This window comes from Neopelma chrysocephalum, unplaced genomic scaffold (genome assembly GCF_003984885.1).
Source record: "Neopelma chrysocephalum unplaced genomic scaffold, ASM398488v2 Primary Assembly neopelma1_64, whole genome shotgun sequence".
In the NCBI taxonomy this organism is placed as follows: Eukaryota; Metazoa; Chordata; class Aves; order Passeriformes; family Pipridae; genus Neopelma; species Neopelma chrysocephalum.
In genome coordinates this window covers 2,890,436-2,961,845 of record NW_020897721.1, presented here as the reverse complement: position 1 = coordinate 2,961,845, position 71,410 = coordinate 2,890,436, and the positions used below count along the sequence as shown (strand labels likewise).

General features: G+C 44.6%; 3 protein-coding genes across 7 annotated transcripts in view; all 3 read right to left on the bottom strand.

The window, feature by feature from the left end:
- Nucleotides 1-533: 533 nt before the first annotated feature.
- Nucleotides 534-7,748, bottom strand: TMEM275 (transmembrane protein 275). Its single transcript, XM_027683208.1, has 2 exons — nt 7,731-7,748; nt 534-3,939 (listed from the first exon to the last, which is right to left on the bottom strand). The coding sequence occupies exon 2, from the start codon at nt 3,846-3,848 to the stop codon at nt 3,300-3,302; it is 549 nt and encodes a 182-aa protein (XP_027539009.1). The 5' UTR covers nt 3,849-3,939; nt 7,731-7,748; the 3' UTR covers nt 534-3,299.
- Nucleotides 7,749-38,861: 31,113 nt separating this feature from the next.
- Nucleotides 38,862-61,516, bottom strand: MKNK1 (MAP kinase interacting serine/threonine kinase 1). 4 transcript variants are annotated; one of them, XM_027683119.1, is made up of 15 exons: nt 61,467-61,516; nt 60,572-60,653; nt 57,907-58,011; nt 57,589-57,650; nt 54,561-54,659; nt 53,605-53,702; nt 52,055-52,134; nt 50,548-50,621; nt 47,860-47,964; nt 44,838-44,893; nt 44,192-44,287; nt 43,058-43,252; nt 42,292-42,456; nt 41,626-41,669; nt 38,862-40,715 (listed from the first exon to the last, which is right to left on the bottom strand). In XM_027683119.1, exons 5-15 carry the CDS (start codon nt 54,655-54,657, stop codon nt 40,487-40,489), a joined length of 1,239 nt encoding a protein of 412 aa, XP_027538920.1. In that variant the 5' UTR covers nt 54,658-54,659; nt 57,589-57,650; nt 57,907-58,011; nt 60,572-60,653; nt 61,467-61,516; the 3' UTR covers nt 38,862-40,486. The 4 variants fall into 4 exon arrangements, with proteins under 4 accessions (XP_027538920.1, XP_027538918.1, XP_027538922.1 ...); XM_027683117.1 differs by lacking the exon at nt 57,589-57,650 and having other exon boundaries at nt 54,561-54,807; XM_027683121.1 differs by lacking the exon at nt 57,589-57,650 and having other exon boundaries at nt 41,626-41,666; nt 54,561-54,807.
- A 7,353-nt stretch (nt 61,517-68,869) lies between these two features.
- Nucleotides 68,870-71,410, bottom strand: part of MOB3C (MOB kinase activator 3C) — a 23,344-nt gene continuing 20,803 nt past the window's right edge. For both annotated transcript variants that reach the window (XM_027683263.1, XM_027683264.1), the window contains exon 6: nt 68,870-71,410. This exon is cut by the window's right edge and continues 79 nt beyond it. The gene's annotated coding sequence lies outside the window, so the exon portion shown is untranslated.

Sequence of the window (71,410 nt, the reverse complement as noted above, 5' to 3'; positions counted from 1 at the left end):
ACACAGATACAGCTTCCACCCCTTCCCTGCACCATACATTAAATACCATCTATACCCAGGACTGGGAGGGATCAGCTAAAATAATCCAGTCTTCCATCACCAGAGACTGAATCAGAGCAACCCACAGTCCTCACCCACCCCAGACCAGAAACCTGCTCCTCCCGTGTTCCTGATAAACCAGAGACCCACAATTCACACCTGGCCTGTTCAGGTACCCAGGGGCAGTTAATTACACAAGCAGAAAAAAAAAAGGCTGAATTTGGCTATTCCTGAGTTAGTCAAAGCAAGGGTAGTGGGAGTAGGCAGTGGGACTAGTGTTTAGACAACCAGAACTTCAAGGAAAAGTGGCATTCAAGAGGCAACACGAACTCTTAGGGATGTTTTTTTCCTTGCAGGTACTTGCATTTCTAGGAAATCAAGCAGGAGAGCGAGGAGCACAAGGCAAAATGAATACAGACAGGATTGGGGCACACACAGTGTAGGGAAAAGGGAGAAGGTGGTTGTTAGACTGAAAAAGCAGGCAGGCCAAATGCTTTCTGAGTGCAATTATTTTAATGGGTCTGTCTTTTCCAAATACCACATTGCACACACGGAAATAGCAATTTCAAAAAAAGACTCACACCAGAAACACTGACTTGGAGAACAAGAAACTCTCCCTATCTCCCAGTACACGAGGAGGCACAAGATTCACAACAACATTAGTAACAGCTGGTCAGAGAGTGGAGAGACGGACAGACAGACATGGAAATTCCAAAAGACAGAAAAAGGCAAAAGCAGGAAGGCAGCAGATGTTCTCATGCCCACCTGGCTCTGCAGGCAGGCAGCTGGGGTCACGGCCTGGCAGACAGACCCACTACACCAGGGGATCAGCATCTCACTCGTCCTACACCTCTGCTTGCCCAGGTTCCATCTCTGCTGGTTGTCATCTCTTAGGTCCCAAGGATTTCAGCTCCCAGAGCAACACCGGCTTTGTGGTGACCTGCTTGGGCAGCACAGGATGTGCCAGGTGTCAGGGCTGTGTCAGGACTCCCTACACGGCAGTGGTTGTGATGTGAGTGAACCACACTAAACTCCTAACTGGCTCTCAAAGTTCTGCTTCTGTCCTCTTTCCTGCCCAAGGGGCCTTCGACTTGTGTGGGGTCAGCCATTGTATTATCCAGCACTGGAAGCATTTCACGGTGCAGCTGTGATAAGGAGTGATTCCAGTGTGCACTCCAGACTTGGCTTTCAAGTCTTCAGTGAATAAAAAAAAGGAGCTGTATGGTTACCACTTGATTTTACTAACTTTTTGGCTCCAAGTGCTCAAAGAAACGTGCTGCAGTAACCATATTCACGTGGGAAACGCCTCTAAAGGACTTCCAAACTGTTGTTCGCTATCCCAAAAGGCAAGCTGGGAATCAAACCTACATCAGCAAGCTATTGCTACAGCACTCACGGGCAGACAAAAATCATGGGAGCCTTTTGCTCAGCACAGCAGTTCCTGCATGCTGATGGCAGGCGGTGCTGGAGGCAGAGCACACCCCTGAAATCCAGCTCTAAAGAAAATCATGCAGAGATCAGATCCTACAGGCTCATCCACCTTCAAGCAATCTCCAGACTCAGGTGTGCTAATACCAACCTTGCTGCTCATCTTTAAAGCAGCTTTAAGTGGAGCTGGGAGCAGGAGTTTTCCCTTTTGCACAGGCAGGGAGCTGAGCAGCAGCACAACTAAATGAGTTCCCCAGGACCCGGAGGCTGCACCAAATGCTTGAACCCCCATCTTCCCAGGCCCACACAAACATCCTTCTCCCAAGCCTGCCTCTTCTCCTTCTAGCCAGTATAGACCAACCCTGCTAAAATCACAGATGTAATTCGTTGTTGTAGAAGGAGCTGTTAAAGGCAGCAAATTGTTGCAGCACTCAGGGAGGACCCACATTAAGACTGAGTGTTTAGTCACCTTTCATGAAGGAATTTTTCAATCCAACCTTAATCCAAGTTCATGAAGGGGTCATCAGCTGCACAGTGGCTGCCCAGAGCAGCCAGGACACCACATGCATGGACTGCACAGCACCATGGCTCCCCTATGACCACACGTGCCCTCACTTAACCCAGCACACCAGTCATGCGGCTCTCACAGCCTGGCCACGCAGAGCTCTGCTTGTGGCCCAGGGGGGCCGTGGCCCTGTCACAACACAAATCCTTTGCAGCCCTAATTCATCAGATTAGGGTCTTTCCAAAGCAGAGAGGGTGCCTTTGCTTGGAACAGCTCTTAATAAATTCCCTTCTGCAAGCTCATCCCATTGCTTTGCAAGCCCATGAATGCACTGAGCATCCCGTTTCCTGCAGCAAGGAGATCCACTCCTTGTAATGGATCTCACAGTCACTTCAGGGAAGGAGATACACTCACCATCTTCCAGCACAGCTATACTGAAGCCCATACAGTTATCTACTCCCTGCCCCAAGGTGACATGTGTCCCAGGCCAGCCTTCCACAACAATATGGGAAGGAAGTTGCCCAGCACTCAGTACATAATCATTGCCCAAAAATTTCATTTGCAGGTTCCTGTTAGTCTCTGGTTACTCCAGGATTCAGCCTGCCTGACCTTCCAAGATAAATATTCGTGGAGTAGCACAGCTGCAGCTCAAACTCATTAACTCAAGAGGAAAACACGAGCGCTAATTGTGATCCTTGTGATTCGTTCTCTTAGAATGGGTGGCAAAATCACCCAAACGAAGGCAAGATGTTGCAAGGATTTTCAACAGAGGGGAGATTGTTTCACAATGCTTTTCCAATAGCAAACACATAGCTTTGTCCCTACTGTCAAAAGGTCTGGCACTAAAAATGCTGAAATCTTCTTGTGACTGAGTAGCATCAAGCTGTAATTTACTGCATTCCTGCTTCTTTTATGTCCAAGAATTGCTTCACTTCTGAGAAGAAAGAGCTGTCATTTGTCAGTCCCATGCAGCCTCTCCTTCCAACCATCACATTTCCATGTTACACTAGACAAATTAATTCATTCCCCTCTTCCTATCTGCTCCCCAAAAAAGGCAGTGTGTTTCCAGGAACTGAGAGTCATCTTTTCACAGCAACATCATAATCAATTTTCTTTTAAAAACCATATAATAGGCATGTTTGGGCAAAAATCTGTATTTTTTTTTCAGCTGTTGCATCCTCCTCCCTTAAATTGGTTCAAAGAGAGCTGACTGTCTACTGGCTTTTCACAGGCACCTTTCCCACACCTCTGACTGATGGTACATCAGGGTTTTCCAGCCCAGCCATTGCAGTGTTTGGCTGGCTGCTGACAAAAGCTGTGCCTGGGTTTAGGATGCAGCCAGGTCCCTGGGCAAGTTGAGCTGTATGGCCTCTCCTCCTGTGGTGTATTTGGCCACTGGCCCGTTGCCTTCCATGGTGAAGAGTTTGCAAGTCTTGGCGTTCTCATGAACCGGTGTGGACTTTTTGGAGGAGATGGGGGAATTTGTGGGGCTCAGCTGAACAGCAGTGGTATCCTGCACCGTGTGCTCACTAGTTTCAATTTCAAAGGCTGTGTTGCCAGGTTTGATGAGCCCAATGTTGGAACCTGGTTTGGATTTCCTGGCCCCGTGGGCTGGGGGCCTCCGGCTGCAGATGCAGCAGGCACCAAAGAATGTGAAGGCCACCACCAACAAGATGGGTCCAATGATGATGGGAGGGTTGTTCACGGGGAGGAAGGTCCCAAAGGCAAATGCTCCCACTAAAGTGATGTTGATCCCTGCTAGCATGATGCAAAGTCCACAAGCGCAGCAGAGAGCAGGGGAGGGGAGGCCCTGAGGTCGGGTCTTTTTCTGGATGGGTTTTTGGGACAAAGAGGCGCTGCTCTTTTCGCTGAACATGTTGAGATGGGTCTCAGAGGTCACTTCAGTCCTCACAGGGTGTATGCTGTGTTGAGAAGGCTCTCTCCGGTCTCCTGCTGCCTGTAAATCCCTGGAGAGGAACAAAAAACCATGCAGCTGTCAGAGCAGTGAACCCAAGGCACCTTTCCCTCAGCAACTTCTCCAGGTTTGCTGGTGCCAACAACTAAGCACAAATTCAAGCCTGCTCTCAAGTCTGGGCTCTCCCTGACTATGGTGATCACATGCAATCAGCATCAGGCTGGAGCACTGAGCCCAGTGTGCTCAATGTCCTTTGCTATCCATATGGATGATGCCATCCACAGATACTGTGAATGACACATTGTCAGTCACAGAAGTCTGTAAGAAAAGGATTCAAATGTGTGTGTTTTGTCAGCTGGACCATACTTTCTGCCCTGAATCACACCGTCTTCAGCGTGATCACAGGAGATCCCACAGCAAGGGGCCAGGAGGCCTGTTTGCCTCAGCAACTGTAAAACCACGCTTGTACAATGTTTATGCACAAGCAACAGCAGCTCCTGGATGGAGGCTCATGGAAACCGAGATGATGAAGCTGAAAAAGAGCCTGTGTGTGGGTCGGCCTAGGACCCAAGGCAGGAACACATAGCCCTGACTGACAGTAGCAGCTTCTCCATGGAGAGGGTTATTGGATGTGATAAGAGCTGGCTTTGTGTTTGCTGTACTTCGCTGGAAAGTCAAATTGCCAGAGGCCAAATTGTCAGCAGTTTGCTGGTGATGTCTTTGATTTTACAGGCAGGAGAGCATTTCTCTTCCCAGCCTGATGGCAAACAATAGCAGTCTGCTCTCTCCTACTCCCCTGCCTAGCTCCCTAGCTTCTTCCCCCCTCTGCTGTCAAATCCTTTCAAAAGTGTTGTCAGCAGAAAGCTGATACCACACAGTTTCCACTGCAGGAGCCAAGAATCACTGTTGTGCTATTACCAGTCTACATCCGCTAAATTAAAAAAAACAACCAACATCAAACCAAACAATAAACCATCACCCGTCACCCTGAAACATGCCAGTGGGATCAGCCGGGCATTTTCAACATGTTTCCTAGGTTATAAAATTTTCCAGCACCTCCAGCTGAGGCAAAGCTCTCTGCTGCTTTATTGGGTGTCATGTCTGATTTCCTTGGCTTGGGCTTTTGTTTAGACCTGAATAAGTGCAGCAGTGAACTTCAAGTAAAGTTCATATTCAGTGAGACATCAGCTGGAGCCAATAGGGACAGGTGCATGAAAAGATTAAATCCTTCCTCATCTAAGGATGCCTGACTGTGAAGGGGTCTCTCAGCGGGCAAAGATTTTTCAGGAAACTGAGAGTGTCTGAGGGAGAAGGGGCATTTTCTCCATTAGCCAGGCTAACACACATGCATGTTTCCCTAGCAGTGTCCTTTTGTTCTGCCTGGGAACCCTGGCATGCTGATGTGAGCTGGAACCCTGGTTCTGCCTCCTTCAGCAGCCCTGGACCAGCCGCACGATAGCTTCTGGTTAAAGACACACATACACACACTGCTTGCAGACCAGCTCTTGCAAATACCACTCTGAACCTTTTGCACACAGAGGCTGCACACAGCCCAGTGTGGCCCTTCCTCCTACATTCTCCCACTGCAAAGTGCTCACCAGGGAACTGTGTGGCTTCTTGTGGTTAAATCACATCACAGATTCACTCCACCAGGTTTCTTGACTCCTCAGCCCTCACCCGCTTCCACTCTGAAAGATTTCCCCCTCCTGGCAGAGCCAGGCAGCTATCATGGCTGCTGGGATCCAGTGGGATGCACAAATAAGCTGGCAGCCTCTACTCCTAGGCGAGACATCACCAGAGGTCAAGCTCCCACTGAGATTTTCAAGAGGAGCTTCAATCTGTTGCCCATTGAATCTCTCAGTAGTCACCTGTGGTCAGTCCAAAGAGACCATGCTGGTTTCTGGCTGCTTTCAAGGCTGCAGTGATATCACCCAGCATGGCCCCTTGTAGCTTATTTTCTCTACCTGGTAATTTTTGTTCATCATTACAGAACCCTGAATGTAGGGGGTTGAGCTTGGGCAACATGCTCACTGGACCTTGCCAGGCAGTAACAGGGGAGGAGGAGGACAAGAGGCTCGTTCAAGCACCACTGACAATGATAAATCAGGGTGGTCCATCCAAGGACAGTTCACCCCAGCAGGTAGAAGAGAACTGGAGATCCACTCCAGAAGGATAAATGACATAAGAGGATGATCCAGCTGAGCTCAGGATGGGTTCAGGCACCATTAGCTTCCCAGGCATTCATGGTTGCTTCCTAGAAGGAGAGGGGACCAGATCTACAGTACAGAAACAGGGATGTGTAATGTGAAGGATTGAGACCTCTCACACTGCAGCTTGACTGGAGGAGGCATTGGCTGCTCCTTGGGCCCCCATAAGACAGGCAGACAGCTGACAGGTTGTGCCAAGTGACTGGTCAGGAAACAGCCACTATCTGCCTCCTGGCAAGTGACAAGGGAAGAAAGGAGTCAGGGTTGAGATCTCATTTAAACTGTGTGAGCAATTCTGGGGCTTCTCACACCCTTTCTATGGCTGCATCATAGGTGTTCTGGCCATGCTGTGCCCAAGACAAAACTTCATTCCTATCCTCCTTGCTTGGAGCAGCTACGTGGGGTAACAGACCTTTTCCAGCAGAAAGCAATGGACTCCCTGGAGATTCTAAGGGGAACCTCTTCCATGAGCTTGGGGAGAGAAGATCCTGGAAGACAGGCATTGTCACAGGGTTGGGACATGACCCGCACACACACCACAGGGTAACCAACAGCACATAGAAGACAGTATTTCTGGACTGGGAACATTCAGAAAGTAGATCACTGTTTGCTGTTTTCTTGATCTCCATGGAAAACATCAGGGATTATACACAAGGGATTCCAGTTGGAAAACCAGATGACATGGGGATGAGAAAGCCAGCAGAGCAGTGGAGGATAATGCAAAAAACAAACCAAAGCCACAGAATGCCTTATGCTATTCTCTACCTAATAAATCCCTGCAACAACACAAAGTCCATGTTTATTCTGATTGTCATGTACAGCAAAAACATCTTTGCTCTCCTGTCATTTCCTAAAGCACAGGCTGATGCTGTGGGTAATAGGGTCAGAGTCCTTCTCCATTCCCACCTCAGCCACAAGAATATACTGGTGTGGGTCAGCTGCCACTGCTGACCTACCTGAGGATCTCTGATAGCTTTTACCTTTCACTTCAGCAAAACCAATGGCTTAAAAAATGACCAACTTTCCAGTCAAATTATACTGTCCAAAATGAGCAACTTCTGTTCCATCAGGATTGTAAAAAGTTCTCTTTGGGCTCTTTCTTTGAAACAGGTTCTTTACTTATGGGTTGGAGTGTAGGTTTCTTCTCCAAACAACATTTCAGCTTGAAATGCTCTCCTGCAAGCACTGCTATATAAGAATAAAAGCTGCATGTCCAAGCTAGCATGATGGAAATCCAGAGGCTATCGTGATTCCTTCCAGGGGAATATCCATCCCTCCCTATATTCTCAGGGGGGCAAAGAGAGACTTTCACCCATATCTCTGAGACTTCCTAGAGCTCGAAGGACATGCTGACATATTAATCCAGCATTTTAGGAGCATCTAAAGCCACACGAGCAGCATGTACAGCTAAGCACGTTTCTCTCAGTTGTCATGAGGGGGATCGAGCTGTCATCCTTCCACACCATCTCATTGCAACAGCACAACCAAAATATTTGTCAGACCTCAGATGAGTTTCCTTTCTAGAGGTGTGATGGCACAGCAAAATAATGACAGTGATCAGCAAACAGAAATTGCAGTCAGGCAGCTACAACAACCTCCCGCACACAGGCAGACTCACAAACACACAGGCACGCACCCTGTAGCTATCAGGAGAAGAACAAGACTTTTTTTTCCTGGGCAAAGTGCTAGGAAACTCTCCAGCAGGGCCAGAGAGAGACTCGGTGCCTGGAGGGGAGGACACTCACCTGGGCTGGAACGTGGAGCCAGGAAAGGCGATGGAGAGAAGTGTCACGGGTCTCCCTTTCACCCTTCGGTCCGGGATGACAAAGCCATGGTTAGTCCCGGCAATGCCAGGGGTGGAAGCCCAGCTGTGAGCTGGGAGGAGAAGGATCTTACATCCCTCCTCCCCTCTCGTCGCCGAGGTCCGGAAACTTTGCCGGGGTGTCAGGCGGGCAGTCCTCGAAAGAGCTCAGCAGGCTCTGTGCGAGCTCGGCTGCCTTCTCCCTCACTTTCCTCCTTCCCCTTGGAGGATGATGTTGTTCTCCTTAGGCAGAAGGGGGTTTAGCCGCAGCATCTCTCCCCCGCCGCATCCTCTCTTGCCTCCTCCTCCTCCTTCTCCTCCTCGAACGAACCCACGGTGCCCAGCGAGGCTCAGCCCACCGCTCCCCGCTGTCCGGCACCGCTCACCCTCTCCCCGCTCCTTTTCCTTCTTCCTTTTCTACTTCAAGGCTGCAGCTCCCGCCCCCTTCAGCTCACAGAGGTGCCCGGAGCAGAACAGCCCCCCTTTTTTTTTCCCTAGGGAGAGGAAAAACCCAGGAGCGCGTCTACGCCGAGGGTCAGCCCCAGCCGCCCTGCGGCGGCCCCGGGGCGGAGAACGGAGCGCGGCCGCCGCAGGGGAGAAGGGGAGACACCGCCAAATGCCAAGGAATAGGATGTAGCCTCTCGATGCTGCAGCGAGGCACGGATCTCTCAAACACAAGAGGTCTGAAACGCACGTTACGAATAATTAAAAAAAAAAAAATACAACCGGTGTGCGGTGCCTTTGGATGCTGGAGGGATGCGGGAGGGATGCAGGAGGGAGTCTTTGCTGGGCGGCCGGCAGTCAGAGGTGCTGAGACAGGACCTCCAGAGGTGGAACGTCCAGCGTGTGGGGGGCTGGCAAATTAGAACAAAACCGTCCCCAGATGCAAAACTGATGTTTAAAGTGGCAATCAGATCTCAGGTACACTCAAAGGCACTTACACTAAAAACATGTCTAATGCTAGACCCTGTTGCAAGCACAGCCAAAATCTTAACTCCCATATTAAGAAGCCAGCCTCTGTCTGTTTGCAGAGTTGGTGACCACAGGAAACGTAGCAAACTGCAACTTATGCACTGGATGGTGTGTAGATAATCCACCCACAGCTGAAGAGGTGCTGACACTCACATGTCCTCATCTGCTCTCCATGCCCACACTTGCTGTAACCAGCCTGGATGCTGCCAGCAACAGCTGAGCAGAGGCTCCTCTCCAATTTATTGCAGAAGAATCCTGTACAAACCAGGCTGGAGCTGACTGAACATCAATCATGCTCCCCTCTTTCTTAAATTACTGCTTTCATGACTGAGAGAGAGAGAAGGAGAAAGGTAACAAAGATGGTGAAAAACAAAGGTCAAAGAGAGAAATCACTGAAGAGGAATGAACACTTACTTCTCTCTATTCTCCAGGCACCACTCCAGCCTGAGTATTCTTAATACAGCATCCTCCTCTACTGCACCATATTGCATTTCACCTTTCAAGTCATCCTTGAAATTCAGGCAAAAACAAGTTTTGTAGAAAGGGGTTCAGTCTCTGTCAAGGAAGACAACTCTGTTTTCTCCTTAGCTTGAGTAAAGCCAACAGCACACTGCATTGTTTGAGCGAGAGGGCAGGAGGGTGTTGGAAAAGCAGTGCTGATCAGATGCTTTGACTGCCTGGGCTTATAGAAAGAAATAACTGGGAAATCTCATTTCAGATCTTTCCAGAGATGCAGTGTCTCCTCTAGGGATTCCCTGGACTCGTAACATGAAGTTCAAAATGGCTCAGTACTCAACCCTACCAGAGAAGTGAGGGGAGAGTGCACGATGAAAGATTTTCTAGAGAAATCTCCCTCTGGCACATCTGAGAGAGACAATTCCACATGTGGCAGAACTGGTGTTTAGTGTTTGCTGACTGTTGCTGGGTAGAAACTGGAGAGGCTGAACTCATTCTTGATGTAACTCCACAGAGCTCAACAGAAGCAGTTGAATAAGCCCTGGTTGTGTAGGAACAGTGGATGTCAGAGGGAAAGAGACCGTCAGGGTCTTTAATTCGAGACCACTGCTATCAAGTTGTATAATAGCATTCATAAAGCACTCAAGCTCCAAAGGGGGCCAATTAATACTGAATGACCTGTGAGTTGTTCCCTAATTGCTCAAAGCACTGATGAAGAAGGCTGCTCCTGCTTCTGTTTTGCTGTTGCATGTCTCTCCATCACACTTTCTGCTTAATGGTCCATAAACCCAATAAAAATGCTTTACTGAAACATTGCATATTTCGAGCTCCACTGAAACAATAATTCTGTGTTTCGCACATGTGGCCCTGACAACCTGGCAGACTGAATTCATGTGATTAAAACAACTGCTAATTCAAGAACTAAAATTAAAGGCTAGATTTCCCACCGGTATAAATCAGAGCAGATTCATTTCCTTGCGGAGCTTTGATAGCTCATGAGCATTCATGATTTGCCAAGGGGGTTTTGCCAGACTGATGGCTTCTAGTTTTAAACTTGCCAGGCACTGGGAAGCCCATCCTTCTTCAGAGGAAAGATCCCAACTCTCAGCTGATTAGAAATTATATTCCTCTGGGAGAAGCTGTTTGTTCTCTGCTTCTGCTGAATTCAGAAATTAGCTGAAGTGAGAAATTTTTGAATGTGAGGCAACATTGCCTGCCAGCCTTTTCCCACTGTCAGTTCCTGGCTCTGGTTTCAGTACTAAGAAATCTGTCTCAAGCTCTCTTTCATCCACAAAGGCTGGACTTCAGTGCCACCACTGGAGCAGGTCAGGATGGTGACTACCACATATGAAGCCCTCATATATAACACACCCGGCTACATGAGGTTTCTCTCTGCAAGAATAACTGAAAAAGGTGGGAAGGGTGAGAATGATCCATGGAGGTTTCAAAGGATTTTGTTTGGGACTCATATTCACATGAGCAGCATCCACACTTAGGAGAACAGCAGCATGCCAATGGCCCAATTCCTCAGCATGACAGGACCAAAATGCAGCAGCCCATGCTGCTGCCAGCTGAACCATGCCCATCACACAAGAGTGTGTGGGAGACAGAGAATGCCTGGAAGTTTATGGCCCTTAATAAGATCATTAGACAAAGGTCACTGCAGAAATGTCCCCCTGCAGATTTCCATGAGATCTCCAGAACTGGCACCTCTCTGTGAGTTTACATTTTAATTGCCTCTTTAGGGAAGGAAATGACAGACTGAATCTGTTGTTGCTCCAAACCAGCTCTGAATGCCACCATGTCTGTCTGAAAGTTTGCACTATGGCAGGATCCTCTCTGTCTCATGGTTCTGTGCTGTCTCTGGCACTTCAGAAGGGAAAAAGGTCAATTTCCATAGCAATGTTTACGTGTTTACAACATCAAGTACATAAAGAAGGAGGCAGAAAAGAGATTAGTATTTGTCATTCCTAGAGGCAACTGTGAATTTACAATGCAGGCGATTTAAACCCATGAAGGAGACACTTACTTGTACAGTGTGTAATTAAAATCACAGGACTCTACCGTGGAGAACACCAGTATTAATGTTCTCAGACCCAGAACACAGATAAAACTGGACCTGTCAAACACAACAGAGCAGTTGCAGGTTCTGGCTCACTGTGTTATCATTGGGAATGAACTAAGGAGGAAAGCTTGCTCTAGGTTTGCCACTGTCCTTCTAATTTAAGCCTCTGTTATTCAGAGCTGTTGAGGCAGAATAATATGTAAGGTAGATTATTTTACCTAGTCCCATATGACTGTTCCCACATCGGGGTGAAACTTTTGTTTTTTTCTGAATATAGACCCAAACTGGCTTTCCTTATCAGAGAGACCTGGCAGACACCCTTCATGCCTAGTCTCCCTCAGTACAACTGCAACATCCAATGTACTCAGTGCAATTCAGCAGGGATGATTCCTGCTTTTACTCTTCTCTTCCCAGGAGCTCTCTCACCACGAGCAGCACTGTCTTCATGACCTGAAGCATCAGGGCCAGCTGTCCCCAATTCCACCAGCAGATGTTCCCATGCCCATGGCTTCTCATACTGTCCATCAACCTCCTTAGAGCAGGGCTCAATCAGCTCCCAATTAATCATTTCAGCTGAAGACTGTAGGCAGAATACCTGTATTTGCTCACCAGGTCACATCTCCTCAGGCTGCTGCAGCTCCTCACCATGTGCCTGTAGAGCACTCAGCCCACCTGAACCCACTGAGCCCCTCTGTTCAAAACTCTGTAACCTGGCCTGGACACCTCTCCCACATGATCCACTCGTGCCAAGAATCCCATGCACAGTGTCGAGGAAGCTGAAATCAGAACAGGAGAGACTGGGAGACAGATTGAGAAAGGTATAAAGAGTTGTCTTCGTGCCACATTGTGCGGGATTTGAGCCCTGGACAGGTGGGAATCTCAACTGGACAGTCAGCAGGTACCATCAGCCTGACTTCCAGCATCACTAAAGCTTTGCCTCTACCCTCTGATCTGATGCTCTGCTTCTAGAGCACTTTTGTGGTTTGTTATGCTTTTTAAAATGATCTGGAGATAATTTTTCCCCTTCGCACAAACAAACAAACAAAACAGGCTTCCAGAATTTCAAACAAGTTTCTCCGTCCTGTGACACCTTCTCAAAACACTGGAAAGCCAGCAGACAGGAAACATCTGTGCAAGTGGCTGTCCTATTACACAAAGAGTTCAGTAATTTTTTATGAAGCTTTCTCAAACAGGAGGAAATCAGCGGGTCAGTTATCAGCAAGGGGCAAATATTTTTAATTACCTTGCAGGTAGGATTATGTCTCCTCTGTTTAATTCTCAATGCCTCACTGACAACCTAATTAGCAAGCAGCATCACTGGAAGAGCAGACCTGGAGTTATGTGGCTTTATTCTCCCAGGAGTCAAACACCCAGTTCACTTCCCTCTGTCATATCATGGATCTCTCTGCTGACCAGATCTCGCCAATGTGTAGTTGATCTGGAAGAGACAAAACCACAGAGTGTGTGCATCAGCAGCTCTCCCTCATGATTTCAAATGTGGTCCATCAGAGACTTCAGTGTTACATCTTCTTCTTTAAAAGAAGTGCTGGTAGAGATTAACTGAAATCAGAGTTTGTTTTATGTATTGTAGTTTATATGTAGTATGTTACACATTACACACTATAATAGTTTTATTTGTCTTTCCCTTCTTTTCCAGGGAGAATACACCAATACATGTGATCTGCACTGGAGCTGCCAAGACAATGGAAGCAGCACCACAAGAGCTACTGATATTCATGAGAACAGAGTCAGGTCCCAAACATGAAACATCACAGGAACAAGGAACTGTCCTTCCAAGAGGATTCATGCTCTCCTATTGGGAGTATGCCTTAGGTGAATTTGAGGATGTTCCTGAGGATGGGATTTTGGTGGCATCACAAACCAGCAGCGGTGAACTGGAATTTTGATCATGAAGAAAAACAAAAATGATGAAATCTGAAAGGAAACAATAACCATACACCATGTCCTCTCTGAATCCAATTCTTGTGGCTGAGCCCTATGCATGAGGAAGAGGCCAGCCAGCTGTGCCACCATCTGACACTGGGTGATGTACCACAGGAGTTCAGCCTTGGCAACCAAATCCACCAAAGGATCCATTGGCCTGCCCACTGTGTCTTTCTGTCCATCCAGCCACTCAAGAACTCCCTTAAGCAAGGTGCTGCTGCCCAGTTGAGCCACAGACAACACTGGAGGCTGGCTGCAGGTGTGCTCAGGTGCCTCATGTGCAAATATGTTTATATCCCTCATCCCCACGGGGAAAAGCACCCAAATGGTGATTTAGACCAACAGCATCTATTTCCCAGTGGAAGCAGGCTAAGCTAGTTACTGTGGGTAAAAAGATGAATTATAACTTTCCAAATTCAAGTTGTCCCCCAACATGGAGACCAAACCCCCTTTGGAACAGATGTGACGTTGCTTTGTGAGAAAACAAAAAGAGACTTAATTTATGCCCCTTATATCCACCTGGTGGTCAACCTGCAGCATGCCAGACCACAAGAGATACTAATTACCAGCAGCACAAATCACATCACTCTTGCCAGTTTGGATTCCTGGAAAAACTAGCTTTGAGGGATGTCAGACTCAACATCATGAACAGATGGTGTTTCTGTCTGAAGAGGAGACGTGTCCTTGATCAGTCTGTCACTGCTTGGGGAGCTGATGCTTTTGTTTCACATCCAACAGTCTTCACCCAAGGACTGGGGCTTCACAAGGCGATACGAAGTCTACAAGGATGATTAAGACCTGGAAATACAGGCAGAAAAGCAGTGTCAGGGTGATACAGTTCATGTCCCTTCAAAATATCTAAGAGCTTGGACACGGGTATGATCTCTTGAAAGTTTTTGTGACTTGCAAAAACTTTCAGGCCCCTCATGGCTCATTCTGAAGTACTACAGTAGAACTCTTCACAAAGTGAGTCCTTAACTCTCTAGAGCAGCAAAATAAGCAAGAATTAAGTGAAAATTCAAGGTCAGCACTGGAAGTCCTTCTGTAAAGGTCTGGAAACCTTTTCAATGGGTATCCTATCTCCTCAACTGCAGGTTGCAGGAGAAAAATCAGACTGTTCAGACCTTTCTGTGGCTTAGCCAGATCCCACAGAACTTCATGGAAGTTGTGGCAGTTACTTCAGCAAGCTTTGAACAAGGTCTGTAGGATGCTGCCTTGCAAATATTTACCCTCTGTAACACAGCAGATGTCTGTGGCCTCCATATGGGATATCAAGTTATAACATGGCATAGCACAGATCATTAATCACATCCTTAAATGAAGTGGTTATAAGGTCATCACGTCAAACATTGCCTAGCACCATTGTGCCTTCACAAGTTTTATTTTACACGGAGCCTGGGGAAGCATCTGTTTAAAACACTTGACTCCAACTCATTAGCTCTGCCTCAAAGCCTCTCTCCTAATACACTTAATCTTTCTGCCTCTCTGTTCCTCCACCGCCTTCCCAGTGTCATCACCGGACACAGTGAGCAGCTTCTCCTCTCCCTCAAAGTACCTGCTGTCAGGATGGATTCAGTTCTCAGATGCCACAGACCAGAAGCCCTCCTGTGTTTGCCTGTAGCAGACACAGAGAAGCACACCCCCCTCACCAGACCCCATAACTACCCACTGGTCCCGTAGGGAGCAGCTGCTTCTCACAGGTTTGAGATTAGCTGCATGTGGTAGACGTGCAGCTAATGACTTCAAGACCAGGATCTTTTTGCCTTCACAAACATGATCCAGAGAAGGAAAAGAAATCCCACGTGCCATGAGAACCATGGCAGCTCATACATGATTAGTTCAGCACGCTTTGGAAAAAGATCCTCAGCAGAAAGCAGCAGTATGGTGATATAATCCTTGCAGAGTTTTATTTACAGTAGCTGAAGAGAGAGACAAGGAACCCCAAGTCAAACAAGTTGCACCTCCTGCAAAGAGCAGTCACCAATGTTTGCCCTCACTGACAAACTGAACTTTTTCTTTTAAGCAGCTGGCACAAAACAGAGGTTCCTATTCCACCACACCATTTACAGATTGATGGGATCCATAAACGGGTAAATTAGGAAATGTATCCCTCTCCTCCAGCACACACCATTTCAGAGACCTGCCAGCAGGTGTTGGTGTCAGTGGGTTCAGAGCAGTGGGACCTGGGTGAGCACCAGCAGGCTGTGACTCTGCCAGCAGATACAGGGAAGCACTACTCACATACTCAGGCTGAGAGAATACCTGTTGGGGCAGGACAAGAACCAGACAGAGGCACCTTTCTGTTGACATGATTTAGTGATTAATTTTGTAACTCACTGAAGTTGTATTATTTTCCTTTCCCACCCCACATGCAGACATTGCAGGTAGGGAAAAGCTGCCTTGAGCATCAGTGAGACCCTGTTAACTCCTCACCCAGAGGTGCAAATGAGGTAAGAATTAAGCACAAGGCACTCAGCTATCATCATTACCAGGATAATGGGAAATTCTGATTAAATCTGACATCCTCTTTAACAAGAAGTGTAGAGCTGAGAAATCATAAAGTGCTATGGAAACAGATGTTGCTTTACAGGAGGACTTTTCCACAAATGTGGTCACAGCTGGACATCCCTTCCCTCGTCACCTTTCAGTATGCTTTTTGTAACACTGACATTTCACCCCTTCCACAGAGATCAGAGACTAAATGTGTGTTTATGTGCCAGCTGCTACATAAACACGCAGATGGAAGGGATGTCTGTCTGAGAGAGGACAGGGGAATGGTGATACACACATTTGTCAGAGTAGGAAACTGCGGTGGAGAGGCTTTCCAGAGTTTGTGCAATGTCCAGAGACACAGCATAACTGCAAAGATGCTGTGAACATCCCATCCCATCCCATCCCATCCCATCCCATCCCATCCCATCCCACCACCCAGGGGCCTCAGCTTCTCTAAGGTCTGCAGAAGATAAGGGTTTCACTCTTTTTCTCACTAAATGATTTGTAAAAAGAAAGTAAGGACCCTTAACCTGTCTGTGCGAGGGGTCACTGTTTGTGTATTCCTTGGGCAGCAGAAGTGGTGTCTAGAATCACTCACCACCATTTTAAGCTGGAAAAAATGGTCTGTGTATCCAACATCCTGAAGATCAAACTGTGCAATAAACAAAGCAGCATCTGAGGCTGAGGGTAAGAAAATGCAGCTGGGAGAGAAGCCTGGCCGGCGCTGGCTTGGCTGGGGGAGGTGGTTAGCGCTCCAGCAGACTGCTGGGGAAAGATCTGCAGGACCTAATGAAGCCAGGGTGGATTTGCAACAATTTTCTCATGCCCAGCAAGTGAGAGATTGCCCTGAAAATACTGCAGTGTGTTTGGATACGGGATGAATTCACCAGCTGTTTTCTGAAAAGCCCGAGATGCTGCAAACTTGATTAAGGAAGAGAAGGAAAAATAAATAAACCCAACTAATGGAAACAACTTGGATGACTGTTTCTGTGACTATTTAAAAGGAGTAAAATTGCCTCCTTTGAACACAAGGTTCCACCTCATCTTTTACACGTCCTCTGTAATTAATCATTAATTTATCTAAAAAAGGACAGGGGGTTACAGAAGCATTCCCCTGGCTTTCTGGTCAGATGAGAGCGGAACGTTCCCTCCCTCTTTAGGGACAGGGATGGGGATCTGAGCTTCTGCTTAGCATTCATTTTCGGTTCTGATCTGCAGTCCCTGCCCAGCCAGCACAGAGTTTACCTCCACCAAAGAAACCCCCTTCCTAATGACTGTTGCTGGTTTCCATGCAGACTTGCTTTTCTCATCTCTTTTCAGGATCTGACTCTGCACACTCCCATCCCCTTCCAATTACAGACTGAACAGTGTTAGCAGCACCATGCAGTAATTTTTCCGTGGGATCACCAGGCTGGGAGCACACACAGAGCCGGCTCTAGAGATTCAGCTAATGAGGGGCACCTCATTAAGTACCTCGGAGAGAGCTTTCAGCTGATGTGTTTTCCTTTGCACTCAAGATGGGCCCGGAGCACACACACAGAGTGCTCACAACTGCTACCTCATTAAGTGCAGTAACTCAACGAGTTGCCATACTGATGGTCTGTAAATAATTAAGCATGTCCCTTACTGCTCCTTGCTGCTCCCTTAGCTGGTTTTCTAGCCGTCTCCTTGCTGTCATCTTTCCTCCAATGACATTATTGGGGGGACTCATTGTATGTGCCCCCAGCCTTCCCCCTCTGCTGCTGCAGCTACCAGGCTGCCTACAAGAGAAGCTGGCACTGCTTTGTCAGGGGAGAAGCTCATCAGATGGTCTCCAGCATCTTCTCCAGGGCCTCCATCCTCTTTAAGAGCCTCACCTTACCAAGGGCACCACATCTTCTCTGTCTCCAGGCTTTTACCACCAGCTTGCCCAGGAGAAAGCTGATCCCTTATCTATGCCAGGCACTGCTCAGGGCATCCCCAGGCACAGAAGGATCACAGGGTTACGTGGGTGTTTGTCATGTTTAACCCCATTTTATAAAATTGGAGGCAAACGCTCCCCCCATCCCTAACTCACCAGGGAGGAATCTTCTCTTGGCTCCTCTGTGTGTTCAAATGGGTGCAATTTGATGCTGGGTGGATTGAAAGTGCACTGGTACTTCCCTGTGAGATTTTCTGCTCACTGCTGGGGCTTGTACAACACCTACTCATCTCAGTGGGAAATGGTATATGCTTCATAGAAAGAGCAAAAAGCCAAAGTACTGAGTATGTGCATTTCTCAAGCAGTTCTGTATCCAACTGCAGCTTATTTGTGATTCAATAACATGGTGATCTCGGCTTCTTGGAGAGATGGATTTAATCAATGATTAATTTAAAGTAATTTATACCTTTTATAACCATTCAAGCTTATTTCCCAGGCCTGAGACCTGTAAGCCACGCTGGATCAATGCCTGGAAATCTACGAGTAGTATTTCAGGTGTACCTGTAGCACAGCAACATCCTCACTGCTAAGGAAACAGTTCAGCCCCTGGCTCAGCCAGAGTGCTGTTTTCTGGCATTTTGGGTCCAGTTTACTCATTTGCTCCCTCCAGGGATGATCCAGCAGGTCTGGGGATGTACAAGTGCAGAACATGCAGAGATGTTTTTCTCATCTAACTCACCCCTGTGGTTCCTCTGTAGCTGCTCCTTTACAGCCTCAGTCCACTCTCAACAGGGAGCCAAGGTCCACAGCTCCCCACAGGCAAACACCCAAGGGGCTCTGGAGCAGCCCAGAGGTCAAGAGGCACTTGCAAACTCAAACCTTCCCTGTGTTTATCGTGCAACAGAGTTCTGGTTGTTTTTTTTCCCTGATCAGGAGATTTTACTCAGCTCCTGGCGATAACCACACCACCCACAGCACAGGGCAGAGACTCCTGCACCAGAGTGGGACTGACAAAAGGTTGTTGTGACTTAGGAAACGAGATGTGCTTTTTTCTTCCTACCTCTGCTCTGAATCCCACATGGCACCTTTGGAAGGACATGATGTCTCTACACCTTGCTCACCCCTTCTGCAACACATGGCTGATCGTGTTTGAGCCTCTCAGTCTCCCTGGCTCGTCTGCTCAGCCATAAACTCTCCTGCTCTGCACCTTGCTCCAAGTCTGCAGCCATCTGAATGGCCAGAGGAATAGAAAGAGCTGCAGAGGGACTGAACTGACGATGACCTGGTTTTATAGACAACATAAAGTGGGCTTTAATACTCTTGAGTGGCAGAAGTGTCTGTGTGGGGAGGGAGGAGCAGAAGAATTGACTGCAGGAGAAGTAAAAATTAAGAAAATTAAGGCAATACAATTTCCCCAGATAGCACTTGACTGGCTAGTTATATCACAAGTGGTGGGTTTGTTAGAAAGCATTCATAAAACCTGCAGTATAATCCAGGAGAATTCATAGGAAACATTACACAGGAATTTATGGGTTTGCTGCAAAGTCTTATGCTCTCAGTACTGAGGCTCAGTTCCAGAACACAGACTCTGGGGTGGGATGGAAGCTCTCTCTGCTCTCCAAAACAGGCAGGAGGAGAAAAATGGGGGAGAGAAGCCTCTTTAGGGGTGGTGGGAACCTTTGTGGGACTTAGTATTATGCCAGTAGGGTACCAGAGCATTTGAATTGGTTGCTGGTCCCTCCAAGGCAGAGAGAATTGCCCCACACATTGATTCAGGTTTTAATCTGGCCTTTTCATTTGCCAGAGCAGAAGTCAAATGGGTATTTTATTTTAGCCCTCCCAACTGTACCCCCAGTCCTTGTGAGAGCAGGAGGTAGGACAGAGGAAGGGCAAGAGGGAGGACACAGGAAGGACAGGAGCAGAGCAGAGATGGACAGATAAACAAAAGCAAAGCAGGGAGACAAAAAACACACACATGAACAGCACCATGTGAGCCTCACTTTTGAAGGAAACCTGGCCAAAAAAATAATTAAGATCTATGCAGATCCTTGCCAGCTGGATCCAGCAATAGGCAAATGCATCTGCACAGACATTTCAGAGCTCTGCCTCTGTGACTACCCAACTACAGGTTCATAGCAATGAGCAAATTTGCTGTGCTGGGGATGGGAGGAGGGAGAGGTGATGCTCCAAGCCTTTGCCTCATTGTGCAGTGAGTAGGGGGTACCCAGGAGCCTGCCCACACCACAGCTGCATCCAGCCCCACCGGGCATCCAGCTGAGATCCCTCTGCAGCAAGGTGGAAGGAAGAGAAGGAAGTCAATGCAAAGGATGGAGAAAAACAGCAGTAGTCAGCCAAGAATTAAATACCCTGAGAAAGTGCCAGCAACCACTCCTTTTGCTTGTTATCATTCCTTTTCATTTGCTTTTAATTGGCTTAACCTATAATTTGTTAAATGGGCTGCCCAGCAGGTATAATCTCAGAGCTGACTGCTATGCAGGTGTTGCTTTTAGCCTGGAGTAGAGAGAAACATATTAACATTAAGACTGGGGCACAGCCAGGAAAACTGCTGATTCCACTGAGAAAATACTAAACATAAACGGTGTCCTGCTTCCTGCTGCTAGCAGTGGCACTAAAAATCACAATGCAGACAGGACACTGCTCAGACCAAAGATGAAACATGACAGGAACAATGCAGGGACACACACAGGAGACCCATTTGGAACCCAGAAGGGCCAACCCACACCAGAAGAATCCCAATTTTTCAAGGCAGGGAGCTGTCTCTTTGCTCTGCATTTGCAGGGTAGCGCTGGATAACGTGGTTCCTTGGGTGGAGATGTGAGTAGCAGAACAAGGCAGAACTGATTAGAAGCCTTTCAAACCCTTGTTTGCACAAAGAAAACCATACAAGGTTTCAGCCAGAACATCATAGGTCCCATGAATCTAAACTGATTTTCCTGCAAAGACTGGGTGCCTGCTTTCCTCCTAGACCAATCAAGGACTGGCACCAGGTCCCAGAGGCTGCTGTCATGTGGATTAAGCAGGGCAGAGCTCCCAGCTTTCCAGCAGAGACCTTGGAGCCTGGAGATGGATACAGAGATCCCACTGAACCATCAATACCTAAAAAGCTACTAAAGGAAACCAGAGTCAATACAAAACCCACAGGCATTCTGGAGAAGGTACCAGGCCTGAGAGCATTGAGCTCACACAAAAATATGACTCCAAATTGAAGTCTTCTATCCTGCAGAAAAAAACCAGATTTTTAAGCTTGCTTTAGGCACTCAAGGACAGCTGCAATCCCCAAACATAAGTAACAGAAGCTATTTGGCTCTTAGATGTTTTTTGATGCGAGGAAAGTGGCATGGTGAGACCAGAACACCCATCAGTTCATTTGGAAAAGGAATCCACAATAAGGTATCAGCTTCTGAGACCTGCTAAAGCTTTATTTTCCCCGCCAAGTGCATTTGGACACCCAGTGAATGTTATGGGTTAGACACCCAGTTCCTGAGGGTAATTCATTTCGGTGTGAAGGACAGATTGACTTCAGGCCAGTTTGTAAAATGAGCCCAAGCTCCCACTTTCCCCTGTTTGCTTTTGCTTTCTGTAAAATTCCCTTGGCTAGGCAGCACCACTGCCAGGCAAGTTGTATTTTAGACCCTTTTAAAGACATTCTATCCAGCTATTTTTGGAGTGCAGTCCTGTGTCTCCAGCGCCACTGGCCCCAACTCCCCCACTGCGTTCACGTCCCCAGTCCTGCTGTGTGAGGCACTCACACAGGTCCTCTAGGTCCAGCTGAGGACATAAACAGTATGTCAGAAGCAATTTCTGTCAAACAACACACAGCTCAGCTCACCCACAGGTGAACCCACAGAAAGCAAAGGAGTAAAGGCAGCACATGGCCCATTTGCAAGCCCTTTACCCAAACCATGCTCCTGTAATGTTCCCATAGACCAGGTACTGCCAGCTGAAATCCCCAAGCCTGGCACCCTGAAGATGTGTGAGAAACGTTGTTTGTCTCCTCCTTCTCCCTAATTTTCAGTGACAAAAGACAGTTTTGTGGCCAGCAGTTTCCATCAGCTCCAACCAGAACAACCCCTTTGGTTGTAGGTGTGAGCATGGGGCAGTCGGTTCTGGCATTAACCAAGACCACCTCACCTCGTCCTGCCAGACCTGAGCTCTCAGAGGCTCATCACCCTTTTGTCTTTGTGCGTCTCTCTCCTCTCTTCACTACCCACAGCCTCCTTGAACCCTACACTGGTCTTGTTCCTCTGCTTCACATGTAGTCACCACCATCCTGGGCCTCTGGGGCTGTGGGAGCAGAGCAGGGCTGACTGAGGAAACGTGTCATAAGGCAGAGGAAGACTTTGTGACTGGTTTTGGAAAAGCAGAAGAAGATGGAAGTGGATATTCATCACCTGCTGTGCTGAACCCTTTGGTCACTGGATCAGAAGGCAGGAACTCTTCCCAAGACTGCAGCTGACACATCCCACCCAGAAAGCTCTAACTTTGAAAGCAATTATTTCAGGATGAAGATGAGCTGTTGTTTCCCTCTGTAAGTCTTGTGAGAGCAGTGTGACCCAGTGTTTTTCACCCGCTCTCCTCCTGCTTTCATCTGTCATAGGAAGCAAACATCAGCTCTCTGAGGCCAGACAACTTCCACTCAGGTTTCACCACCAACTAATTATTGCAAAGGGGTAGGAAATTGAAACCTGTCTAGGATCATACCAGACCTGGGCTAGGAAAATTCTCAAGTTCATCCTCTGTAGCTAAGCCACCTCTTACAAGCTGAACAAGAAAGATTATTAAAGATAATTGTTATTGCAGTTCTGAGGCAACTGAGACAGCTTGTACTGGGAAGAACAACACATTGTGCCTGAGAATACCTGTTGTAAGCATTGGATTACATTTGCTCAGAAAGGTATCAGGCTGAAAGATGGAAAGGCTCAAATCTTTGGGCCATCAAACAGCAGCAAAACAAAGAGAGAGCTGAATGTCGCTGGAAATGGGGAAGATTAGGCAGAGCAATACGGAGTGTGGCTACACTAAATCTTTTAGACACTGCTAAACCAGTGCTGCTGGAGGAGTTGAAGCAAGGGGCTGCAGCAGTGAGGGATAACATGTAGGACAATAAAAACATCTTGCTACCTGCTCTCCTGCTTCTGATGGGCAAGGCCAGCATCTGTGTCTCACATTCAGGCCTTACAAAGGCCACTGGGGTGGGCATGACCCCTGTGGTCAGCAACTGCATCTGCTCTTTGGGGCAGGATTCAGTCTGTACAAAAGGTGCTGACAGTCAGCTCAGGTGTGCCACTGGACCTCCTTTTGGGCTTCTTTTACATGCTGAGATGAAGTGGCTTGCATTGGGTCTCACCATAAGGCTGTAGCAGGGCTGAGGACTAACCCTTCTCCCTCACTGACACCATACTGATAAAGTCTTTGTCCTCATTTTCTCTCTGTGAACCAAATCGTATACAACTGATCTATCTGAGTCTGCAACTTGTAAACATGTAGAAAAGTACAGGTACTGATCCTATTAATGTACCAAGCTCACCTTGGGGCAGCAGGAAAGTCTTCTCAAAGCCCTTTCCCCAATCTTCTTCCTTAGGACACAAGCTGGGAGGCAGCTGAAGAGGTTTCCTCATTCTAGTGAGACAAAGATGCAGTACCAATGCAAAGTCAGGTGCTGAACACAGAAGGCAAACACAAGCATTGTTGACCTGCACATGGCACACACATCTTCCTTCCTGCATCAGCTTTTGCTAATTTTACAAATGACATTTTACTAAATGAGAGATTACTTCAGGTTTTACTAGAACTGCCCCTCCACTTGTTTCAACTTTTGCATTAAGCATCAAGGTGCTCAGAGCAGAAGAGGATGAGGTTCTCTGATAGCTCATAAGCCTCCAGCCGGTTTGGAAGAGAGTTTGTCTTCTAACAAACTTTTAAGAAAATAGGCTGCTAAGCAGAGAGGGAGAAATGCTCTTGCTGAAGAAAGGGCAACAGTTGGCTACTGTCAGTTGAATCTAGACAGAAAACAAGAAGGTCTAGGCCAGGACAGATTGAAGCTGCTTTGCAGATGCTCAGTGCTAAGACAGACAAGCCAATTGCATCCATATGAGACACGAGCTGGCACAGCTTCCTCTGAATTCCCTCCAGTCTACACTCCATGAGAGCTCCTGTTGGTAATAGGCCATAAGCAGAAGAGATAATGCTTTCTGCAGCCTCCACAAGGAGACATCCAGAACTCTGCATCATTGTGAGAGTCCTTAACAACCCGCAAAAAAGCACTTGTGTTAAGAAACAGCTCCCACTTACACTGCCAGCAGCTGCCCTCTCCTACCCGTGGCAAGAGCACTGTGGAATAAAGGACCTTGCCCCTTCAGAGTTGGTGCCTTGTTTTAGCTATAAGCATTGAGGCCTTGGCGACTGGGAAGCAGGAAAAAAGAACAAACAGCAGTGAGAGTTTTATGAAACCTACAGCAATGCTCCCCATGAGATACTCTTGGGGTTTGAGCCGAGCAGGATGGGCTGAAAGGAGGAGAAATAGCAAGATCAATAAACAGTACAGCTCATCCCTGAAGCCAGAGGGGTTCTCCACAGTCTAAGACTCATCTCAAACCACAAAGAGGAGCACAACTTTAGTACTGACATTGCTTTGTTACGAAGTGAAAACGTGACAGTTCCATATTATTAGGTTACGTGGAGACACAGGGTAAGGTCCTGAAGACTGGATGTCCCAAATAAAACGAGGAGACAGAGGATTAATTATCCTATTTCCTTTCTTGAAACTGGAGGTAAAGTGAGGCACGAAGCAGTTCCCAGGTAGGCATCTGCGTGCAAGGCTCAAGTTAGGGGTGCTAGAGAGAGAGCAAACGTGCTTCATGCATCAAAATCTCTAGGGACACAATCCAAAGAAAAGGAATGTTGCTTTCAGTGGCTGCCTTTTTAAAATAGATTGGGCATTTTACTACATTTCAGAAATCACAGCACGTGTGTTCTCGTGCTGTACAGACTTGGCCCCTGTCAGGCCTCCAGCTTCTGTCCGGAAATAAAACAATGGGGAAAATCTGCATTCCTCCCTGGAAACGTTCCCACAAACAGCAGCACAACCTTAATTAATATAATTAGCACCCATAATATATTCTGTTCTTACAGCTGTGACAACACAGGCACCTCGATCTATACCAGGGCCTCTCTGGTGTGAGCTGGGACATTTTGTCCTTTTTCAGCGTGTCACGCCACCACCACAAAGGAAGTTCTTCCTAATGGGTTTTCCAGGGGAAAATCACGACGATGGGTGATTTGATGTTTCACAAGAGCCTGTGGTTCCCCGTCCCAACTTTAAACAGCCTTGTTAGATCACATCCTAACCACGCTGCTGAGGAGCCCCAAGCTGTTTCCAGCTCCCTGAAGGGGACATGCGGGTGCCATAGTCTGCATCCCTGGAAAAGGCTGCAAGAAACCCTGAGCTGGGCTTCCAGCTGGGAAGACTGAGATGTGCTATCAGGCAAGTTCACAAGTTGCTAGACAGATCAGCAGAGAGAGATTGATTTTTACAAGCAGGCCAGATAGAGAGGGTTAAGGTGGTATTAAATGTATTTTCCACTTCCCCTTTGCAAACACCCTGCCAAGGTCTGTGGGTTGTTCAGTCTGTGACTGAATTGATACCTGATGCCCCTGAGGATAGCAGGTTTTTCTGGAAGTGGGGGTTTTAAACACATTTGTTTGGCTGACAGAGACAAAAAGTGGCAGGTAACAATGGATAGGAAATGTTGTGGGAGGGAGAGAGGCAACCCCCCAGACCTTCCCTTCTCACCTTTTCATTACCAGCAGGCTCACAACTGTGCCCTTTGCACTGCAAGATGTAACTTTGGGAACTGTGACAGCTCTGGAATGAATTCTGAGAAAGGACCGAGGATGCAGATTGAAAGACAACATGAATATGTGCCCAATGGGCAAGAACCAAAAAGACCTATTATCCCTGTGGAGTGCACAGACATGCAGCAGCAATCATTAAATGCAGTCAATTGTATTATCTCTTGATGTGTTCTTCTCCTGTGGACCTGACAATTTGTCTCATCCTACACCTTCAAACATCCGACAGCTGGGAGATGCAACAAGTGAGATCTCGCACCACAAGACATCATTAGTCTGACTACATCCACTCAAGGCTGTTTATTTTGCCTCAACACAAAGCAGAACCATTTAAACCTTTGATGTACAGTCATGAGAACAAGTGAACCAAGAGCCCAGCACACCTGGCAGTTCCCCTCTTTCGCACACTCTGCTAATTCATGACCACTGATGTTCTGTGACAATTCTCCCTCTCATTAACAATTACTTATTAGCCAGATAACTAACCCAGCCTCCTCACTGATGCTCTGTGAGAATCTGGCTCTTCCCTTCCCCCAGGGGGCAAATACACCTCTCACAGCCTCACTTTGCCCCGGACCAGAATTTTTTCATTATCCTCCTTCTCTTTCTTTTTTTTTTTTAAAGAAAAGAATGGAAATGAAAACAATATTGTTTCTACCAAGAGATGGTGGCAGCAGCTCTGAAGCTTTTATGAATTACAAAACGTTGAAGAGAATAAACCTGCTGAGAGGGAACAGGGAGATATCACTTGCTGTCATCAGAGGACCTCCTGGGAAGAGCTGAACCCTGAGTGTCCCAAAAATTAAGAGTGTAAATTGATATGTGCTCCTTTGCTTCACAGAATCTGCGTCATATGAGGCAGGGGTAGCTGTTACCATGGTAACTAATCTAATCTTTATTTTAATTTTTGTTGTAGTCAGATCACAACAGATAGGAAATAATTATGCTGAGAATTGGAGCAATTGTATGTGCAAACATATGCACAAAAAACGTGTAATTGCATACACGGCTGTAAGTAAATGTGTAAAAAAAATGTTTTAAAATGGGGAATACGCTTTTTAAGGAAATAGAACCAAATTTGACTCAATCTTGGAGACACACAGAACAGAGACAGCTCTATGCACAGACATTGTGTTCAGTGTAACTGAGCCTATCACCGTCCTAGGGAAAAGGACAGTGTACAACTTCTATAACTTCTCTATGGAGAAATACCTTATCACATCCAAAACTGCCTGTCAGCTCATTCACCTTCCCATGAAGGTTTCTTATGGAGAAGAAACACAGGAAACTCTCAGTTGTGTCCTAATACAAAAGCCCTGATATGATCCCTTAAGCATGATCCCAGGGATCCGGGTATCTGGGTGGTGTCCTGGTTTCGGCTGGGATAGAGCTGATTTTCTTCCTAGTAGCTGGTATAGTGCTGTGGTTTGGATTCAATACAAGAATAAATTTGATAACACACTGATGTTCTAGTTGTTGGTAAGCACTGTTTACACTAAGTCAAGGCCTTTTCTGCTTTCCCTTCCACCCCCACCGCGAGTGGGCTGAGGGTGCATGAGAAGTTTGGAGGGGACACAGCCAGGACAGCTGATCCCAACTGACCAGAGGGACATTCCATACCACACGGTGTCACGTGCAGCATATAAAGCTGGGGAAAAATGAAGGAAGGGCTGATGTTTGGAGTGATGACATTTGTCTTCCCAAGTCACCATTACGCGTGATGGAGCCCGGCTCTCCTGGGGATGGCTGAACACCTGTCTGTCCCTGGGATGTGCTGAATGGATTCCTTGTTTTTCTTTGCTTGTGTTCACAGCTTTTGCTTTGCCCATTAAACTGTTTTTATCTCAACCCATGAGTTTCCTCACTTTTACTGTTCCAATTCTCTCTCCCATCCCACATGGGGGGAGTCAGTGAGTGGCTGTGTAGGGCTGAGCTTCCCTCTGGGGCTAAGCCATGGCAGTGGCCCCCAGTTAGGTACCACCTTAGGCCACTGTCACCACCACAGGCTTTCAAAATGACAAGCCAGATCCTCTCCTGCTCTGAACTGAGATAGTTTTCTTGACATCATCAACAAAGCTCAACTATTTTACATCAACTTTGTTTCATCAAAGGGTCCTTTTACAATTACTCTTTTATTGCTGTTTCCTTTTGCCTGGAGAGCAGGATTTTCCAGGAAGAGATCCCAGACAGAACACCAAACTCTGACACTTCTGCCACCAATCCAAATGTAGAAGATGGCTTGCAAACCTAACAGCTTAAGGACACAGCACACAGCAAAACTCACCACCAACAGGACCCACCCTGAAATATCCTGAATCAAGAGCTACATCAGCTAAAATTCAACCTGTCTTCTGAGCCATGAGACTGGAGGAGAGTTGTGTCATGGATGAATCAGACAGGAAGGAAACATGGAATAAGAGGTCTTCTTTAAGTTTCACAGAGACAACAAACATCTCCGCCCTTTGCTGACTGCACACCACACACATGAAGTCCTTTAGCTGCTGATTGCTAAAGGCTGGGGGTTGCCCGCAGGAAAAGTACAGTAACTGCATGTCTTCTTTCAACATCTCCTCCTGACCACTGACAGAAAAAGGATCCAGCTACACAGGATTTAGCTTGGCCCAAAACAGCCCTTCTAATTCTCAGCAAGAAGCCAAGATGTTCCAATGTCCAGTTTAGAGGGCGATGGGATTAACAACCTTCCCTTCAGCTATTACCAAACCAGACCCCTGCCTTGAGGGCCAAATCTCTCGTCAGTGTAGGAGGAGGCAAGTCAAGACTGTGGAATAATAGGTTCCCTAAAGAAGAAGTTTTGCTTTGAGGCAGTGACTTAATTTGGGCAGATGAGAGAGGTGTTTAGAGAGAGATGGATGTTTGTGCCTGGAACAAGAACAAGCAGAGGAAGCAGCTCAGTAAATGATATGGGTTTAGGTATTTTTAGTAATGTAATGCAGCAGTAAGAGGAAAACAAAGAAGAAAGAGCAGGAAACAACAGAAATCAGTTCAGCTTCAGCCAAGTAGAATGGGATCACACCGGTGCACCAAGGCAAGCCCCTGGTCACCACCTTTGTGGGCAGGCTAGAATAAACCCATTCCTGTGATCCCACTGTCCCACAGAAAGCCTAAGCCCAGGGCTGGACTGAGCACACTCAATCCCATGGGTTTTAATCACACCCCACTAAGACATGTCCCTCTTCATCCATCTGCTCCTGGTTGCTGCTGGGAACCCTCCCATCACCTCTGATTGCAAAAACAGCAGCTGTAATTAATACTGTGGAGACACTTTCAAATGCTCATCTTGGCAGCCATCTGGCTTCACATCACACATATCCCTGCTAGGCAAAACAGAAGGGTATTTTATCTCCTGCCGCTAATAGCTGAAGGATGGACTAAGACACAAGCAAGACTGATGTGAAACAGGAGATAGATTATAACCAAGCAAGAGGCAGAGAGAGAGTGCTCAGCAATACGTCCATGCAAACAAAAGGGGAGCTGTCTTCCAGAAGCAACAATTGTGAGTTTGCATTCCCCGAGGGCCCATGTTGAACAATGCTCCATGAGCTTTCAATCATTCGTTTTCTCTGCTTTCCCTAGTTTTTCCTACCATCATCATTTTTGCTCATCTCAGTTTCCCTTCTTCAGGCTTTGAGTGCAAACAAACACGAGAAGTCAGGTCTTTAACAGTTCTAATTTGATGCAGTTCCCTGGATGTCCTGATTTAACTCAGCCTGGTCTCTTCAAAGGACCCTTTAATAGCAATTACAGGCCAGATGAGTGAGATTTTAATTTCGAATTAAGCCAGGCTAGCTCAATTCAGAAGTGCCAAATTTTGCCCAGCAGTGCCATTCAGCTCAGAGTTCTGCACTGTGTGTAAATGCTGGCAACACAACAGGAAAGAAATGAGAAAACACACTTCCTGAGAACAGAACAATCTCTCAGAGCCATGTTTGTGCAGTACCTGTAAAATAGGGACCTTTGCCGCATGTGAGATTTTTAGATGTACATTTTAAGTTCATATTTGAGATAAAAGTCTCTATCAAAGTAAGCATTCCATCCTACAACCACCAGTGAAAATTTTGCCCCAAGACCTAAAATGAGCATCTTCCCTGTGGAAGATCCCTGCAGGAAACATCACGCAGTTAAAATAACAATGTTGAACTCGGATGCAGCACTCAGTGTAATTTTAGTTCAGCTGCAGAATTTCACTGGGCAGCAATTTGAGATGAGGCAAATTCTGGTCTCAGGCAAGCTGCTGGCTTGAGGGAGGACTTGTCTGAGCCACATCAGCTTGCATTTCTACCTGATTCCTAAGTTATGGCAGTCATTTTCCTGCAAAGGAGATGAGGGACCTTGCAAGTGTCCTCCCAAGTGGGACTCTTCAGGCACCCAAAGCTGCTGAACTCTGTTCTGGTAAGCAGAGGTGGGAATCCAGGAAAGGACAAATTCAAAGAGGACCAAGGACCAAAAATGTTCATCTGAAACCTATCAGTGTGAATCTTGACCTGAACAAGCTCAAGCCAATGTTATCTTAATGCCATTTTAAGGGGGATTAAGCAATGTGCAAAAAGGCATCATGTGTTTATTTTTTTAAATCCCATCTGTGTCACATGGACTGTAAAACACCCAGCTTTAAAAAAAAAAAATCAATAAAGTTGGAAGAGAAGAAGAAACAAATCCGCTTTCTATACAAACTTCTATTCACAAAAACATGGCAAGAAACAGAGCTGCCAACTGCTACACCTACACTCATCCTCTGAATTAGGTCTCTTCAGCAAGTTAACATCCTTTCTCCCACCCAGCTTTCCTGCTTGTAGATATTGAGACAGAATGAGGTTGCAAAGAGATTTCTATTACCATCACTTCCTTCCATGCACACTTCCCTTTCCCACTTTGTTTTCCAGTGCAGGGCTTGGGTTTCTTTTATTCTGTTTGTTTTTTTCTTCCTTGCCCGCTTAAGTTAAGACAACAACATTTTGTTCTGTATTTCCACGGCTCTTCCACAGTGATTTGTTAACAATGTTGGGTTTGCAGTCAAACGACTGGAAAGATAAAAAGTTGGCAAGCTGCTTCCCTCATTAGGGAACACAGCTCGCACAGCCTATCAGCTGAATTATTCAACAGAAGAAAAAACACTCGACAAAAACAACAACAAAAAAAACCAACCCTGCAAGAGTAGGGAGGGAAGGGAAGCTCATCGACTTTGGAGCTGTCATAAAAGTTTGGCAGCATTCCTCAAAACTCATTTTGGGATTAAACCCATCTGAGGAACTCCGGCAAGGCTGAATGGCTGTGTGGCAGCAGACAGAAGCTGGCATTCATAATTCACACATTGGACTGTATTGTTGCTGTCTTCAACTGATAATGATGGAGCCCAAGGGGAGAATATTTCCAAAACCATAATGTAAGGGATCCGTTTATGTGCAGTTTGTGAGTAACTGGTGGTGCTGGAAATCTTCCATATGCAGCCACAGGCTTTAACAACTCACCATGACGACTCACAATAATAGTTTGTGTGTGTGTGTTCTTGTGTAATAAATACTGTGTAATTCGAAAGAGTTTAACCACCCATGAGAGAGGAGAGTGTTGCCTTGCATGTGCCAATGGCAAGAGGAGCTGATGTGTGGCAGCTTGTGCCATAACAAAGCTATGAACTGGACCAAAAACTCTGAGGGGAAAGTCAGGATTGCCCAGCATCTTTTCTCGTGTAGCCTGAAAAAAGAAAGTGCTTGTTTCAGGCACAAAGTTAGGCAGGATGGTCAAGACCTTGAAGTTCCTCATAGTGCTGGGGAACAGCATGCAAGTGGGCAAAACCAGGGCCTTAGTCTTAACTCCTGAGGGAGATGACTAAGGACACAGACCCTGGTGAGAGATTTCCTCCATCTGAGAGGTCAAACAGAGCTGGTATCTTGGAGATGCCTCCAGATAATGGACAAAGTCCTCCGCTGGAAAAGTCAAAACATGGACTGGATGGCACAGAAGAGTATGGACAGTTGTCCATACTCCAGAAGCAGCATGGACAGGGAAGAAGGGGGATACTTGAAGCACAAACAGAGTCTGTGATTTCGATATCAACTGGTAATCAAAAGCAGGAGAAATTTGGACTTGTCAAAGCAAAACTACACAAAAATTGGGAAGAAAACAGGAAGAAAAATCATGAGATCTCTACCTTTTCTTGCAGCTGTATATTATTTCCTGTGCTAAAGTAAAAGGCATTGAGTTAACCTATAGGGATCTGTTTATTTTAATTGGTGTGTGATATTAAGAAGGTAAAACCGAATCTGGAGATTCAGGAAGCACATCCTTCAGCTACTGCAGAGCCTGAAAGAGCAATGCTGCATATGCAGCAGGTTACCACCCACTCACTTGTTCCCAGGTGGGTTCTTTCTTTCACTCAGAAACATTGTACAAATAGATTTTTGTATATTTTTGTGAAGAGATTGGTCATATACACATTTTGTGTAAAAGTAACTTCAGTGACATTAGCCCCCGAGAGGAATCTGCAGAGAAGCCAGAATTTTTATGCCATAGTTGTGCTGACAGGACAGGATGTAACAAATGAAGTGAAAGCAGGAACAATGGAATTCATCAAGCAATTAAATCATTTTAGCTGATGACCCAGACAGAAAGAGAAGTCAGGCAGTGAGATCTGCTGACGACACTGAGCCCTCACTTAGAAGAGGAGCAGAATATCACAAGCATGATACTGAGCAATTCAGTAATGCAACAGGGCTGAAAGTCAATAGGAGACAGCATTGCTATTAGGGAACAATTAGAATTTTTGCTGTGAAGACTTGACCTCTGGTCTTTTGTTCCCAGAGGAGAGGAAGGATGGGCTATGCTGAAGCAAGATAGTGGCTGCAAATATCAGAGGAATCTTAATGCAGGTGGGTGAGGGATTTCTGTGGAGCGGGGAGGGATGAGGGCAGCACGTAAGGCACGCAGCTGGAACTGGAATGGGGGGGGAGTTTCCCCCATGAAGGGCTCAGTGTATTTACCTGGACATGCAAGGGCTGAGAAGGGATGTGATTACAAAGAATAACTAGAAAAGTAGAGATATTTACACTGGAAGACGAGGTTCATTGCGTGAACCAAGGGGTAGAGAGTGGCTACCGATGTGTTCAGATGTTCTCTTCAGGTTCTCCTCCAATCTTTACAACAGCCCAAAGCTTTCATGACTTTGAAGGTGGGAAAGGCAAGTAGCCCTCACTTCCAACACACAAATTGAGCTAGAGTGTTACATCCCTTCCAGCCCTACAGAGAAGGGAAGGGAAGCTACGAGACACAGGCTGAACAGATGGAGCAACTCTTTCTGGAATAGCTCCAGTGCCAGCTTAGTGTCTTCCCCAGAGACCCCTTGGAATCATTATCCTTTGGGATAACGTGTGTGGAAGGGAAACACACCACACATTAACAGGATCACTTTCAGATGACAGTGTTTGGTGTATGTTTGCAACACCACACTGATGACTGTTGATATTTCCATATCAAGATGACCAGTCCAAGTTGCCAACTGATTTCCTAAAAATCACCCTGATCCACCCCGGTTTTTTAGAATCAAATGCAAATTGGCCAAAATGGATTCAAATACTTGGTTGAGACTTCTGTAAATTTCTCCACAGAATCAACAAGGCAGAAGAGAAACCATTAGTGTTGAGGAATGTATGGCTTCACCATTGATTAAAGTAAAGGCCTTGCTGCTTCCCAGACCTTGGGCAATGCTTTTGGCAGTAGGGAGTGTGCTGACATGGTTCAATAAAGGGTAATTAATCAGAAGCCAGTTTAATTGAACACTCCCACTGCTGCTCAATTAATCTGATCACTTCCCTTATAAATTCACAATCCCAGCCTGTGGCTGCAGCAGACCTTATTTATATGCCAGTGAGGTTTCCAGTTTGGATCAGACAGACTGTTCTGGCATTTCCAGACCGAGCCCTAGGGCTGTGTTCATGCCACTAGCACAGATATCACTGCTGGCTTCCTGCAATACATCTGCAGGGGGAAATCAGATGCACCTTTGGTGAGAATAGCAGGATGAAGGCTTCCAAAGCTGCCCAAGTGGTTTAGACCTAAAATGAAAAGAAGTGGGATAGCCAAACCTCATAGGGCCCTCATGGTATTTTCTGCAGGAGATAGAGCCTGTTCCACTTTCAAGTAAAACTAGAAGTGAATTGCTCAGAATGGGGCAGTTTTACAGCTGCCCCTTCCTGCACTGCAACAGAGCTGAGAGCAGGTGTAGAGATGGGAGGGAATGCACTCTGCTCTGATGAAACACCACAGTAGTTTTGCAGGGCATGGATAGCACTGTGAGACAGTTGAAGGCAGGTCATGAGGAAAGCTGCATCCAGCTGATGCTGGAAGGACATTCGGAGAATAAAGGGAATCTTCTCTATCCAGGGGTGACACAATCCTTTCACAAAACATGGCAAAAGGTATGTTCTGGATGGCTTCCACTCAGCTTGGAGAGCATTGACAGGCTGCTGTAAACACAGCTTGAAAACACCCAAACTAGGTTAAGAGTTCTCTGTAGAGCAGGAAGGATATGAGACAGCTCAATATAATGGGAAACCAGCCAGTGTGGGACCAACACTTGTTGAAGTCAGTTGGAAGCTTTGTCCCAGCGCTCTGTGCTTAGGATGAGCATGGAAAGCATTTGCTCCACAAAAGTTTTTCATGGCAGGGATATACGTTTTTCTCTGAAAACAGCATGTCCCCATGATTAATATCACACAGAAACAAAACACAATACTCACTTGTGAGTTATCAAAAGCACTCCACTCCTGGATCATCGCAGCAGCGCTGAGTGCATCCAGTTCTGCCCATGCCTCTCCAGCAGCGCTTTGTCTCAGTCCAATGCAACCTCTTGCTTTCATTTAGCTCCTCTCTGCTAGAGAAGAAAAGCCAATCTGCTTCATGCACCACCACCATAAGTCCCTGTCAGTGTCACCAATAAAATCCCTTGGCAAAGGTTTGTGACAAGCAGGACCATCTGCACAGGTCTCCAGTAAACAGCTACTTCTGCTCGTATAACTGAAGGATATTGCAGTTCTTGCATCCCCAAAGCCAGCACGTAGTACCCCCAAAAGTCATTTTAATTTCTAATACCGAACAGCTGGCACAGCAACCACAACCAACTGTACTGGTCAAGCCAGCTGCCAATAAGCCATGCAAAACATGAGTGCAGACACACAGATATACCCTTCTCTGCCCCCCGCAACTCTTTAAAGCTGGAACAGTTTATATTGGGATTAATCCTATAACCCAGCTTTCTGACTGAAGAGGACAGGACTTGACCCTTCCACATTCCCTTTTCACCAGCCTTTGTCAGTCTGTGTCTGCTCTCCCCCCACATGTAGCTCCACGAGTTGTTTCTCCATTTCATTCCAGAGCAGGCTGCAGAGGCCATGCCAGTCTGCAGGAGCCTCCCCTGGATAAGCAAGCGGATCTAGAGCTGCTGCAAGAATATCTGGATGAAGAATAGGAAACAGGATGAAAAAACAAAAACAAGGGAATGAAGAAAGGAGCAGGAAATGAGGCAACTTTGCTTTCCCCATAAGGAGCCTGGAGCGGGTGCAGGCATTATGATTCCCAAGGCAGACGACAAGAAAAATGTCTGAGGTCCAGAGTGATGGTTTTGGGCCAGGGAACAATGGGGGAACTGAGATTCACACACACACACACACACACACACACACACATACAGGGGTCCCCTAGAACTGGCCACAGGATTTTGATCAGATGTGGTGCCAGTTGTGCCATGAGCTTTGTTCTGAGTCAAACAGAAAGCATAAACATAAAGCATCTGACTCCAAGCTCCTCTGTGCCTTCTGCCACTCAAGGGTCCTTGCCCTCACCCTGCTTCTCGCTTAGCAAAACGTTTCAGGAGGCCCAATTCCCCCTTCCCTCCCACTCCAGGCTGAATCAGAGCAAAGTTGCTGAACTGGGGCCGCTTGTCACCCTGTCAAACTTCGCTAACCAATCTTGGTGTGAAAGCAGCTGTGACAGGCAGCAGCAGAAAATCTAATGTCAAATTGATCAGCTGGAAGGGAACCAGCAAAACACTGGTACTCTGGCTCACAACCACTGGATGAGTCAATTCCCTCCACTCTCAGAATTACAGATGTTTGACTGGGTGCAGAGTCCAATTCCCCAAACCAGCCCCTGCCAGCCAGTCCCCACAAAACAATCTAAAGATGAAGCATTTCTTTTAGAGTTTGGTTTTTTTTTTCCCAGTGGAAGGGAATTTGTGTCTCAGTGACATCTCTCTCCAGACTCGAAACAGCTTTTTTTTTTTTGCAAACAATGCCAGTGAAATGCCACCATCATTTTTACAACTTTTTTTGTTTTCTTCCCAGAGAAGTGCATTTCTGTGCCTGGAGCATTTCAAATGTGCTGATGGAATCTAGCAGGGGTAACCAAACACACACATCACATGGAAAACAGAATCAAGGAAGGAAAGAAGGGTATAAGCAAATATTTCTTCAGGATTGTCAGGCCTTTCAGTTACCATGGCAGTACGTTTCCATGGGAGCCAAATTTGAAGCCTGTTGCTGCCACTGGAGTGGCCCAAAGAAAATTATTAGTTTTGAAAATTAACAAAGCTACTCACTACCTTGAAAGCCAGCCCACCCACAGCCCTCAAGAAAACAAAGGCATCTTTGCATCCCTGTAAAGGATTCAATAAACACGCAGGGAAGGAAGAGAGAGCAGAAAAAAACCACCACACAATGAAAAATAGGAGCTTCCTTTCATGCAACCAGCAATGCAGAAACCACGCTGGCAAGCACAAGGCTGAATGCACTTGGTGAAATATTGGACATAAAGGTCAGCAAATTCCTACAGAGCATCCTGGGTCACTGGCTCCTGAGGGGACAGAATGGGGGGTGCTTTGACACTAGTGCTGCTTGGTTGCCATTTGTTTGAAATTATTTCCCCCTTAACCATGTTGATGGCTCTCCCTTGATTTGCTCACCCATTTTCCAGGAGAACCTTCAGGAGGGGAAGCAGAATTTTCCTGTGGATTGCCTTAATCAACATTGAAGCTCAGCTTAGCTCCTTTGATGCTCCCTTTCCCAGTCAGAATATCTTTTTGAATTCTTGAGTTACCTTTTGCCTCACTGACCCCGATTCCTCACCAAAAAGTCATTTTCTACAGCCCCTGTCATTTTTCAGAAGCCAGGGAGCCCACCTGAGCTGCCTGGTGTACTTTATCACCTGTATCTGAAAAAACATGGCACACCCTAACCCTTTCCAAAGGGGAGGCATTGGGATTCGGTGTTAAAGTAGTCATGTTCCAGAGGCTGCCAAACAAGGGATATGTAGGCAACGTGAACAAAGCCAGCACTACCTCAAAAGGACAGATCACAGAGTCTCTGATTTATGACTTTCTGCCTAGAAGCAACTGCCTCTTCCTCACTAACATGAAAAGAGCATCATGAAGGCCTTCCCAATTAGGTCTTCTGGGAATAACACACCTGAGGAAAGCTGAACTCTCATTGAAAGGTAAAGATCAGAGGGAAATAGGCACCTCTTGGACCACCAGCTGAATCTGACTTCTCATTTCTAGTCAAAGAAAGATCTAAGACCTGCCTCACCAAAACATCACTCTTGTACCACTGCTATAAAGTCTGCGGTGCTCTCTGCTACCTCTCTTGCCCAGGAGGAAGGAAAAGCAGATCCTTTTAAAGCACACTTCAAACAAAAGCATTTGATGTGAATACAGCAGATTTCCTTTGAAAGAAAGGTGAGTACAAATAAAAGACCCACCACCTGGTTTGGGATTCCTGCTCTGTTCAGGTTTCACTCAAGCCATGAGCTGCACAGGGCACTGGGGAGTGCTGCATCCCACCTCTCCAGCTAAACAACCTTCCCCACCCAAACCCCATCATAAACTCTTCAGCCACAGACCTCCAAAGAAACAAAAAAATTGCTCTGCAAGAGGGAGTCTAAACCAGACTACACGAGAGCAGAACAACTGGCTTAAGGCAATGCCTCCTCCCTGTGTGGGAAGGTTTTCTCAGTTCCCAGCGTTGTGCAGCTCTGGCAAAACTATCGCTACCCACTGCTTGCCTCCATCTGTGCCAGAGGTTATTGCTCTGCAGAAGGAAAAGCACGTCCAGATTTTAGATCTTTAGCGAAGTCTGACATCATAGCTTCAAGTCCCGAACAGATGAGTTTGCAAGGATGTACCAGTGGGGAGCAAGGATGCTCTAATACAGGCAGTGTGTGGAGGCAGCTGCTGGCAGCTGAGAGCAGCACAAGGGGCAGATGTGGCCCTGAGCCCTCAGCTGAAAAGCTTGTCAGAACCATCAGGCAAAGTTTAACTATTTAGTGCAAGTCCTGCTGGGCACCTTCAGCTTCACACCATTTCTCAAAATCCTTTGCACTGCACCCATCCAACAGCTGAAGTGCTCTCATGCAGGAGGAGGCTGCAAGCCCAGAGCACTTGCTCACCTAGACTGCAACTCCCTCTGCTGAAGGCAATGGCCCGAATATCCCTGAACTGAGGTTTTCTTTGGACATTTCACTCTCTCCTCCATGGTCAGTTTTGAAAGGGGAAAGCAAATTTGGCTAGCAAGCCAGTTTCCTCCTCACTGTGCAGGATGCATACACTGGATTCACCTTCCATGTTGGACTGTGGGGAGAGCGAGAGGAAAGGACTGACTGTCTGGACCAACAGCTCACCCAAGAATACAGGAACACCAGCAGCTTCAGTCTTTGCTCCTTAACTTGTTCCCTGGGGCTACTTCTATCACCAATGAGAGGCACAGAGCAGAGTCTGCAAAGGAGCACTTACCAATGCTTGAATAAACCCACGAGACACTGACATCCCTGGGCAAGCAGTCCCTTTTTCCCACTTCCATGCTAATGCTGCTGCTGAGACTTCTGCAGTCTCAAAGGCTCCAGGCCTCCCTCCAAGAGTACTTTGCATCGTACCACTGCTCCTGGCCAAGTTTCAGGATTTTTGCTCCATGCAGAAATCAAAGGGAAGAACATGAAATGTAACAGTGCAGATAAGTTCCTGAACTCAGTTAGCTCCTCTCTTTTGAAGGTAAAAGGATCACAGGCTCCCTTTCAGCCCCCTCCACGCAGTCACAGCTTCATTTTACCATCGGAGACCAGAGACTGACAAATCAATAGAAGAGGGAGGTATGATTAGTCTTCAGAGACTTAAATTGTCTTAAATCCAATGTCACACGTAGAAATAATTCTCTCTTTTTCTGTGGAACCAAAAATTAAGAGGAAAAAACCACACAAAACTGCCAAATGTGTTAAATACATAACTTAGAGCATTTTAATTAAAAAAGCAAAATACAATTCATAATTTGTCAACTGGCACAATGTATAAAAACTTTTAAATAACAACGTTAATATTAGTCACAAAATACAGCCTGTTGTATAAAAATAGCCATGTGCACACCAATAAAAGATAATGTAAAACCACTCTGAATAGGCCATGCAAAGACATTCAGCTTTGACCTTTCAATTTCCAAGTGCTTGCTGCATCTGCTACTTTATTCCTTCTCATTCTGCTTGGGAGGGTTTTGTGCTGACACCTGGGAGCCTCCTCCTCACCTCTCTGCACACAAAGCCCTGGCAAAGGGTTTCAGAAAGGGCTGGCAAGTTAAGGTGCATCATGTCGGGCATCTTAGTGGCCCAATTTTCACAGCTTATGTTTTAGAAAGTGCTCAACATCCATGTCCTTCTCCATGGACACCTCCCCTTGGTCACTCAAAATCTTCAGCTTTTCAGCCAGAACCCTTCTAAATTGTTCCTGACTCCCAGTGCACCACAGTACTAAAACTGGGAGCACAAATCCAGATACCCAGCCTGAGATCACTGCAGGAGGCAGAACCCAACGGCTGCAACACCATTTTTGTACAGATGTACAAAATGCATTTGGCATTTCTAAATTATTCACACACCAAAATTCACTGAATTCTGTCCATTCACATTAGGAAGCCCAGGCAGGACACATAAAAGGTCACTGAGAAATACAAGTTTACAGAAAGGAAAGTATAACTTAGGACAGCCTTAATATAATAAAATCCCACATGAATATTAAAAAACCCACCTAATAGTAAATGTAAACTGTTACACAAACAGTCTGTTATACTGTGGTTATCAGAATTAAGAATGTAACAGTTTGAAGGGGACATAATGAACATCAAACCCCAGAAAATGAAAAAAAGAGACGATATGGAGCACATTTCAGTTAAGAGCAAAGAGATGTCAGATGAAAACCCACCCCTCCCAGTTTTCACCCCACATGCTGACACACAATCTCTCAACAACATAAAAAACTACCCGGGTCTTCTTCATCTCTAGAAGCCTGAGCAATCCTTGCATTTTTACAGTATCATCCTCATTCAATTTAAGCCCAGTGCAGGTAATGCAGACAGAGATCCACCCAGTCACCACCTTTGTTTCCTGAGTCTACAGAAAGAGAGAGGGGCACTGTTGGTTGAAAACAGTCCCTGCTGCTGACAGGAACAGCAGCACCTTCAGGATGTGCCATCAAGGAGAGCAGCCATTGGCAGGGAGAGGCTTGATGCTCTGCTAGGCAAAGCATTATTTCCTGATATTTTCAAGTTTGCATTTTAAAGTGTGCTCTTCTAAGAAGAAAATGAGGAAAACTTAGTGATTTATCACCTCAGATAATACAGCAGCAAACCCATCTTCTGCAGTTTAAAAAGATCAGTTAAATTATCTTAATGCACTAAATCTGACAGGCAAAAAACATTCCCATAAAAAGCTGTCCCCTTAAAGTTACAAGTCACATCACAAGAGCGAGCTTCTAATCAAAGTGTCAGGAGCGGAGAAGCTTTTACCAGCGCCGAAAATCCAAATAAGGACACAGACTGATCTTGCCATCTGCAGCAGGAGAGGAGTTCAGAAGGCTTTATGAGGAACTGGCTGGAAGTCACTGGTTTTGGTGGCGTGTGCCATTGCCCTGCGCTTGGCGAGGCGGGACTTGGAGGGAGGGGAGAGTTTCATGGAGCACACGGCGTGGGCGACGCCGTCCTGCTCCGCGCTGAGCTCGCTCTCGTGCTGGGACAGCTGGCGGTTCAGGGCTATGGCCTCTGCAGCAAAGAGGGTCAGGTCTTTTGTGCTGCTGTTCCTGCCAAGGGAAAAGGAGGAAGCAGTTACAACACAGACCCAGTCACTTCACCTGGTTACTCTCACACCAGAAGAGCCATTTCCCGGCAGGTTTATTTCTCCTATGGAAACATCGAACACAGCAGGGAAAATGACCACTTAATATTTGCATCTATCCAGCAATACAAGACAAACACTCTGGGGTTTTGGAAACAGCCACAGTTCCAGTCCTCCTTCTGCCAAGGACTTCCAGTGTAAACCCAGGAAGCCACCTGAGATATCGAGACTAATTTCTATGTGTTATCCAAGGATGGGCTTATGGGGCAATACTGCTGTCGTTCTTCAGAGGACTGCAGGACCACTACAACTACACCTGTGGCTTGAGGAAATACATTTCTGATGGGAACAACCACCCAGAACCACAAATGGCAGACACTGAAATAGAGATGTGTGACTCAGGCTCCCCGGCAAACAGAATCTGCCATCAAATCACTTCAAATGAGGCTTGTCCTGCTCACAGTTATATGGATACTGTGATTACCACCAAGTACAACGAAAGTCGGATCTGAGTCTGTTTATGATGATTATTCACCCATCACAAAGTCTCTCTGGATAACACACGCCTTTATGCCTTTTTCTCTCCCTCCTGGGCAGCAAACTGCCAAAACCATCATTATTTCCTGTCTAAGATTCACACTGCACTGCAGGAATCCCCTCTAATGCCTTCCCCACAAACAAGCAAGATTAGATCATAAAGAAAATTCCAAGCTTCAATATTTCTGTTGTTCTTAACAAAATTACTGCTGCACATTTGGGAAGTTCCATTCTCAATCAGGGATGTTACCCCCTGATTTGTCAACTCCTAGCTCTCATCCATTCTTTCAGTAATTATTCCTGACCAAGTTTACAGACATTTAGAAAACGAATCTCACCTTTGAAGAACTTGAGGGGTAGGCAATCCCCTTTCAGGAGCCTGCTAGAAGAAGCAGTTAAGAAAAGTTACTTACATATTAGAAAGCTTTCCCAAGAGAGTGACAAATCAGGTAACTTCCCCAAATCTTTACAACTAACAGAAATTGCACGTAAACTAATTCACTGTGGGCTTACAAATCCCTGTTTGTTTAAAAAATATATTTCATAATCTGTCTCCCCTCACAAGATGATTTCACAGCTTGCAGGTAAAAGACTACAGCTTTGGAAGCCCTCCAGAGGGTCTATTCCTTGTTTCCTGAACAGGAAACTGAAGCAAAAGAGGACACTGCTGTTCTTATAAAACTGTATCTACCAGCATTCTGCATTCCTGTATTAAAGAGTAAAACAATAATCTGTTTACTGCAGAGCTTGGTATTCACAAGAAATCCATTTAAAATGCACAAAGCAATAATTAGGAAAACCCAAACCAAACACTTAGAGGTTGACAGATTCAACCAAATATTTACCACACTGAAAGAATAAAGCCGCTGTGTATCATTTAATTAATCAAGATACAAGCACTAAAACACACAATGGATCTATTAGAAGTTCAGAGACAGGGAACAGCTTGTTTGTCACTTTGCAAGAAGAATAACACTTAAAATAAGATAAAGGGGAATACGTACTCCTTGAACCCATGAATGTTGCAAAACTTGAGCAGCACTAAGTCGTTCTTTGGCATCACAAACCAGCAGCTTTGAGATGAGATCTTTGGCCTCAGAGGATATATGTGACCAGTCCTTGTCAGGAAATTCATACTTGCCTTCCTGGATGCTCTCAAAAAGCTTGTTCTAGTGATGGAAAATTTTTTTAATTGAAATACAACGTAACCAGAAGACTCCTCAGATGGAGGGTGCAAACTGAAACCATCCAGTCTCCTTATGGAAGCAATGGAGAGCAACAGGCAGCTCCACAGTGATTCAGTGCATCCTAAGATGGACACAATACATTGTGTGCTGAAAACACCTTCCCCCTCCTGATCCCCATCATAAGAGGGCAACTAAAGTACTCAGGTTTTAGAAAGAATAAGTTCAGGCCCTGCATGCTGACTCTTCTGGGGCTCAACCTTGATCTTAGGAATTCCCGTGACTACCATAAACCAGATCAAGGATTACAGAACACAGGAGGATTGCAGGGTGGGGGAGAGGATGAGGAGAAGCTCTGAGATCTCACAACAGGAGGAAAGAGAGGCAGTTGCCCGACTTCACTTTGGAAAATGACATCCCTCAGCTTCTGTATTACCACCCTCACTTCTCAGTGAGAGATCATGTCCCAAATAACTGCCTGGGTCACAGACTCAGCTCTCCACTGCTGACATTATGGTAAGTCTTACACCCTAAGCTCACAGGCAAACTCTGCTCTCCCCATGTGCCCAGGACATGCACATTTCACCTGGCAAACTCTGCAGACTTCTCCTCTGTCCCAGCCACAGTCTGTGCCACAGTTGCCCACAAAAGGGGGGTAACCACTGAGCATGATGTAGAGGATCACTCCCAGGCTCCACAGATCACACCGCTTGTCATAGAACGTGGCCTCCTCCATGAACACTTCCACCACTTCAGGTGCCATATATTCTGCAGACCCACACTAGGAAACCAAATTCAAGCAACTTTTCAAAGGGAGGATCACATCAAAACAAGACTCAGGTTTATCATTCTCTCTTTATTCCAACTGGACTGGTCTAAAAGCAGAATCAGGCATCAGAGACTACTGAAGTTTACTGCTGCCTTTCACTGCTGGTCTGATTTTGTTAAGCCAAGTCCCAACTGATGCATTCCTGCTAAGGAGTTACCAAGAGCTTTGAAACATTTTGTGAGCACAGGAAAAAATTAACACATTTCAGGTGTAAAGGAATACAGAGACCTAACAGAAGGCAAAGGAGTTCCTACTATTTTTTAGCAGCATCATTAGCTGTTCCATATGACTAGGATCTCCTAATACAAGGTCAAAATATTCATTTACATCTTTCAGGTTTTTAGATCTTCTCCATTAATTATCAGAATTTTCAGAAAGTAAACAAGTGTATCACGGGCAGTGATTTCTGTAAGACTCCTGAACACTGTCAGATTTTTCTTTCACAGTAATGACAAAAGTACAGGACTGTAGTTTTTCAAACTAAAGTGTATTATAAAGGCACACACTGATTATAGAGCTTGCATTCCCCTTAGCTCACGGGTCTTAGCTACAGAACCCGAACATGGGGAAATGAACACAAAACTAGGGTTCAAACTCTGTCCATAAGCACACAAAAAGTGTGCATGAAAAGCTTCCTCATTTGATTGTGTAAGGGATGAGCAGGACCAACAGGAGAATTAATAAGGTGAGCTCCTGTGCTTCTGTATATTTGTTCTATGACTGGGAAGGCAAGACAGTATTTATCACATGTACACACTCACTTGAAATGAACTATTTACCACTGGGCGTAGTGGCAGCAAGCCCTTTGGAAGCTCTCCTCTGGAGGTAAGAAAAATTGGTTTATTGTGGAACAAAAACAAAAAAAGCACAAAGCCACAGCAGGTCTCTCACCGGCGTTGTCAGTTCGGGAGTAGTTATTGGAGTACATGCACTGTTCAGCTTCACCCCACTACCAAGATCAAAGTCACATATTTTTACTGGTGATATCTAAAAACAAAGACAAAACAATAAGAGGTCAGGAAGACTGGGATTAATGCAATATATATGAATATTCCATGTAGAAAGTGGAAGATCCTAGGACAGAACACAAGTACCTAATGAAACCCAGTCTCTCACAGCTATTTCGTTCACCTCCTCTGCCCACACTGCCAGCATCTGATCCTGCTGCATAATTTTTTTATTTGGTTAGGCAAGTGTCAGTACATAGCAGGGCACTTTGGGAACTGGTCACATAATGTGACCAGCTGCCCTGTAAATGTTGCTTGTCCATGTGGGCAGTGGTTCAGAACAGATGAGGTGATAGGCTGGAATTGCCATGACCCCTCTAAAGGCCAGTTGGCTTTTTATCTCTCAGCCAGATGTTCACATTTTCACAGCTCAAAGAAGAATTCAGTCTCTTTTAAGCTTCAGTTCTGTTACATTTAGTTGACATTCAATAATGAGTTCAAAAGTTTTCAAGAAGAGAAAAGACACAAGGACTTTTTTTGGAAACCAAGTTAAAAAAATACAGCAGAAGGTTAAGAGACCAGAGCAGCACCTTTTCTGGAGATTCACACAGGATGTTTTCAGGCTTCAGGTCCCTGTGAGCAATACCTAAACAGAGAGTACAAATGTATATCAGAGAGAATACATATGCTTTATTCTCACAACTTCTCTTTATTAGAAGGTGGCCTGGGAAGTATTCTAGGTCTGAGCATGCTACACACACCTGCCCTCTTAAATATAATAATTTAATTGGATCTGTTGAAAGTCACTGTTGTATCCTGCTATACCTTTATCATCCTTAACTGCACATGAGAGTCTGTCAAGCAAATAAGAACCTGCTAATACTGGAACTTCTTGGCTTAGCCCAAATTAATTATGTTAATTAAAACCAGATTATTAGGATGACTAACCTGTATGAAAGTTTACCTGTTTACACAGTTCAATCAAAAGGTTTTTGTGCCTTTTACATTAAGGTCCTTCTTTTCAGATGGATCAACTGGTGGTTTGCTGAACTCCTACCAGCACAGACAATATTTGAGACATTCTGCCCCACAAAAAAACCCCTGAGTTCACAGATGAAAATATCCCTTTGACATACACACTCACTGCTGAAGCAAAAGAAAAATTAAAGGTTCAGTGGGAGATGAAGAAGAAAAGCTAAAAGAAAACAACCAAAGGGCCTCTTCATTCTTCTGCTATCAGAATAGGCAAACCTAACAGGGAAGCACAAAGTTATCCATGTAATTCACATGCAAAGCTGGTTCTGTGTTGTCAAAGCAGTTCTTCAAATGCCTAAACACACAATTTCTGGTAGTTCTCCATTTAACTGGAAGGTAGAAAATGAGAGGTAAAAAAATCAAATCAAATGAGCAACTTGGCTGTAATTTAACTGCACTCTAGCCTTGATTTAAAAAATTACACTCCAAGCACACCTCATACTACTTCAGAGCACGAGAAAGAAAATCCCACCAAACTCTAGGTAAGGGAGTTCTTAATGTCTTTTCTTCAGCACAGTCCACAAGACATGACTTCAAACATAACAGCACAGCACTGATCTAAAGGAATCGGAGCGTTCCTAATGATGCAGCTCACATTGCTCCGGCACAGACGATGGCACAATGAATCCATCAAGATGGCCTGTGCTGACATTTACAGCAACAAGGCTGACAAAACTCCCCAACAGTTGGCTTGGCTTGCCAAAAACATCTTTTTGTATCATTGTGTGAATTCAAACGTCCGATTACGTAACGTTTTATTTCGCTGTTGCACGCAGCACTGAGAAAACAACTGCCTTCAAACACTCCTCCAGCGGATTATTAGCAATAAAGCAACACACGTCCCAAGTGGGTGTAAGGCAGCATTATCATCCAGCTGAGTTTTAAACTACCCCTGGCAAAAGAATTAGTTGTCCTCACTCAAATTTTTTTTTTAAAGCATTTAGCTGTAGCACTTCACCATTAAGCTGTGCAATAAAACTGCTTTAATTTCCTGTTTACTTCAGTGTTCTGTGTGCTACTTACTAATTATTTTAATGTCACACGGAAGAACCATAACGAGAACAACAAAATGAAGGGGGATGTTGCTGTAGCCCATTCTGCAAGCCATGTCCCCTCTGCCCCACTTCACAGCAAACAACAAGAAAGCAGATTGCTGCTCTACAGCCATTTTAATGAATCACTCTCGTCTTGTTCGGGGAAAGGGGAATTAAAACTAAAACCCGAGAGAGAACTACAGAAAGGTATTAGCTGAGTCAATGTTAAGCTTCCTTGAACAGGGTACCTGGACTTTCAACTGTTAAGAAACCCTAACACATCAAATAAGAATTTCTCTATAGGTTCAGGCTAAGTTTGATGTTTCTTATCTGCCCCATATCTCAAAGTCAAAATCTTCTAAACAGAGGTATTCAAAGAGTACCTGCTCTGAAGGTTTAAAGTTGAGTTATCACACAGACAGGCTATGAAGATTACCAAAATCTTAGTCCAAACTAAGGTTGATTTCACATTGAAACTAACTTCTCCTAACAGTCACAACATGTGACAAGATCCATATTTCTCAGGTTTACCACTTTATTCCCCGTGCATTGCTACACTTCTCTTTTAAGAGAGCACTGCTGAGGTACCAGTGCTGTGATTCCAACTCAGCACATCAGCAGTCCTGTGACCTACAAGCACAAACTGCAATTGAACATTCATGGAACTGGGGCCAGTATTAAATAACTTAGGCAGCAAATGCAGATCTGCTGAGATCTACCTGTCTGATCAGAAAGGCAAAATACAGGAGGAGAAAAACTGTATCAAAACAAACAGCCAATAAACATAGCCTCCAATTACATGCCATTCTACTCAAGAGGGAGTCACTGTGACATTAACTGAAGCTGCAAGACCAAATAATCATGACATAGGAAAGGTTTCAAAGGGATCCATCACACTGAACATGAACATATACTGTGGGATGACCATAACACACAGAAATTTTGAAATGAAACAAAAGTACTCTCGAGTAGAAAAAGCAGGAGGAAAACACTTTAACATAAAAAAAACCTTCTACAAACAGAATTGCTTTTAAATCAAAGCAAATTCCAAATGAAATGAGGACAGCTTCAAACAAGGACTGTGGTTCACTGTAGGTCTCTCAATTTAACAGTGGGGGGTCTAATTGTGGAGACCAAAAGCTACTATAAACAAATGGGTCTGGTAACCAGCAGAAGTTCTGAATAAATACAGCAAAGTATCTCTGTAGACCTGAAGGAGGAGGAAAATAAAAAGAACATTAGCTCCCTTTTGAACAACCTTTACATGGTGGCTTAGGTAACAAGAAGAAGCAAACAGACTCAACCCTAATATTAATTCTCCCTGGATGCTGATTTAACTTTTCTTTTTGAAAAGCCTTTACCATCCTAACACAGGCAATTACTTAAAATACCACATTATGAAAATAATATTATAGAGTAAAACAGCTTAAGTCATCTGGCATCGCTGTAATGGCCAGCAAAGGCTGACTACTTACAGATAAATGTGCTTCATAACCTAAGTGTACAACACCAACTAGTAAAGATGGAGGTAGCCTCCTCTTACCTTTTGTATGAAGAAAATCCAGAGCAGAGGCAATGTCTCTCACCACTTTGCTGGCTTCTCGCTCGTTGAAGTGCTTCCTCTTCTGTATGTGGGCCAGGATTGAACCTGTCAGAGCAACAGGTGAAAGGGGAAAACCTCAGCATGAATCCTGAACCAGTTCCAAGTATCACGAACCCATAACCCCATTTCTCATATTTTGTAACAGCCTTTCACAGCAGGCAACTTCCAAGGACCAAGCAGGGGAATAACTAAGAAGAAAAAGGTCCAACTGAGCAGCTTCAACACTTAAGTGTGCTAGAACACAATATTGAAACAGTGTGGCTCTCTAGTAGAAGCACAGCATGAGAGGCAATCATTTTTTACTGCCCCAGCACAGGGCTGGTCTGTTTTCCACACACTGGGACAGTAAAGACTTGCCAACGGTCCTACATTGGCAAATATCAAAACTCAAACATCAGCTAAGGGGGTACATGAGCACTTCAGAAAAACCCAACCTACCCCAGGTCACGGGGTGGCCATGCTCAATCAAACTCTCCTCATTTTGTCACCATTGAAACCCTGCCCTGAAAGTCAAGCATGCACATTTTGTGCCTCAACACCATCAAAGTAAAAAGAGATTCGACCTTTAAATACACATTAAATTTCCCACTGACATCAAGGCAAGGCTCACACACTGACTTAAGGGAAAATTTGCCCAAGGATATGAACTCTGACAAAGGACATCTCTAATTGGAACATTCTGAAGGGCTGGGAGCTTGCAGGCAGAGCCCCACTGGTATCCCTTTAAAAAAGAATAAAGGGAGGTTTGATTCCTTATCTGCCTTAAGTGAATTCATTCAACCTTTCAAAAGATTAAAAATGTCTTTAAAAAACTGATTATGTGCAGTCCACAGAGATCCAAGACCCCTAAATAGCCTTACAACTGCCTTTCATTTTCTTACTGAGAGAGGTATTTTGTAAAAGCAATCAGGCAGAGAAATTCAAGAAGTAACTGGCACTTATTATTAGCCCCAGTACATGGGACATTTTCTCTCTCAGGTGATTTCATTTTTATTCTTGGGTTCTAGATGTGGAAGGAAATATCCCATTGGGTAATTCCTATTCTTGTAACATCAATGCTACTGCCACTCCTCCACAGCAAGGATTCAGAGAGGGAAAGACAGTCAAAAAAAAGAGAGATGGACAAAAGACTCCTGACTGCTGGGTCAGGTGGGTGGAGGAAGGCCCCTTTACACCTGGTTATTAGATTTCAAATATAAAAAGTTACCCTTCCAAAAAAAAAACACTTTCTTTTTTGCTAAAGATTTCTTAAAGTACAGACTTCAAAGGGTTTTCCTGGTACAGCTGTTCTTTGAACCTTTAGAAAGCAGTAACAGTTCTTCAATGTTTCCATCCCTGTGGAAAAGACCCCACACTTTGCAGGAAACAATCCTGAGCCACTTGAAGTGCTCATTTCACTCAGCAGGTTTATTTCAAATTACCTTTGTGAATAGACCTGATGTTCAAACTCTCTCAGATAAGAATTATATCAATATCAATGAAAACATATTCTACTGACTTTATATTCAGCCCACATTCTCACAAAGAAAGAATAGCAGGGCACTCCTGCCACAGTTGTTCCCATCTCTCCAGCATTCAGAGAAAGCATTATATAGCACCTCCCAAAACACATTTTAGAGGGGAAAAAAAGGGGGGAAATACTTTAAAGTCATGCAAGTTCAGTATAGGCAGCTGGATTTTAACTCTTTCAATTATAAAATGCTGTCAGACAAGGATATCAAAGGGATTCTGCATATCATAGAGAACTGAACACAGATGAAAGTGGAGCAGAGCTCCTTTGGTTACCAAAGCTACAGGAAGGCAAAGTTGAAAATGAAAAGCCCAAATTATGCTCTAACACCGTAAGTAACACCAGTCTTACTCTTTTAAAAACAGTTCTCCATCTATGCAGAAAGAATTTGTATTTCTTGCACAGTTTGCTACTGAAAAACTTCTTCACCAGAGACAATAGATGATGTTCTCAGGACAGAACTGCACTCCTTTAGAAGCTCCATTTTTCTTTGAAGGGTTGGCCATGCTTAACTCATGGTCTTGCACAGCCATGCAATTAGTGGGTACTGTAATTATACTCAATGCAGAGAAATGTGAGAAAGTCCATGAAGTGCTTGATGCAGCTTTCTCATTCCCCAGGTGAGTGTTAAGTGCTGGAGCTCAGTGACCACTCACGCTCAGGTGATGGGCCCTCAAACACCCACAAGCACAATTACAGCAACCCCAGGGAGGAGCAAGATGATTTTCCTAACAGTGCTCCATGAGTTTCAGCAAACAGAGTCAATTCTACATCAAGGGAAAAGGCTACTGGAGTATATAAATGCTGTACTAGGATCATGCATAATACCTGACACACTGTGTGTCTCCCCTTGCCTGAAGGGTCTGTGACCTACTAAATATATTTCAAATCTTCCACTTTACCAGAGCTGACATTTCCATCACTTAACTACAGAAAGGGATTGCAAATGCATGACCAGACCCATCAATATTCAAGAGTAACCATACTTCGAGCTTTGTATAATATTTCCTCTACTTCTTGTCTTCAAATTCTCAAGCATTTTAAACAAGCTCTTCGCTTGCTACTCTAAAACAGAGACAAACAGGACTAAAATGATTCAATGAAGAAAGGCCCAGTACCTCCTCGCAGCTTCTCAAAGACAAGGTAGTATCTTGTGTCATCTTCAAAAAATTCTATTAACTCCAAAATGTTCCTTGAAAAAAAAGAAACAAAAAAAAAAGGGAAATAGAAGAAACAAGCAGTGAGTGTACACACGGAAATAAAGAGTTTCAGCACGGATAATTAGGAAGTGCCAGAAGTAACCAAAAATAAAAGTTCTAGTTAAACAAGTTGCTTTGGTTGCCCATGGCATTCAAACCACATTTCCAACTCACACCGAAATTTAACTGTGGGAAACAGGCCAAACACCAAAATCAGACAGGATTGTGAGATTCTGCTGCTGCTCAATTGACAGGAAGATAATTGGTAATAGGTTGTATTTAATAATTTAAAACATTGCATTTGTGCCGAAGGCAGTAATTAAAAAAAAAAAAAATTAAATTGGCATTCTTTCTCTCTGGAAATCACGAAGCAAAACACACAGGGCTCAAAGGAAACAGGCATCTGTCAACAGGTTATTAAATCCAGCACCTTACTTGCTATTTTTAGACTAACTCCTGTTCAGCTCACGTAAAGTCTTTGCAGCACAAACACCTCATGTTTCCTTGAGAATGTCAAACATGTAAGTCAGAATTTTCTACACTTAATAGTACATACAAAACCCAAATTCTGCATGTGTTTTACATGAGTTTTACATCAGTTATGTAGTGGATGACCATATGCTCTTAACCTCACAAGAGAACAGACATAATCTGCTCCTCTACAGCACAACAAAAACCCATGAGTTTGGTAAACAAGTTTGGTTTTACATTATTTCTGTATGTTATGTTACAAATTTGTTAAAAAAGGCTCAATTAAGCTGCATAATTGTAATACAGATAACAGCTATTGTATATATTCTAGGTTAACAGCCACATCTAAAAGTAGCTTCAGAATTGGCTTAAACTCATCACAGAGCTCTCAGAGCACGCTGCCAGTGCCTGCACAGTTTTACCCACTCTTCAGACACGAGTAGCAGCTTTAAAGTTGCTTCATCCTGTGGCTACATGAAGTCAGCACACATCAAAATGAGAACTAAATTAGCTTTTGGCTGATCTAAGAGTTCCAGTGCAAAAGCAGAAAGGCTGACACAGAGAGAAGGATGAGCCACACATTAGGGAAAGGTATGGCAAGACCTCCTTTCAAAAGCAGCTGCTATCAGGTCAGCTTTTGCTGATGGTGAAATCACAGGGGAGAGAGTCAAAATGTTAATTCCTCATTTGGACAAAAGCCATTCCTCACTGAGACACATTCAGGCTACACTGACCTGGCTGGTAATTGAGTTATATAAATTTTAATCTGTAAATAGTTGCCCTAAATTCCACAGGTAAAAGAAGGGAAAGTTCTTATTTTGAATAGGTCAAGTCTAAATTTCAACTGGTTTTAAGGAGACCACTGCAAAGGTTCTAACCATGCCACACATAAGAGGTTTAAAAATTTGAAAAAAAAAAAGATATTTTAAATAAACAAAGACAAAACTACACTTACTTGTTACCCTGACACTGGTACAGCGTTTCTATTTCACGAAAAACCCGACTCCGACTATGCCCAGCATTTTTTTCAATGATCTGTGAAAAGAGTTAAGAACTCAGATTTGAAAAATGACTGCAGGAACTATGCAGGTAGCTCTGGAATTAGGTAACTGCTCCAAGGTTTGAATCTCAGGCATACCCACCAGAGATAAACAGTCCACCTTTGTTTGTTTAATTTCTCAACTGGCGTTTATTTACAGAGCAGAGCAGAGTCAGCAGAGCTCTGGAAGGCATTCGAAGGACAAGAGAAATCAAGACAGGAAGAGAAGAAAGGAACTAAATTCACATGTTACACAGCCACTGACCAGTTACCACAAGCTTTTTCTTGCATCATTTTAACTCTGCAATGTGCAGAACAGGATATCCTTTGGAGTTCTAATAAAAATAGATTTGAGTCACATCAGACACTGAACAGTCAAAAAAAAGAAGAGATTTGTCATTATAAGCATTTAAGCAAAACATACCAAATTCACCACAAAATGAGAGCTTGGTTCATAGTGCAAGCTTTATGGAGACCCAATAATAGAGCTAAATGTATTAAAGAAAACATACATTCAATCTCAGAGCCCTTCAGAAGTCACCTTCCTTCACACAGTCCTCAGGCTGAAAGGGGACAAGAACAAGGGCTTTCCACAGAGGCCAAGTCTGAGTGATTGCTACATAAACTCAAAGTTCATGACATTACCACAAGTATCACCACCATCTACATCCAGTATTAGGATCTTATTTTTACACCCTGAGTTCTCTGGTGCAGAACAGGCAACCATTCACTGATACTTCATGGGACTTGGTATCCGATCACATCAAATTCAGAATGCAGTGGTTTGTTTATTTCAGACTTGCAACTTCAACAATTTTACGAAGTACAGACAAAATTATAGCATCTACAGAACTATACTTTTAAAGGCAATTAAAATTTTGTGCCTATGGTTTTTGAATAATATTGAACATAAAGCCTCCTTAGTGCTATTATTTGTGTTTGTAATTAAATGGGGGACTCAGGATAACCACAAATCTGTAAGTGAGCCCCAACACTTGACATAATGATATTACAGAAGACTCACCTCTATCTAAAATTAAGAGGTAGCTTTACATGAAGTAGTGGCAGTAACTGATGCTCTCTAAACTCAGAGCAGCACCTAAAAGCTTGCACTGTTTGGTAGGTCATGCTGTACAATGACTCATCCTCTTCTTTCATAAGAAGAGATAAAGGTAGGACTAAAATCAAATCAGGGCATGAGAGGAAAGCTTGCCCTGAGATCACACATCACACAGTGATTTACTGTTTGTGACTTCTGTCTGCAGCTGTACAACAGTTCACTCTGGAGGCACAACACTTAAGATGACAGGTTATCTCAACAGTTATAAAAACAGGCTCATTTCAAGCATTAAAAATTTCCTAAAAGGTTTTGCTATTACCCACTCTCTTACAGGTTTTCACTGCGATACAAGGAGGGAGAAGACATGTTACAGACAGAAGTGATGTTGCTTTTACTCTATACTTACTTTCACTGCATATTCCTTCCCAGTTTGGAGGCTGACAGCACTCTGAACTTTAGCATATGCTCCCTCACCAAGCAGCTCAGCAGTCAGCTTGTACAAGTCTGCCAAAGAAAGCCAGCAGAAAGGACACATTTCAGGGAATAATGTCAAGACAAGCTATTTATCTGATAAGCATCCCTCAGATTTATGCAGTATTAAAGTAGGTATGCCAGTCCTAACTATGCTTCATTTTTCACTTCCCTCTTTCAAATTCCAGAAAAATTAAAATTAAACTTCATTCCAGCATCAAAATTGCAAGTCTGTTCCTACAAGAAATGTTTAATATCTCAGCAATTGCTAGGACCTCAACCAACTTCCTTGTCTTTATGTAAAACTCAGAAACAATTTTTTTCAGGTGGAAAACATTTCATTCCTTGATCAGAAAAATGCCTATCATACAAAATCTATTTGCAGAGATAGTGTTTTAAGTACAACTTAAATTTGAACACTTAAACCTAGAAGAATTTAAGGTTTAAACCTAGAGGGCTGCTACCACCTTTATTTGCAAAGGACCTGACAATGCTACTTGCCCAGCAAGAAGTTTTATACTGATCAGTTTTGTCTAACTGAACCATATTTTACTTAAAATGCATCACATTATTTGTGCTCACAACAATTCAATCATTTTGACATCAGCACTGTTCCTACCCACAAAATCCCACCCACACAAACAAAAAAACCCCAACAAACAAAACCACCCAAACCCATATCAAAACAGATTATGAATAGGACTCAGATTTCACCACTAAGAGGGGAAAAAAAAAAAAAAAAGACTGAAAGCCAGAACGTGGGGGATAAGGAAAAACAGAAGTGTCAGCTTATAATGTTTGCCAAAAAGCAATGTTTAGCTAACAAAACTGAGAAAAATAGCAGAGGCAAAGCAGACCACTACAATTTAAAGCTTATAAATTGCCACCAACCTTCAAACTTCCCAGGGACGTGATCTGTGGCTCTGGTTCTTTTTTTCTTTTTCCTTTTCCCACTGTCTGCTATGGGGACAGGCTGACTGCTGACCATCTCTGGTAGAACACAGAAGTGACTTTAACAATCTATTACTTTAGGAGAAAAAGCACATGCTCTTGTGTGTTTATTTTCTTATCTATCCAAAAGTTTCTCTGCTTGTCTTCATCACAGGCTGCCACCTCCCCTCTAAATATCAGAGGAAACCTAAAAAGACAATTTGGGTGCTAATTAATAGTTCTGGGGAGGTTTGATGAACTAAGGTAAAAACAGGAGGAAACAACTATGCATCTATACTGAAACCTCCTCTCCCAGCATAGGAAGGCAAAGCACAGGCATAACCTCATCAACAACCACCATGAGCTGCCCACAACAGAACACATGCCCTGATACCAGACAGGATTTACAGCCCTCCCAAGGGCACTGGCCTCTGAGCTATTTTATGCTTTCACAAATACATTTTTTTCTAATCAGCTTAAGAAAATGAGCCTTCAAAACAGCAGGAAGGTGTGGGGAGGTTTCAAACCACACAGAGAAAATGCAACCACAGGAGTTAACAGGTCAGAGGAGCAATCTAGGTCAGTTCATGCTGCCAAATGGCCAGAAAGAAAATCATTTCTCACAGAACCATAATGTGCATTTCTAAACCACAGATCAGTGGATAATTTACACTCCAAAGCAAGCAGTGTTTATGGCATCTAGATACTTTTTTCCCCCTACATTACTAGCTGCAGATACTACAAGAGCTTAGTCAGAGATAACAATTCACTGATGGAAGATAATAAAGAAGAAAAAAAATACCCGCATATTGTTATTGAAGGCCTAAATAAAAACATTGCCACACACTTTGTACAGGTAACCAATCTCCAGAAAGATTAAATGATTCCACACTACTCTCACATGAGCACTTCACCACACCAGTCACATCCTGCCAAGTTGGCCCTAACAGTTTAAAATCTCAGCTCTAAATCTTCAAGGCAGCAGCAAAGTGCTGCTAAGGCATTTCACAGCCAGGAGGATTTCTGAGTGAATTCAGTATTAAAGATCTCATATTACAGAAAAAACTAAATCTGCAGAAATAGTGTAATTATGGGAACACTGGTAATGAAAGAAGAGCAAGTCCTAAAAACAAGAATGACAAAAACACTTCCATCAATTCTCTTTTAAGAGATTGTGAACAGCAGGTTTTCCGCCTTTCACTGTTCCTCAAGTGCTCGTATAACACAGGAGAAGCTTCATGGCAGAAAACATTACACAACAATCCATGAAATACTTTTTCTTTACTCCATTGCATTTTTCTTGTCAATATCTGTCAGTAAGAGCTACTATGAGTGTCACTTGGAACTCACATACCTGAAAATTTAAGACAAACGTATTTTGAAAGTCCTTTCCCCTTGACAACAGTAAACCCTCATTTTCAAGTCTTAGGCAGAATGTGTTCAGAAATCATCATGATGGATGTCATATGTGACTTCTTAAATACAGTAATATAAAAACACGTTTTACCAACTTCTGAAGAAATAGCTTCTTTTTAACTCAAACTGACACACATATAGTTTCAAATTTTAACAAAGAAGAAGGCTAGCATTACAGAGCTCTCCTCTTTTTCAGTTCAGCCTGCTTTAGAAGTTATTCAGAGCTGGGATTGAAATGACACATGAAGCTGCTCAGAGATAGGGCTGCTCAGATTGAAGGAGCTGATGGATTTCCATAAGGTGTCAAACAAGTAATTTTAATGACCTGACTTTCTCCAAGTCACACCTTGACAGGTTCTATTCTATTTCAAGTATCACCATTTCAGAGCTTGTAACAGACTAAAAATTAGCAAAAAAACAGGATGTGAATCCTGTATCTTAGAACAGCTGTCGTATTTTTTCACAACTGACTCCTGCATTCTGCCAGTTGGCTATGATATTTACAGTCAGCTGTACAATAGCTCACTACATTATTTCAATTCTCCTTAGTCTGACTCAATTCCTAAATTACAGAGAACTGCTTCCCTGAAACCAGGAAGTTCACTACTCTTGTATACAGAAACCAAATTACTGAAAAGTTAATGTTTTTAACCTACAGTCTTGACCAAATTTGCTATCTGACTAAAGCATGAAATGTTTGCTGTATTACATTCTTATTGTTCTGGTCTGCTACTTCACATCACTGTGTAGTTCACTTCTGTCAACACAGCTTTTCCTTTAAAGGCATCACAGCTTCCCTCTCATTACTCACTTTATTATAATGAACCTTAAGCAACAGCTGTTATTACAAGAAAATGTCCTCAGCACAGCCAAACGCTTTAGAGATTTTTCAAGCTTTCGAAGAAATGCTTTTTTTTGCTGTGACTGTGTAACCAAAGAGTTTCTGGTGACACTGAAAGACAGTGTGCCTCAACCATCCGAGCCATGCTGAGGAGTTTTGCAGACTACAGGAGTACTGCTGGTGACAAGGACACTGTGGGCTCTGAAGCAGCTCACTCTGCCAGACAGAGAGCTCAGAGACTGGATGAACTGCTCTGGAGGGAAATGGCCCATGGGCACGTCAGGTCTAAGACAAATGTGTAACTGTTGTCACTTTACAAGCACTGAACACCTGCTTCCACCAAAACCAACTTGCCCACCCACTTTATAATCCACTGTGGATGAGTTGCAGGGAGGTGGGAGAAGAACACTACTTGGTGTTCAGAGCAAACTACCAAAATCTTTGATAAAAAGCATTTCTTACATCCCTCTTGACCATAACCATCAGACTGTTCTCCAAGAACTACTGGCTGACTTGCAGTCTGACAAGAGCTGAAGAAAAAGGGAACTGTTCAAATTCTGATCTGTTCTTCTCCAGTCAGTTTAGGATTATTGCTCACAGTGTAATGCAACCCAGCAAAATCCACACTGTAAGCAAAAAGGGAACAAGTTTCTGTCTTAGCTGCAGTTTTGTTGAAGGCCTGAATTTTATTATCATCATTGTAATTCAGTGTTGAGGCAATATTTAACATACACATTATTCACAGCCTGTGTGGGAAGGCAGTTACTGCCTTTCCCTTTTGCTGGAAAGAAGACCTGCAAACAAAGCCAAGAGAAGAAGAAAAGGAACAATTATCACACGTTTCCCTTCATCCAGACCTCAAATCACCTTTGATCTTGCTTCCTAACACTCCAGATACACACATGCCAAAATCCACTACCCAGATGTAACTCCCCTCTCATTCTAACCTGCTTCCCAAAGGAAGCAGGAGTATATTTGGAAAACAAGCACACATGTACAGGAAGCACTTGGAGAACACAGTACAGGTGCCTTTTTCTATTAAGATGATACCTTGCCTGTGTGTCTGAATTCAATGGAAGAAAGCAGTTTAAGCAGAGTCTGGGTATTACCACCTGCTTCAAAACTGGGTCTTGCCTGAGCCAGGTCGTTCTGCACCTGAAAAGAAACACAATCACACATTCAGAAATCACATAAACATCATTATATATGCTCAGGTCTCAAGAGTCTCAAGACACGGCAAGGACCTGTTGCTGGGCTTCACATGAGCACACAGCAGGGACACACCCCTGCATTAAAGACCTTATAACTTTAAAGTACAGTGTTATTTCCAGCACTACCCTAATTTCAACTGTCTTGCAAAAGCAGTGAAGGGATTTACTGTGTTCTCTACTTCCTGTTGTTATACCATTGGAGAACCACAATGAGTTTAGATATAAGTTACAGAATTACTCTTAATGGACAAGAATTATCATATTCCTAACCCAGACCAACACCCTGCCAAGACAGAGCACCATGACTGCAGCCAGAAAGGCATCAAGTGAAAGCATATCTTGAAATTGGTCTTAAAGGCATCCAAACAGGGTCCAACACACCAGGAGCACAAGAAAGCATTTTCCACGGCTGAAATCAAATCCCTTGATTTCATACACATGACCCTCACATTTCAAATGTAAAAATGCCTGCTCAGAACTCAAAAAAGTTAAGCCACTTTAAAGTTTCAGACATCCAGACTTTTGGACAAAGAAGCAAAATGGAAATAGACTTCAGTCTAATTTTCCTCCCAACTCAGTGTCTCACATTGTTCTTGGACCCTCCCTTCTCCATCAGCACTTTGATTTCTGTAGATGTGGCTCATAATGAAACAGAACTCACTCAGCAGGTGCTCATACCACAAAAACTGGACAGTTGCAGGAAGCTCAGAACAACCCAAGCTATCTTTACTAAGTAACTACATAGTGATTGATTGTGCCTGCAAAAGTTACACATCAAGAGAGATAGAATTTGAAGAGGAAGAATGCCCAATTCTTTATGACAAATCAAACGTGTGTCAAATCAAGAGAGATTATTTTATACTCATTGTGTATTGCATTAAGTATATTGATTTCAAATGTAAGAAGTGAGTATCCTTACTTCACCTTTGCACTACTTTGCCACAATTCATCCTTAGCTGTCAGAGTCACCTTCTCATCCCACCTAAATTAAAACTTTTAGTTTCATTTAATCTGAATTCTCCATGAAGGGAGAGGAACTTGAAACCATTCCAACATCTTCTCAATAATATACAGGAGCATCAACATTTTAAAATGAACACCTGAAATTCTTCTCCATGATTACTGCTAGGGAAGCAGGGAGAACATTAATGGAGAGGAGAACACACAGCACTCCCTTCCCTCTCCTGTAGGAGAAAACAGCATATTTTAACACACATGCTGTGCACGTGAGATCTTCTCCTGAAGCCTGCCTATATTTCCCCAGGCACACATGCCTTCCTTTAAAATCATTAGCTATCATTCAGAAAGAACTGTTATCATCCCCACCTAAAGACAAGGGCAAACAACAGGAGTGTCCTGACCCAGCTACGAGTTAACAAGCAAGGGTAACAAATTAGAACTGAAGGTGGCTTAAAACCACCCTGTGATCTTTTTAATTTCTTGTTTAAGGACAACACCCTCCAAGACAGCCACATGGATGAGAGGATACAACAGAGTGTATTTCACAGGGCTATCAAACAAATGAGTGGTGAGCCTTGTCAGGAACAACATGGAATAACAACTGCTTATTCCATGAAAAACCATCTTCCCTCCTTCCACAGCCAGTAGAGTGAAACAGGATATTTAAATGCTACTGACCACTGGCAGACAGTTCATAGTCAAGAGTTTCCAGCACAGTGCAGCAGGAACTTGGCAGCAAAAATTATTTTAAACTCCATCACACATATTCCAAAGGAGAAAACTTCTTGCAACAGTACTTTGACTGAAGTACTTAAAGCTTCTTCAGCTCCCAGAGCACTTTTAAATTCAGGAGATACACAGTGTAAGTTAAGTTCTGAGGGACACTTACTAAACAGCAAGCTGCTTACTCTCTTCTATGTCTGACAATAACTCTTAGCAGACTGTTTCTCAGTTAGGTCCTCTAACCCCACACAGCTTCCTTGCTGGTCTAAACCAAAGAGAAAAACTTCTCAGAAGACAACTTTTAATTTCATACAGATGCAAGATAAGCATTTCCTGCTCTTGCTCCACACCCCATAAACGATCCCTCAGATAATCACATTTGTCACTGGGAAAAAGGCTACACAACATACACCCATATTAGCAAGCAGCCTTGTTTAGAGAAGTTAATCTAACTAAAAGTGTTTTTGAAGTTTAAAGCAAGAATTATTTTTCTTCATTTTCCCTTCCTCTGTACTTTCAACTCTAAAATTAATAGTCATTAAACTCCACTGCATTGTCACATTTGATGTCACATAAAATTTATACCAGTGTTTTAACATTTGTTACCAGGAAGGTACTGAAAGGTGAGAGAAAATTCCTCACAGCTGTGAATACCTTTTTGAAAGCATTGGGCACTACAGATAGAGCATTCATACCACGAAATAATGTCATAGAATCATTTTGGTTGGAAAAGACCTTTAAGATCACCGTCAAGAAACTTTCAAGTGTCCAAGGCACCCAAATCAATTACCTGGGAGGCTGCCAGTACCAAAACCAAATACCTTTAGCAATGGAAGAGGTTCAGCTCTGCAGGTGTGTTTTGCCTTGCTTCCATCCAGCACCTGGAAGGCATGAAGAGGAGCTCTGTTTTGGGGAAGGAAAAAAAAAAAAGGTATCAGAATACACCAATCTTTCTGAGCTCATTGTGAGACATGAAATTGTGTATGGTAAGGAGGCTTTTAGAAGCAGTAGGCTCACAAAAGGGGGAAAAAACCAAAACCAAACAAAACAAAACAAAAAAAAAGAAACAAAATAAACAAAAAATAACAAACAACCCCAGTGGCTTATTTGTAAGCAAACCTGACACCTCACAAACAAGTGCCAGCGGTGGCGGGGTTTTGGCTGCCGCGGGCACCGCTGATGCCAGCGGGGCTGTCCCGCTGCCCCTCCTGCCTCAGAAGGTCACCCTGGCCAGGCCGCCACACACCGCAAACTACACCCCACAAAGACTTTCTGCGTTCCCCAGGGGCTCACGCGTCTCGCTGTTTTATCACAGACGAAAAACACACGAACTAAAAGCCTTCTCAGGGCGGTCACATCTGGGAGCGCGTCCATTCACCTCTGCCCGCTCTTTTCCCTCTCCAGCGGAGAGCAGCCGCCGCAGGAGCGCACAGACCCACCGCTCTTTATTAAAAAACGCACTATGCGCGAAACATGGCAGTTTAAACCTTCAGGGAATAACTAAATAACCCTCGGGGAGAGCGCCCAGACCCGAAGCCGCCGGCCGGAGGGAGGGTGTTGAGGCATCTCACCGCCCTCCAGCCGCCGCTACACCGGCACTGCCCCGGTAGCCTGGCGCTGGCGCTGACCCCTCCGGGCGAGCCCGGCGGCTCCTGCGGCCACGGAGCGCTCCGCTCCCTCCCACCCCTGCCGTGCCCTGCCCTGCCCTGCCCTCACCTCCGCGGCGGCCGCCGGGTCCCTCGGCGGGACAGCGCCGCTCGCCCCCGCCCGGAGCGCGCGTGGGCTTGTGTTGGGGGGAGCGGCGGGAGCGCGCGTGCGCGCGGCACCGCCCCGCCTGCCCCGGGAGCGCGCCCGGCGGCCGGCGCGCTGCCCGCTGTGCGCGTGCGCGCGGGGCGGGGCCGCACCTCCTCAGAGGGGGCGTTGGTGGGCGGGGCGGCTCCGGCAGGTCGGGGTCTTCTCCTTGTTGGAATCGTGGCGTCGGTTTGGTTGGAAAAGACCCCTTGAGCCTACAACCAGCCACCGTGCCAACCAGTCCAGTCTCTCCTTAAACACCCCCAGGGACGGTGACTCCACCACCTCCCTGGCCAGCCCGTTCTAATCAGACCTTCTGTGGAGAAGTTCCTCCTGATGTTCAACCTACACCTGCCCTGGTGCAGCCTAAGACTGTGTCCCTTTGTCCTGTCACTGGTTGCTTGGAGAAAAGACCAACCCTCACCTGGCTGCAACCTCCTTTCAGGGAGTTGTAGAGAGCAACAAGGTCTCCCCTGGCCCAAACAGCTACATAAGAGGGGCAGCAGCGTAAAAGCAGGGTGGCAAAGACAAACATTCTACTCAAATGCTTTAAAAATATTTTTAAATAATTAATACCGAATCAGGCTTTTAATTTTGCCAGGTTTATCCCTTTTTAGGTTGGTTGTATTGCCTGCCAATGTATCTGTCTGGAAAAACCATCAGGTTCTCTTCCCTGCAGAGACACAAGGCACCTGCTCTGCACACGAGTTCCAAGAGAAAAAGGGCTCACTAATAGCAGAAAGTTTGCAGATGAGCCCTTCTTTCAGTTTTACAAAGAGAAGCTCTGACCTACTTCTCAGGTGTTAAAAAGGCTCAAGAAGAGGCGGTTGTCAATAGTAGTTCCCACCATAAAGCTGAGCGGGAAGGTGGATTCATTTATGCAGAAGATGGCAAGAAATAGCTCTTTTCCGTATCAACTCAGATTGACATTTTATAAGGTTATTCTCAGTTTGGGTGACATTTCAGTTCTCTGCTCATTTTAGTAGAATAAATGAAAATATGTAAACTTGGTAAATTTACACTTTGTATTAAAAAGAAAAAAAGAGCAGATTGAAATCAAGTCCAAGAAGAACTCCTAGGAGACACTACTCCCTACCTTGTTTGTGATATAGTATCTTTTCCATAAGGATTTCGAATATCCATGGAGATACTAGCTTTGCTGGGAAGAGGGACATGTTGATGCCTAGAGACTGCAATCATTGCTGCACTGTGTGGCAATGTGGGAAACTTTGAAACAGAACCTGAGTATGCCTGTAAAAAAATCAAAGTAAGTTGCAAGTTACCAAGTTACCAAGACTTTAAAAGTCATATATAGATACTCTAACTCATTTTAGTTTGCATTTGTGAAGATCTGAGAATTTGCACACAGTGTTAACCCATTCCAACTGGGAGATGGGAACTGCCAAATGGCAAAGAGCCTGTAGGACTACAGATGGCAAAGGGATATAGCTCTCTCCACCCACAGCACACCAGAAACCATCTTCAAGCCGCCATGAAGCAAGAGCAAATTCTTTTAGCTACACTGGCCCAAATCTTTCAACTCTGCTGCCACATTTAGGGTCAATAACTTGTTGATATTTTTGGGGTGTTTTTTCCCCAAAGCTGTTCAGTTCTGCTAGTGTTGGCTGGCTCAAGTTGAAACACAAACTTCAGCTTAGTTAATGAATTACAGCTTTAACCCATGAGCATCCCAGCACTGTATGGTTTCTGTCTGGATATGCAGCTTAGTACCCACAACTCTCAAAGCCACGAGCTCAGCAAATCTAAGGCAAGTTAAGACATATGCTATCTGCTCTTGCTGCCTTCTCTGCCAAGGGGCCAGGAAGATGCACCCCAGTTTGAGAGCTGCCCATTCCTCACCTGGATTCAAAGGAAACAGCTCAGAAGCAGAGACAGCTGAAGCCCACAGGTCACAGAACAGGATGAAAACCAGTGGTATCTTTGTGGTATCCTTTCCCAGGATGAAAGTATGCTTTGTTCTCTCCACCAACTTGGCAGTAGTATAAACAGCAGAAGCACTGAAGCCTGGTTTCCTAGGGATGCACTTGTGTGCACGTTGGTGCAGTGCTCTGATGTCCAACAAGGTGCAAGCCCAGGTGAATATTTCTCCACAGCAAAACCCCTCCCAGCAGCTGTTCCCCACATGAATCTCTGGTAGCTCATCCAGGTTGAGGACACTGCTGTTTCCCTCTCCCCTCAGGGAGGGCATTAGTAGTCTTTGTGCTCCACTACCTGCCCACCTGTTTCCACAACACATCAAAACCTTTTATCCTTGAAGGGTTCAGGACTTATGCCTGCACATCTTCCCTTCTTCTGTTCCACTTGAATAGAAGTAAAGGGTAGACTGCAAGAGTAGCTCAAATCCATGCCACCACATTCAGGCTCTCAAAATCTAGGCCTGTATCAGTTCAGGGGAGGTCATCTCAAGCTCTGGTTGAGTGTTTTCAAATTGAATTCATCATGATTTTTAATTCCCACCCATTGCTCCTCGAATCACCTTTCTCCACTTGGTTAAATGGCTCTTACACAACACAGCATCTTCTGCCTGTGAGAGCAGGCTCTGTTCTCAAAGCAAGGTTGTTGTTTTTCTGTCCCTTTTGTTACTTGCAAGATAACCAGCTGCACAACACACTTAACCAGAGGGCAAATCTTGTTTCAATCTAGTCTGTTATAAAGCAGGAGAGGGAAAAAAAAGTATTTTGTTCTTCATTTTGTAGTTTTTAGTAGAATAGGCATGGTATTTCTAGGAAATGTTTATGCTAATATTTCAGTCCCATGAAAAATGAAGAAGAAAGCACCTCCTCAAACAGTGTAATTGGTTTATTAACTACAATAAGTAATTCTTCCACATGACTTTTATTTTTTAATAGCTTTGCAAGTACTTGTCTGCTTTTTACCCATGCAGCAGAGAAGAGAAGGAGCCATCTGTCCTGGCCATTAGGCAAAATAAGAAGTAATTACCAAAGCCAGTTTTGATTTAGCAGTGTTACGAATGGATCACAGTACTTTGGCCTCTGTTTTACTACTGAAATTATTTCAGGCCTTGGCTAGAATTATTCTGCTCTTATCTGCCCACAGCCAAGCACCTGAATCTATATTTAAGCCCCTGCAATCTAGTCTGCTTTTCAGGACACACAGCATGTACTGTTCCCTCTGTTGTTCAAGGAATTTGTACAGGCTCAGTTTCTCTGAAAATTTAGGCAATTAAATCCAGAGAGAGGCATATGCAGTCACATTTTCCAGGATCAAGCATCTGTGTCATTCTTTTGTGAATGTCCCTTCTCCACCCCCGCCCCATGCCCTAAAAAATAGCCAAAAAAAGGAGAAAGCACTGTTTCTTGCAGAAAACCTTATGATTCATTATCAGTAGCGTGGGATATCTCTACCTCTAGAGACCATGTTTCAGTGTTCTGTCTGGCAAAGCTGTTCACAGCAGGGGACAGGGAAAAATTCTCCAAATGGACATTAAAATTTTCCATGTGGATGTGAACACCAGGCTGAAAGCTGCTTTTCCTGTAGCCAAATCCATGAGGAGTACTTGCACCTTCACACAGTGCCATCCCACTGCCCACTGGGACAGAGATCCTGGACTGACTCCATTTAATGGAGAGCCTGAGTAACACAGGACCTGGAAAACATGTGGCCTTCTGGAGACCCACAAACCAAACCTTCTGCAAACAAGCAGAAAAATGCTTGTGTCCACTGTGCAAGCTGATCATTAGAGGCTGTTACTGTGCACCCCTGAACTGCCCCATATACCCCAAACAGCTTCTCAGCAGCCACAGTGACTTCTACCAGTCCAGATTGCATTTCATCCTCAACAGTTCCTCACTGGACAACAGGTGTGAGATCTGGTGATGTTTACACATGGTGTTTGGATGATATATTCTTATTAGAATGAACAGGGCAAAGCTGTCTCCTGCCCTTGGGTTCCTGGGGATATTACTCAGCTGAGTAACCACTTTGGCCAAAGTTCTGGATGCTGCAGTTTTATCCTATGACACTGTGCATGCTACATCTATCTGAGCTGTCTAGAGGTTTAGGCAGTATTTGTACATGGATAAAAGCCTTGGGGATGGGCAACACTTCAGGAAGTCCATCTGACAAGAGAGGGTTGATATCTTCATCCTACCCAACTGGGTTCCTCAGACATGAGTGATGTTGCGGTACAAGTGATCCAAACAAAAGAGGGAGGCTCTCAGAGTCTTTCTTCATGTGTTTGTGCAGGAGAAGAGAATTCTTTAATCCTCCTATTGCTATGGGCTGGTTACAAGATCATAAGTTACAGACATAAGTGTCTCTGAGTTGTAATGAATTTGGAAATTATAGCACAAAAAGGGTGTCTTGGGGAGAAAATCGTTCTAACTGCTGCAAACAAAAGTGGGAAGATGATTTTCCCTCTGAGTGGCGACATTTTCAAATGCAGAATCCCAGTTTCATTTCACTGCATTCCTGATCTACTTAGGTGTTTATTTTTGCATCAGAGAGCAGCAATATCGAACAGGTTGCAAAGTCAAGCAAGAAAGACTTAGATGAGATGCTGGGGCTGCTGCTTCCAGCACAGACAAAATATTATCTGTGTTCCTAACAAAGCCGGTTATGAGTTCCAGAAGCAATCCAAGGACTGAAAGGAAAACAAGTCCTCAAAAATAAGCACAGTCACCAAACCAGCAGAACATTTCCCACAGCATTAGAAAACAAGACCTTCTGTAACATTATCTCCACCTACATGCATCTACCAGAACCAGCACATCTTCCCTGCTGCTGCAGGCTGGGACTGAGACCTTGTGTAAATCTCAGTTCTTATTCCCCATGGTGCACGTAAGAGTGAAGAATTCTGGCACTGCCTGAACTCTGCAAGATGAGTAGGACTGTCCCCAAGGGAGAGAGACGGTGACTGCAATGCTGGTCCTGGCCTCCAGCCCAGGATGTCTACAGCAGTTTGCCCTGAGACTGCCAGCTCTCACATGGGCTCACCTGACAGCCACATGAATGGATGGCAAAATGCTTACCTTGCTCTGTCATTAGAGCATAGCCCAAAGCAGTTGGTAACTGGCCTAGTGGATAATAAATATGAAATTATAAAGAAGAGGTCTGCCCCAGTATGGCAAACCCCATGTGGTACAGCTTCATTAAAGTTAATAATAAAATTGCTGCTGGAGGATTACCCAAATGGTGGTGAACCTTCTCCTTCCAGAATAGGCTGAAGAGTCACACAAGTTGAAGAATCCTGAAAATATGGATCCTCTTTCATGCCCTCACAATTATTGTTCCTGGCAGGATGATGTTGAATGTTTACCACCACTTGCTGAATATGGAGCAACCTGTGCCCAGCAGGCAGCACCTGGACACAACTGTTCTGCAAGAGAAGCCCTGCAATCCAGGGTTTCTACAAAGTCCTTAAAAAATTCCTTCAAGTTTTCACCAAAACACAATATGTGAGAACAAGTGCCAAATACTTTACAGAAGCAGCAATCGTGGAGCTGCTGTACTCCCTTAGTGTCCCACGGGTATCATCCAAACAGTGCTATCCCAGTTATCTGTTGCTGCTGAAGAACCCATGGCTGGCCCAGTTGGAGAAAGGTGGAGTGAGCTCAGACATTGGAAGAGACTGCAGATGCCAGGGCAGTCAAAGTGTGGCCACCAGTGAGTGACTACACGGGCAGTGAGTCCTTCCCTATGGATGTCAGCAGCAGATGACATCACGGGCATCTCCAAAGCATCAAAATGAGGTGCCTCATTGGAGATGGATGGATTGTGTTCCACTGAAACCTTCAAGAAATTTGCAGGCAGGCCAAGTTTTGTTTCCCCCACAGCCACCTCTACAGAAAGGAACTCATGTGTAAAAGACTTAATTTTCTGGTGCTCTGTTTTTCCTTCATGCACACATGCAGTAGTCCCACACACACCGCTGGCATTTCAGCTCTGACTCAGGGTCTCTTTTCAACAGTGACCTGAATGCCACACTCTTGCTTGGAGGTTTTCTTGACATTTATGAGTCATTTATCCTTCCCTGACCTGCATGAGAGAATCTGGCTGACCAGGCTGTGTTAGCACAGCCATCAGTCCCCCCAAAAGTAAAAGCTGTACACATTCAAGAGAAACACTCTTGCCTCTAGTCAAAAAAGTCTTTTAAATATTAGCCCACCTCCAAAAAATAATCAAGGTATGATGTAGTGTTATTAGTGTTATTAACCTAACCTAGTGTTATTAACTCATCTCATTCCTTTCTGATCCTGAGTGGATTCATGGTCATCTTCCAGCATGTACAGATTTTGGCCCCTTGGAAACAACAGCTTCTAATTGTCTCCTTTTTCTCTCTTCTGAAGTCTTCTCTTACATTTTACAAGCTTTTACCAAGACAGAAGTTCTGTCTCAGACCAGATCATGTCATGGTTATCGTGAGCATTCACCCAGGGCTATCCAGCCTTAGCATGGACAAGTTTAAACCCAGGAGCCACCACTCAGACCAGCAAACCCCCATCACCACCCCATGGCCCAACCCCACTGGGTTGCCAGTGGGTCTCCTGGCAGGGTAGGTCAGCCCTGAGCCCTGCCCATGCCTGGCCAAAGGCAATGTGCTTGCTGGGTGAGCCCAACTCCTCTCATTTTTCCTTCACTGTGGTGCTTTGTTCCACAAAGCCCTTTTTCTCCCATCCAAAGCTATTCCTAAATTCTCCCAACGTCTGCAGATATTGCATAGCACAGTGTCTGTCCCATGCCAGCCTCTATCTGACCCGGTGACCAGCACCACAGCCTTTTGTTCAGTCCCAAAGGAAATGGGTGGCTGCAGAGAAGAAAAACAAAATCCTGGCAGTAGCACATCTCCCTTTCATCAGAAGAGCCAAGGAATTTTGCATAGAGACAGATGAGTCCCAGGCACCTGGCAGCCAGCTGAACAGATGAATCATTTGAGGAGCTGGGGCTAACAAGTGATATGTGCATATTTAATGCATCTCAGTGTTCCTGCCTGCTTTCAAATTGCTCAGGGATGTTTGTTGAAGCTCTGGGGATGTTGGAGCCTCACAGGCACACTTCAGCCTCCTGAAAGAAGAAGTTTGACTCAGATACTTCTCTCAGCACTTTCTGCTTCATAAACATCTCTGCTGTGCTCAAGCATTAAACTCTCCAGGCTGGGAGGCACTCGGATGAGGACCTGGGGAATTGCTCAGTGTCTTGGAGAGAGACAGAAAGACCTCTCTGGCAGTGAATGTTCCCCCTGTCTCCCTTTTCTAAACTGCTTCCAGAAATACTAAAGATACAGTTGTCACAGCACAATCATGAGCTTTATTTCCTTGGGTAAATCAGGTTAAAAAGAAAATGGGCGGGGGGATGAAAAAGAAAACGAAAAAAAAAGACCTTTGAAATTCTTTTTAAATTGGTACTTGAGATGAGCCTGTGAGGTGATCTTTCAAAAATAGTGTTTTCTCTTCCATGAGGAATCTATAGGATCTCCATGTTGTGGAGGAGGTAAATAGGAAACGCTCACAAAGCAGCAGGGCTGAAATACTCAGGCATGGGTTAAAAGTACACTCCCCTTCCATAAGGCATAGTGCATAATTACCTGGTGGAATTCATTGCTGCAGGACAAGTGGAGGACAAAAATTAAATCAGGCTTCTGTGCTTTATTTATTTATGGAAATTATTTACACCAAGTCTTGTTTAACCAAGGAAGGTTAACGCTTTCTCTCTGGGTATCTGTTCACTGACAGCACTATTCCTGTGGATTTTGTTTTCCATTGTCCAATTTGAATCTCCCAAGCTACAAACTGTGGCTGTTGCTCACTGTCTCACCATCTTCCACTGTTGAAAAGAGATTGACTTTATCATCTTTGTACCTCACCTTGAAGTAGCTGTAGGCTGCTATCAGTTCATCCCTCAGACCCCACTGCCGAGGCAGCTTCTCCATAATTCCCAACCTTACCAGCTCCCAGAGGGTGCTGTGCTTTGAGAACAGCCAGGCCTCACTCCTCAGGAAGGCAGAACTTCCTGACAGAGCAGTTGTTGTCTCTTGCCTCTGCTCCACAAGCAATTTGTGCCCATGGTTGTGATTTATATGAAGAGGCAGGAACACGGATCCCAGGACCCACACACCTTTGCCAAAAGTAGTGAGTAAAGCTCACCACCATGTATCCCTGGAAAAATACCTTCAAGGTGGGATTCTGGTGAAAAGTCTGCAAGGGGAGGATGCTGACCAGCAACACTGACCTCTGCCAAGCTGCTTCCTGAGTTGTAAATTGAGCATGGCATTGAGATCCATCAGTGCTGCAGCTCTCAGGGGAAAACCACTCTTCAGGTTATCCTGGGTGCTTTTTCATGATGCCTGTCTTACTACAGATGAATCAGAGAAGAATGAGATATGCCAGGCTTATTAATGTTTCTTTAATTAGTAACAGAACAAATATGTTTGGACTTTGATTATTTTACACAGAAAATATTGGAATGGTGTATCAGGTGGTTTCATGTCCATTTTGATCTGTTTTATTTCTATGTAAAAATATACCTCTGGTACACAAGATTTAAAAAAAATAGATTTTCACAAAAAAGTAAGTGGTTTGAGCACTAAAAATTCACTTGTGCACTGTAATGTTGGCCTAAATATTTACATTTTCTAGCCATACCCCCTCCCTACCCCAAAAATGGGCAAGCCCCAGGTTATAAATATCATCTGTGTATTTTGGATACAAAACTTTCCCAAAAAAAGAGCAGGAAACACAAATGTAACAATTCTGTGGCTCAGACAAATTGATTTTAACTCCTCCAAAACAGTAAAAAAGAAAAATAAAAATACTTTTGTCAAAAGAGAAATGGCACAGGGAACACAAAATTAGTTATCAGGTACTGCAATCAGAAGGGGAAGAAATTTTGACACATACTTTTCAGGGCAGTGATGGCACAGACCAGGTAGCAATGGTATGCTTTCAGAAGGTCAAAAAGGTTTAAGAATCACAGGATAATACTGGTTTGTAAGGGGGCCTCAAGAACAGAGTAGATGAGATGTCTCTTAAAGTCCTTCTCCACCTGCTGTAAGGTTGGATAATGGAAAAGCAACAATTTCGACAGCCAGCATCTGCTGATCTTGAGCCAAGACAACATATCAGGAAATGCTGACATGTTGAAAATGTTGTTTTCTGGCAACAGTTTCTTTCCACCATTTTCTGAGATTTTCTCATGTAGACTGTGCTGATCACACTGAAAAGTGGCCTAGTTCACCTCCTCGGTCATGGGGCTACCCTGCCATTAGTCCAAGCAATGTTGGATGCATCCTAGAGCATCATGAAGACCCCTCTTCCAAATATGAAAAATCCCTTGAAAGGAAAAATGGTAAAGCATGAATTAGGGCAGAAGGAGAGACATTCACAGCTCATGGTTAAAAACAGTACATCAACAACTAACCACGTGAAGGCAGCTGGGATGAAATGTCACCAGCTCTGCAGGGCTGATCTCAGGTGTCATCACAAACCCACTGCATGTGGAAAAGGTAACAGGCATTACGTGGTAGCCAAGGTCACACCTGCTCACAGGGCAGGAGTTGCTACTTTAATATTTGGTGATCAATGTAGCTGAGGACAAAACAAGAGGAAACGTCGCTGAAAGTTTGATATTGGACATGGGATTGAGTCTTAGAAACCAGAGTGTGCAAAAGTGAACCAAACGTGCCTCCTCCTCCAGTAAGTCAGTGGCTTTCTGAACCAGGAACCATACAACAGAGACTGGGATCTGTTAAAGGAAAAGCCTGTCCAGAGGTTCTTGGAAAACTTAGGATTTGGCCCTGGCCTGAAGAGGCTCTTCTGCAGTGTTCATAGTTCATTGATTTGGAATGCCCAGAGCAAGTCCTTGGGAGTGGGTCTCCCACCACAGGGTGTCTT

Excerpts from the sequence above, each read along its gene's own strand:
- TMEM275 (XM_027683208.1), bottom strand. The coding sequence starts at position 3,848 with ATGTTCAGCGAAAAGAGCAGCGCCTCTTTGTCCCAAAAACCCATCCAG.
- MKNK1 (XM_027683119.1), bottom strand. The coding sequence starts at position 54,657 with ATGGTCAGCAGTCAGCCTGTCCCCATAGCAGACAGTGGGAAAAGGAAA. Across the intron at positions 41,670-42,291 it reads AACATTCATGGGTTCAAGGA|CAGGCTCCTGAAAGGGGATT; the intron begins GTACGTATTCCC and ends TGCTTCTTCTAG. Across the intron at positions 40,716-41,625 it reads ACCCCTCAAGTTCTTCAAAG|GAACAGCAGCACAAAAGACC; the intron begins GTGAGATTCGTT and ends TTCCCTTGGCAG.